Source organism: Glycine soja, chromosome 6 (assembly GCF_004193775.1).
Source record: "Glycine soja cultivar W05 chromosome 6, ASM419377v2, whole genome shotgun sequence".
Taxonomy (NCBI): domain Eukaryota; kingdom Viridiplantae; phylum Streptophyta; class Magnoliopsida; order Fabales; family Fabaceae; genus Glycine; species Glycine soja.
Window position 1 is genome coordinate 15,970,699 of NC_041007.1, and position 72,089 is coordinate 16,042,787.

The 72,089-nt window shown below is 32.2% G+C and overlaps 6 protein-coding genes across 7 annotated transcripts; 4 read left to right on the forward strand and 2 right to left on the reverse strand.

Moving 5' to 3' along the window:
- The first annotated feature begins 8,432 nt into the window (after positions 1-8,432).
- Positions 8,433-15,456, forward strand: LOC114416466 (probable alpha,alpha-trehalose-phosphate synthase [UDP-forming] 9). 2 transcript variants are annotated; one of them, XM_028381333.1, is made up of 5 exons: positions 8,433-8,948; positions 9,828-9,899; positions 11,477-13,571; positions 13,956-14,229; positions 14,678-15,456. In XM_028381333.1, exons 3-5 carry the CDS (start codon positions 11,587-11,589, stop codon positions 15,014-15,016), a joined length of 2,598 nt encoding a protein of 865 aa, XP_028237134.1. In that variant the 5' UTR covers positions 8,433-8,948; positions 9,828-9,899; positions 11,477-11,586; the 3' UTR covers positions 15,017-15,456. The 2 variants fall into 2 exon arrangements, with proteins under 2 accessions (XP_028237134.1, XP_028237136.1); XM_028381335.1 differs by having other exon boundaries at positions 8,434-8,948; positions 11,598-13,571.
- Positions 15,457-17,337: 1,881 nt separating this feature from the next.
- Positions 17,338-18,334, forward strand: LOC114416467. Its single transcript, XM_028381336.1, has one exon. It carries the CDS (start codon positions 17,459-17,461, stop codon positions 17,996-17,998), a length of 540 nt encoding a protein of 179 aa, XP_028237137.1. The 5' UTR covers positions 17,338-17,458; the 3' UTR covers positions 17,999-18,334.
- A 17,636-nt stretch (positions 18,335-35,970) lies between these two features.
- On the reverse strand, positions 35,971-38,654 carry LOC114416468 (probable inactive receptor kinase At2g26730). Its single transcript, XM_028381337.1, has 2 exons — positions 37,263-38,654; positions 35,971-36,750 (listed from the first exon to the last, which is right to left on the reverse strand). The coding sequence occupies exons 1-2, from the start codon at positions 38,563-38,565 to the stop codon at positions 36,182-36,184; spliced, it is 1,872 nt and encodes a 623-aa protein (XP_028237138.1). The 5' UTR covers positions 38,566-38,654; the 3' UTR covers positions 35,971-36,181.
- Positions 38,655-46,115: 7,461 nt separating this feature from the next.
- Positions 46,116-50,452, forward strand: LOC114416470 (rac-like GTP-binding protein ARAC8). The gene is made up of 8 exons (XM_028381339.1): positions 46,116-46,437; positions 46,704-46,791; positions 47,279-47,388; positions 47,479-47,542; positions 48,504-48,568; positions 48,649-48,714; positions 49,277-49,374; positions 50,066-50,452. Exons 1-8 carry the CDS (start codon positions 46,330-46,332, stop codon positions 50,103-50,105), a joined length of 639 nt encoding a protein of 212 aa, XP_028237140.1. The 5' UTR covers positions 46,116-46,329; the 3' UTR covers positions 50,106-50,452.
- On the reverse strand, positions 50,312-59,287 carry LOC114416469. The gene is made up of 4 exons (XM_028381338.1): positions 58,864-59,287; positions 56,624-56,995; positions 52,165-56,534; positions 50,312-50,599 (listed from the first exon to the last, which is right to left on the reverse strand). Exons 1-3 carry the CDS (start codon positions 58,999-59,001, stop codon positions 52,203-52,205), a joined length of 4,842 nt encoding a protein of 1,613 aa, XP_028237139.1. The 5' UTR covers positions 59,002-59,287; the 3' UTR covers positions 50,312-50,599; positions 52,165-52,202.
- A 3,185-nt stretch (positions 59,288-62,472) lies between these two features.
- On the forward strand, positions 62,473-63,234 carry LOC114415863. Its single transcript, XM_028380724.1, has 2 exons — positions 62,473-62,967; positions 63,058-63,234. The coding sequence occupies exons 1-2, from the start codon at positions 62,473-62,475 to the stop codon at positions 63,232-63,234; spliced, it is 672 nt and encodes a 223-aa protein (XP_028236525.1).
- The last annotated feature ends 8,855 nt before the right edge of the window (positions 63,235-72,089 follow it).

The window sequence follows — 72,089 nt, forward strand, 5'->3', positions numbered from 1 at the left end:
CGTGAAGTATCATCCGACCCAAAATGAGACGCAAGCTATCATTTGGACCATTATCATTCAAATACGTGAAAATTTAAGAAGAAAAAAAAAGACAGTTCGCAGTTCGGCCTGTTTAGTTTTATTTTTATTTATTGATTATTGATTCAGAAAACAAACATTCAAATCCCTTCTCCAAAGTCAAAACCAAAATGATAACGTAAAGAATAATGAGTTTATTATAAAAAAAAAACTCGATCATTTCGGAAATTCTTAAGAGAATCTATATTTATTTATGTCTATTATTACTCGTGTGTGTTTACTTAACTCATATCTTAACTAAAATTTATCAATTTCCTAGAATCCATCCTTCTTAGTAAACACAATTATTTCAAATTAATTATTACTCACACTTTATTTAATATTTCCTAGTTAGTTTAATTATTAGTTAATTAAGAAAAATCTTTTAGTTTGTTTCTCATCACTCCAATTTTTTTATATTTGAATTCCAAATATTTAATTAATTTATAATTCAATTATTTAGTAAAATTGTTCAAACATAAAATATTAAATTAATTTTTCAATTTTTTTGACGCTATACGTTCCTAAATAATATATCAGTAAAGAATAATAAGAATTAAGATCTAACTTTCTTGGCCTCATAACATCTTCAATGAAATGAAAATAGCTTAATGAGTTCTTTATAAAAAAAATATTATTTTAATGTGTCATATGTGATTTTAAATTGCTTAAAAATAGAGAATTACTTATATAAATAATTATTGCTCATGAAAGTAGCTTAAAAATAAAAGTTATTTAAATTAGATTGTTTATATAAAGATCCTTCAAGATGCTCTTAGTCCTTTAAGGTAGCAAAAAAAGAACTAAAATGACAAACCTTGTTATGAAATTTGCGTATATCTTTTATTATGAGGGCCGTCTATTGTTGTTTAAGAATGTATTTAATAAACCAATGACATTACTCACATTAGAAGTGATTATCATTAAACTCAATTTTTTATATCCCTTTTACATTAGCAATACATGCATTTCCTTGACATCATTTTTTAAAACAGTACTTATAATGAAGTAGTCCCAATCATATCCAATGAGACCTGCTGCGTTCTAAGAAGCAGTAACCAAAATTATTGAACTGGGGAGGAGATAGTGACGGAGAGAAGAAGCATCAAGGAATTCAAAATTAAATCATAAAAAGGAAAAAAGAACAAAATGATGAACGCTCTTAAGCGTGTCTTATGAGTTATGGTTCTAGGTTGAGGTCAAACCAAACAGGATAAGAGTGGAAGTTTCGAATCTTAAGTTGTATTCTAATTTCTATGGCTACATTTTAATGGATAAGGACTAGACGGAGACTGTGCTTTGCAAGACTCTCTCACGTTCCACGTCATTTCCAACAAAATATACATACCAAAGGAAATCCATAAATAAACACCATAATAAAATATTCACATATATATTAACAAAGGAAGCTATAGTTGACACATACTTATCATTTATAAGACTCAAATAAAATAAAAAGTGATGTCTATTCTTTTTTATAAGAAATAATTTATATTATTTTTTTATTAATCACTTTTAGATCAAAATGTCTCTAATTAATTATAGAGATAAATATTTAATTAGAAGAGAAAGAAGTTCATATAAAAAAATATTTATCGAAAAATATTATTTTTTGAATAGATCAAATTTGTCTAACTTTCAGCTAAATGATACTCATGTTCACCAAAAAATAATAAAATACTTTGATTTTTTCTTCTTTTTTCCCCTAAACAAGTCTCATTTACATTGTTTTGTTGTTCCATTGCCATGCCACTAGGAGTGTACACCGGTTGGGTTGGGTCGGATTTGACTAAATTCATCACCTCCGATCAAAAAATTTCGGATTGGATTTGACAAATTTTCCAAATCAAACCAATTCGGTTATTAATGAATTAGGTCAATTGGATCACAACATTTTAAAAAAAATTGCAAATTTTAAAAATTTGAATAAACTTCTTAAACCCTTCATTTTCAACAAATTTAAAAGAAAGTTCATCTATAATTATTATCATTACAAGTGTTATAAGAGTCTATTCTTAATTGAATTTAACAAGTTTCATACTTACAACGTTAGGTTCACCCTCACATCCCTTTCCAAGAACAATAGTCATTTGTTTTTTATCAACCTGTCTACTAGAATTTTTCTGACTCGCATGCTTCTATCAAATTAGTGATTCCATACTTAAAATTATTAAACTTATATGATTTGCAACAATACTTACCAAAAAAACATCATCATTTATCCTATCAAAATGAACCCAAACACTAGAAGGAGTTTTATTGCTTGTGAAGATGGAGCTTTTGGCCCTTGTTGTTTAGGAACATCTAACACTAGTGATGGTGCTTCAACAGATACAATAGGACACTAAGAAGTAAGTGGTGATAGAGGACTTGAGGCATTGACTCTTCCAATACAACTTTCATTTGTCATTTATCTAAGTGCAATATAAAGAAAAAAAATATCAACAACAAAATATACTCAATTAAAATATAACTGAGATATAATCTAAAATTTTAATTAATATCTATTATTTAGAAAACTTTCAAATAATCCTAAATCTTATAGGATTATTATTATTATACAAACAAAGCAAATGAGAATACAACCAACTAAAATATAATCTTATTTAATCAAATTTTTTATTGATATAATAATAAATTAAAGACTCAAGACCTATGATATAACGAAAATCATTTAGTACTATATATCCTTTAACAATTGACTCAAAAATTACTTTTTATTATTATTTATTAATATTATTATCGTTAAAATAATATATATAGTTAGATTTAGTTGAATCAGGATATAAAATATAAAATCTGTTATCCAACATCAAATTTAATTGAATTAAATTAACATTTAAAAAATATCCAATTCATTTGGTCGAGTTGGGTTCGTCACTGACACCATAAACACCCGTAATTGGCAGAATCCAGAATCTAAGGGTTTCAGTCTTCCAATCAAATCCCGTGCCCTCTCTTCGCCAAGTTTCTTGTTCTTCAAACTTACGTCCAAATTCTATAAATGCGTGCACACTTGAGTTTTAAGTAATTCCTTCTTCCTTTTTATTTTTTAAAATCATCAATTCCTTCTTGACAGGATTAAAATAACGTTAAAAATTCAAAATATATTAATCAAGCATATATTTCAAATAGGAAATGTTCAAATCAAGCAAATGTAAATATAAAAATACATAGTTTGTAGCTCTATATTTTTTTAGTTATTTATTGTATATCCCCTGTTTTTGCAAATGTTTGTTTTTTCAAATTTTGCTAATAAATATCCGTGAGCACAAAATAAACAAAAAGTTAAAGCTATAGGTATTTAATATTCTAAATATTCAAAATTATCTATTAATCTTTAAAAATTAAGAAAAAAATATAAAAAAGAATATTACTAAAATATTAATCACACACTATCAGCTGACGAGCGTTGATGGGTAGTTTTTACAAAAATTGTTGAAAAAAAAGTCTAATGCGTGGTTTGACGTGACGCGGTTTACAATTATTTTGGTTATTTGGGTCTCTAATTCTCTTTGCATAATCCGGGTGACGTTGGTGTGGGTCAGTTATTCTTGCACAAATAAATATTCAGGTACGAACACAATTGTTTTAGGGTGAAGATGAAGATATCTCTCACTCAAGTCATAAACTAAGAACTGACATGTACTAATAAATCATAAATGTTGTTTCATATATCCGAATTTAGAGATCAAATTTTAGAAAATATTATCAATAATGTCACACTTTATTTTCACAAAACATATTTTATGGGATTTAATTAAAATGAAACCTTTCTCTAAAAAAATAAATTAAAATGGAACCTGCGTAAATGTGTATCTAATTTTGTTAGATAATGGACCATAGTTCTTTCTCGAAAACATATAAAATATGAATATTGAGTTTTTTTTTTTTGAATCACAAAAATTATTAAAGTATCAAGTATGCAGTAAAAAAATATCAATGTAAAATTATTATTTTATCCTTGGATTTAATAAAAAGAATTATTAGTTCCCTTGTATTTCTACTATTTAGTCTCAATTAATTGATCTTTTTCAACTTAAGTCTTAGTTAAAGTATTCAATTAAATTTTAATATTGCATATCATATTTTAAATTAAAATTTTAATAAGCAAAAAGTTTTTTTTTATTAATGGACAAAGTAGCAGTGCTGCTGTAATCCATTTAAAAGTCTTATAAGATCATTTCAAATAAATAAATTCAGAAATGTTACAAGATCAACACACCAATCAAGAAAGGAGAAAAACATTCCTACTCTATGTTTTTCTCAAATTACATCTTAAATTTTTTTTTTACATTACTTTTATGCCATTCTTTAATTTCGTTAACTAACATCAATTATATTAAAATATGTGAGTAAATGAGATTGTCCAAATACTTTTATTGAATATTCAATAAAAAAATCAATGACGGATCTTTTTTAAGGTAATAACAGTTTTTTCTTTAATATTTGACTCTTACTTCATTATTGTTAACACTTGAAGAAAATACAACTCTTGAATGAGACATTTTATCAAACAACTAATCATAAAAAATAAATATTTCAAAGAAATGAATCAAAAATACAAATGCAAAAACAAAACATTAAAATTTTTAAAAAAATAATTATATTCAATCAATAAACATTACTGAAAACACATTCAACAAAAATATAACAATCAATAGACCCAACACATGTGAAAAGAATTCAAAACGTTCAACAGATCGGCCAACTATCACTCTTCCCATACAAAGAGATCCCTCCTTTACCTTCATTACCCACACCACTTATTATTGAACCATTCACCATTTCAATCACACAAGCATCCTCGTCAAGAGAGATTTGGAACAAATGAGAACAGAAATTTCCAGGCTATCATATCCATTCCAAGCATCGTGTAAAAAATGGACTTGGTCTCCATTTCTAACCTTTCTTGAGACACATTGATCAGAAAACCATAACGATGACACATGATTGGCATATTCTATAAAACACAAATCCCTACACCATAATAATGTAAAGGAAACTGACCAAGTAACCTCTGCATACAAGCAACCATATTGAGACAGATTGACTAATGACTAACAAATCCTTCCGCCATATTGAGACACAATGATCCTTGCTAACAACTAAAGAGAAAAATAAGGTGTACTTAAATTTTAAACCTTATTAAATTCACTAGAATTAACTTAGTGACAAAGGCTTTATTTTAAACTTTAGTAAATGTCTAAAGTCTTAGGTTTTATTTAATCTTGTTATTCTAAAAAAAATACTCCTCCCGTTCTATTGTAATTGTCACGTAAAAAAAAATATTTTAAAATAATTATCATTTTAATTTTTCAATGTAACATTAGTTTTTTTTTTTACTTATATTCCTAATAATATTAATAATGATTAATAAAATTTATAAATAAATTAATGATAATAAAAAATTAATTTTATAAAATAACTGTTATCTTTCATTTGTTTATTATTATTTTTTAATTTGTGTAAAACAACCTAAGTTGTCTACTTAAATTCTAATTAATAAAATCACTATATGTTATTAAAGATCGAGGTGTCCTTTATTAGTAATTCCCAAGGATCCTTAGTTTTGTTTTTATAATGATATCACCTCTTTGCTAACGGTTCCAAAGAAAATTACTGATAAGCTAAGGGTCTCATTTCTTAAAAAAAAAATATTACTCTTTTAATAGCAATTCAAAAGGAAAGGATCCCAATTTTAAAAATCTATTTTGATCTTTCATTTATTATAATACTACAATGTTATGCATGTGAGGATGCTTGAGATAGGATGTTAACTAACTATCCTAAATTTTAAAAAATAAATGAAAAGGAATAACAAATACTCAACAATGTCTCAAACTCTTTAGTTATAAAATATTATAAAACTAATTAACAAAAGGGAAATATAAGAATTTTTTTTAAGAAGATGTGAAAATAAACTTAATTAAGATCAAACTATTTATATATTTGTTAAGGTATTAAAGCAAGAATTTAAATTTAGTTATTGTAATTTTTGTATATAAGTTTTTGTTCTTTTATTCAATTATTTGGTTGAATAATATTACAAGTGGTTAGATGGTATATATTCCGTAAAAACACGTTAATACATAAACGATTAAATTTAAAGGTTTGTAGTGTAGGACACCCCTAAAATTCAAAAACTTAAAAGAGGATATGTATACTGTTTTTTTAGGTTATCTTTCTCTCTTCCAATTTTACACGTGTATGTGAGATTAAAATAGGTGAAGCAGATAAACTAAAGGAACATTCCAACAACCTACATGGCTTGTTGAACCCGAGTCCCCTATTTTGCATTTTATTATTGCCATGACTTTGTGGGACAAGTCTATGTTTATCCGCATGGCAGGAAACACATCACTTCAAAATTTTAAATTTAGACGTGTTTTCAACAATTTAACGTTGAGGTGTTCTGACATGGTCAATTGTTTTCATCATTATTTTATATAAAAACGAATGTATATCAACTCAAATTCAAAGTCAATTGTAAAGAAACGCGAAGAATCGCTTTTCCAAAATTTATTGTTTATCCTGATAATGAAGACTTTACTTTTACATTATTAGTTTTAGGAAATTGTCCAAGAGAGGTTATCTACTCCAACAACGTCATTAACTCATTTCTAAGCATTTTTATTTATCCTTCAATATTCGTACCTAAGGTTGAAATGTCTGTTTTACCCGGTTTTCTAAACAAACAAAAAAGATAATGCTTTTTTTTATATAAAAAAACATTCTTTTAGTAGTCCCGTTTCTTTAAGATTACATGCATATTATAAAATTCTATTTTTTATTAGAGCAGATTATATAAATTAAGAGTAAACAAAATTATTTAAAAAATATAAAAATTATATTATTTATACAATATAATGCTTTTTTTTTTCTTTATCTCCATCTCCATTGCATCAATTACAAGTTATTATAACATACTTTAGTTTTATCTCTTTTCTTCCTATCCTTTTCATGGCGGTATAAAAATATAAATTATTGTATGAAAATAATTTCACAAAGATATACTTAATTTCACATTTTTTACTGAGCTACTCGATAATTTTCTTAAATAATATTACTAATACATTCTTATCATGATTTTTAATAATTTTTTAATTGAAATATTGTTAATAGTATTTTTGTAAAAATAAGGCATTTCTCATATAGGAGGCAAAAAGTTGTCCTATTAATTGAGTTGTTGTACATTTTGTCAATATATAATTAATTGGAATCCTTACAAAATATCCTCACTACAGTATTACACAAGTTAAATATAAGATTTATGTTCCATGTGCTTAAATTCAAGATTACTAGTTCACTTGGAAACAACTCCCACAAATGAGAGATAGAGGGGGAGGTATCTGATCTAGGCAAAAAATTTGCAAGTCTTAGAGTGGTTGTGTGGACGTGACAAGGGGTTAAAGTGTAAATGTTTAATTTTTAATATAATTAATTGATAATTATGATGTAATCTTTAATATATAAATATTTATATAATTATTTTCAATGGAAAATTTTAATTATTTATAAAGTACTTTTTAAAAATAATTATTATATAAAATTATTATGTTAAATAAAAATGTTTAATTGTTGTTTTTAGTATTAATTCTTTTGAACAAAAAGTAGTTTTTTTTCCTAACAAATATAATTCTTTAAGGTATTTTTAAAGTTTTTTTAACCAACTGAGTTATATTTCTTGATCACAAAATAATTTTTACTCATATAGGAATCTTTTAAAAATATATCACGTTTTTTTAAAATGACTTTTTTAAGTTAAAAAAGCGAGTCCTATTATTATCCTTTAAAATAATATTTCTTTTAAAGATTAAAGTGAGAAATTATAATTATAAATTAAAACTAATACTCTAAAGTTAAACAACTTCGTAATTAATCACACATAATCGCAATCCCAATCCTTGAATTACCGTCGAGCAAAGACTTTAATGTCTGATTTTACTCTTTAATGTAAATCTCTAGCTTTAACAGACCCTCATAAATAAGATTAGTATTTGTGTTTCAACCAGTATATATAACAATTGATAAGCATAAGTATATTGATACACAAAATCAATTTAAAAGTGACACATCATTAAAATAAAATGTCCGTGCGTACAAAGCATTTATGTAATAATTTAATGTGCCTAATGCGTAGAGCACAAATCATATTATATATTTATTCAAGAATTTCTCCCAATAAACAGTTACAATTAATAGCTTCCACATGAAAATGTCATGAAAAAATGGATGGAGTACAAGGGCAGTTTGGGCACCAAAAGTCTCGAGGATCATAGTGACAGCGTAAGACCACCTAGATTTTGCAATATCCAACTGTGATGGTCTCTCTTTCTCTCTCTCCATAATAATAAATTACAAAAATGTGTGCAACTATTTTTTGCTTCTCTTTTCTGACTTTCTTTCTAATCCGTTGTCTCCGACAGCATCCTTTGTTGAACGAAAACACCTTTCTATTCTCCAGTTTGACAAAAAACAGTGGCACCCAAACCAAACGGAACCTCGTCGGATACAAAATTCCCAACATATTTGTTTTTCTTCATTTTCCACCTTAATAATAATAATAATAATAATAATACCTCCTGTTGTTGTTATTATTAATATTATTTTTCTTTTTTGGGTCGGTTTAGATTTTAGAATCCTTACCATGATAAAAACTCCTACAAAATCTCACCAGTTTCGAACCTAACACACTTATGACTTATCCCATATTTCGTATTTATCTCGAAACAATCTTTCTTATTTTCTTTTTGCTAACAATTTTTTTCATTCATTGCAAGTTCTTTTCAACAATTCGAGTTCACAGCTGTATATTCTCGCTTTTGTTGTTTCAGTAGTACATACATATCGAAGAAAAGCTCTTGTTGGTTGTTGAGATAGCGAAGAAGGTAAAATGACTAGTTGAGATTATTTCATTGACTTGTTCTGTTTTTGGTTTGAATTATCTTCTCCAAGATAAGAACTTTTGTTTTCCATTTTAATTGCTTCCTCTGGGATTGTAGGGACCTTAATTAGTTTTTTTGAATCTTTCTTCTTCTTCTCTCTCTCTCTATCTCTCTCTCCCTGGGTGTTAATCCTGTGTTGTTTGGATAAGGTAAATGCATGTTCTTCTCTGTGTTTCTTGATTCTGTTGTTATTTGCATTTGAAGCTGTTTGCTTGGGGAGAAAGTATTTTTTTGCTCAGAGACAAATGAAAAAAAAAATGTAAAACAAGATTGTTACATGCATGTGGATGTAAAAAATGCTGCTACATATTGCTTGAAATTTTATAATAAGGAAACAAAAAAAATTTGAAATGCAATATGTAAAAATCAAGTCTTTTATACAGTGAGTGATTATTGACGAATAAAGCCTGCTAAATAATTTAATTTTTGTGTGGACGTCCTTTAGCGTTCCGATTAACTTGCCACATTTTTATTCCCATTCATAGGAATTGGGTGAATTTATTTGGTTTCCTAATTGCGAAAAGCTAATAAAGGGTTTTGCTGAATTCGAGTGTTATATATTTGAATTGAAGTGAAGGAGTTGTTGGCTGCTTAGAAGTATTATACCTAGCCGTCCAAAAGGTTCTTGTTTTCACAAGCTTCATATGAGAGGCAAAGGTCAATCGCTTGAAAGGCTAGTGATTGAAAAGTGATGTTCATGTTTGAAAGTCTAATCTAGATATAGTTGTGGAGGTTTCTTATATGCTTTTTGATTGTGAGTATCTTCTTGTTTTTAAGTTAGTGATTCTGTGTTTCTGATTAAATCTGAATGTGCTTCTGTAGAATTGGACGATCAAAGATCGTATATGAACAGGCATTCTTGAGATTAATTGCTTGTGTCTGAGATAAGTCCAGGTAAACATGTGGTTTTTCTTATATGCAATTTAATCTTTCATACCTTTTTGTTTTGGTTTGATGAATATGAATATTTGGTTGAATCGGCTGAGAATTAGTGTTGGACCCACTAAACCCATATTTTTGTTATCTATGATTTTCTTCTTTTTTTCGGAAAGAGAGGATCCAATTTATTTTTATTTTGAAGATTGGGAGGTTTAACAGAAAAATTTGTAATTGAAAAGGTCATAATAATAAATTTTCATCCCACAATCAGAGAAAGGGGCATTCCTGATTATAGGCAGAATGGTTACGGGTGCTAATGCCTAATGCTCTTGGGGCAGTGGCATAGTGCGGCCAGTGAATAACCCTAAAATGAGGTGACTCCTGTGGTTTAGGGATGGAGATGGATTTTGTTATAATACCTGATTTGGAGAGATATGATCTGCTTTTTACCCTCCTCTAGAAGATATAGAGGTCTTTTGGCGGGGCTGAGATAACCAGTTGTTTCATTTGGACCTCCTAACCAGTATGTCCTATCTTAGTATAGGACATAAAAAGCGTGTATATGGTTTTGCATTGAAACCAGAGAACGCGCATGAGAAACATGTTATAGTTAACGTTTTTTGGTGGGGCTGAGATGAAAAACGTGTATTTGGATCTCCTCTTGAAGATATAGTGGTCTTTTGGTAAGGCTGAGATAACCAGTTGTTTCATTTAGACTTCCTAACCAGTATGTCTCGAAGCTGAAATCTTAGTATAGGACGCAAAGCGCATATTTGGTTTTGCACTGAAAGCAGAGAATGTGCATGAAAAATGTGTTATAGTTAATCTTTTTTGGTGGGGCAGAGATGAAAAATGTGTATTTGGATCTCCTCTAGAAGATATAGTGGTCTTTTGGTGGGGTTGAGATAACCAGTTGTTTCATTTGGACCTCTTAACCGTCCTGAAGCCGAAATCTTAGTATAGGACACAAAGCGTTTTGCATTGAAACCAGAGAACGCACATGAAAAATGTGTAAAAGTTAACGTTCCAGGAAGTTGCCTCATTATCAACGCATAAAAGTGAATTGATTTTTGTGAAAGTAACGCTGAACCAAACATACTGAAAATCTGGCGGTGATAGTTATCTGAGCCTTGTTTTCTTATTCTTTTTAACTCTTGATGGTGACATACAACTACATCTTCTTCAAATTAGTAACTGAGAAGTAAGTTGATGTTTTCTATTTCTTGTGTAATGCACACATGATTACTGATTTCTTACGCACAAAAATGCTTGAAGAATTTGCAACTGTATTGCTATGTGTCTGATATGCTGCTTATTCAATGGTTCTGTCACTTGTTGGACTTTTAATTTCAACAATAGTAAATACTAAATATTAATTTTCAGGTGCTTATCTCTTATCTAAATAACATTTATTTGTTCTGCACTTTCAAAATCAATCCATGGTGTAAACACATCTACTGAAAGCAGTGACTATCCGCCAATATTAAAATCACCTAACATATGAACTTGTGGAGTATGGCTGAGTTATGTATTTGTGAACTATACTGCTGCATTGTATAGGGATAATAACTATTTCTCTTCTATCTTTGCAGGTACTGCATTTCTTTGGGTTAATTATACAAGATATTTTTAGTTCTGGGTACCTGTTCCTACAAAAGACTATACTTATAAATATCTTCAAAAACTGGGAATTGAAGTAAAGATGGTGGCCAGGTCATGCTTGAATTTGTTGGATTTGGTATCAGGGGATATGCTAAATTTCCCTCAGACCCCCAGATCTCTTCCGCGAGTTATGACTGATCCAGTAATCATGTCTAGTGGAGATGGTAAACAAAGTAATGATGATGATTCAGGTGTTTTCTCATCAGAATACCGTCGCAAGATAATTATAGTATCAAATTCTCTTCCTCTCAATGCAAAAAGGGATAAAGTATCTGGCAAATGGTGCTTCAGTTACGACGAGGATTCAATTTTTTGGCAGTTAAAGGATGGTCTCTCACCTGAGGCTGATGTTGTTTATGTGGGATCTCTCAAGGCTGATGTTGATGCAAATGAGCAAGAGAAAGTTTCCCTTCAGTTGCTGGAGGAATTCAATTGCGTGCCTACTTTTATTCCTTCAGACCTCTACAAACAATTCCATGATGGTTTCTGCAAGCAACAATTGTGGCCCCTATTCCATTACATGTTGCCCATGTATCCAGGCAATCGCCGCTTTGATAGGTCACAGTGGCAGGCTTATGTTTCTGCTAACAAGATATTTGCAGATAAAGTCATGGAGGTCCTTAATCCAGAAGATGATTATGTATGGGTTCATGATTATCATCTTATGGTCCTTCCAACATTTCTGCGAAAGCGGTGTAGTCGAGTCAGGCTTGGTTTTTTCCTCCACAGTCCATTTCCTTCATCGGAAGTTTATAAAACTCTGCCTGTCAGAGGTGAAATTTTGAAAGCATTGCTTAATGCAGATTTAGTTGGTTTCCACACCTTTGATTACGCTCGCCATTTTCTCTCCTGCTGCAGGCGAATGCTTGGCTTGGAACATGAATCTAAGAGGGGTTACATAGGGCTTGAATACTTTGGCCGTACAATATTCATTAAAATATTGCCTCCGGGGATTCACATGGGTCGACTTCAATCTACCTTAGATCACCCTTCCTCTTCCAACAAAGTCAGAGAAATCCACCAACAATTTAAGGGGAAAAAGCTTATAGTTGGTGTTGATGATATGGACTTATTCAAAGGTATCGGTTTAAAATTCTTGGCCATGGAGCAACTCCTGCAGCAATATCCAGAACAGCAAGGTGAATTAATATTGATCCAAATTTTAAATCCCCCAAGTAGTTCTGACAAAGATGTTGAGGATGCAAAGGAGGAGGCCTACATTTCAGCCAAAAGGATAAATGAAAGGTTTGGTTTGGAAGGTTATGAACCTATCATCATCATTGATCGCCATGTTCCTTTCTACGAGAAGGCAGCCTATTATGCTTTGGCAGAATGTTGCATTGTGAATGCAGTGCGTGATGGTTTGAATTTGGTTCCTTACAAGTACACTGTGTGTAGGCAGGGAAGTTCTAAACTGGACGAAGCTTTAGAAATCGCTTCTGACTCCCCACGTGTAAGCGCACTTGTCGTTTCTGAGTTTATAGGTTGCTCACCATCTCTTAGTGGGGCAATAAGGGTAAACCCGTGGGATATTGATGCAGTAGCTGAAGCACTAAATTTGGCAATCACAATGCCTGATGGAGAGAAGCAGCTTCGACATGAAAAGCACTATCGGTATGTTAGTTCTCATGATGTGGCATACTGGGCTCGAAGCTTCGAGCAAGATCTAGTGTTCTCGTGCAAGGATCATTATAATAACCGATGCTGGGGCTTTGGCTTTGGCCTGAACTTCAGAATTTTGTCCCTATCTCCTAGTTTCAGGAGGCTATCCATAGACCACATTGTCCCTGCATATGAAAGGAGCAGTTGCAGGGCAATCTTTTTGGATTATGATGGTACGGTTGTGCCTCAGGCTTCCATTGTTAAACCCCCCAGTCCTGAAGTCATATCTGTGCTAAATAATATATGCAGTGATGTTAGAAACACTGTGTTTATTGTTAGTGGCAGGGGAAAAACCTCACTGAGTGAATGGTTTGATCAGTGTGAGAATCTTGGTATAGCAGCTGAGCATGGTTATTTCATAAGGTTAGTGTTTTATAGTTGGTTATGTGCTATTCAATTGTTAATTATAGTGGCATCCCTTAAATAATACCAATCATACCTGAATATACCCCTTAAAAGAAAATCAAAGCAAAGATGAAAATGAATAGATACTGGTTTTTATCCAGGGCTTACAGCATTGGCTTATTATGTTCTGTATTGTGAAATTTTGAATTTTCCTTTTAATACATGTTTATGTTGGAGTTTTCACTTCTGTTTGATCTTTGATTATTTTCTGTACTGTGAAAATTTGATTTTATCTTATAGTACATGTTTATATGAGTGTTTCTGCTTCTTATGATATAGCGGTTGTCATGTCACTGTCAAGTTCTTTAAGCTGATGGTTTTTTTGTTTGATCTTTACCATAGGTGGGGTAAACATACTAGTTGGCAAATGAGTCATGCAGATACAGATTTTGCATGGAAAAAGATTGCTGAACCTGTGATGAGATCTTATATGGAGGCTACAGACGGCTCCTCTGTAGAGACCAAAGAGAGTGCCTTGGTATGGCATTACCGTGACGCCGATCCTGATTTCGGATCTTGGCAAGCCATGGAGCTGCTGGATCACCTTGAAAATGTACTTGCAAATGAGCCTGTAGTTGTCAAAAAGGGACAACACATTATTGAAGTCAAGCCTCAGGTATATACTTTATCTCTTCAAATCACAACTAGGGTGCTCATGATTTGAGTATTTACATAACTATAATCATACCTAATAAATAACTAGACTATTAGTGGGTATTATAACTATAACTAGTTTTTAAAATATGGGTGTTTGATATAACTAGTTATTTGTTTTAAAATATGGGTATATAACAAGTTATATCTAAAACCAATTACATAATTAGTTATGAATGAATAAAAATAAATTATTTGAAATAACCATTTCTATAATACTAGTTATAGTTTTATGCCTATTTTTTTACATAAAAAAAGTTATTTGAAATACCCATAACTATATAATGGGTTATAGTTTTATACCTACTTTTATATAACTAGTTATTTTTTTAAAACTAGTTTTTTGGAGCATCCCTAAGCGCAACCTATTATTGTTCTCAGAAGCTAACATCGACTAATCAACCATACAGGGCATTACTAAAGGGTCAGTTGCACAGGAAGTTCTTTCTTCCCTAACCAAGAAGGGTAAATCGCCAGATTTTGTACTGTGCATTGGTGATGATAGATCTGATGAGGACATGTTTGAGAGCATATTAGCCAAACCTTATAGTACTACCTCATCCTCAGCACCACAAATCTTTGCATGCACTGTTGGACAAAAACCGAGCAAAGCTAGGTACTACCTAGATGACACTGTCGATGTGATGGCATTACTTGAGGGTCTTGGTGCTACTTCAGGGCCTAAATCAAGATATTCTACAGAAACCCCTTTTGAGAAAAGAGAAGTATGTTTTGAGAATGATGTTTAAAAAGTACACTTTAGGCACCAGGATAGGATAAAGGCACAATTTTGATGGTTGTTTTTGAAAAGATGTACAAAAGCAGGATTTAAGGAAAATAGCTTTAAATCTGACTTTTGATTGTAAAGAATGTTGGTAGCAGCAGCTTTAGGTCTCAGAAACTGAGCACAGGGGATTAGAGTGATTGGTTTTTATTGGTTGGTGGGGGCAATTGGATGCATCTGTTGGCTTTAGCTGTAGCTTTTAAAGGATACTCAATATATTAACAGATACAAAATCTAGGCATTCTTCCCGGGTGAGAATTTATTGGTTGGTTGTATATTTGAACTCGTTGGGTTTATATTATACATGGATGTCATTCAGAATCTCATATCATCATTTGTAAACTATTTTTCGGTTTGTGAGATGGGGGTCTCTGAATACCATTCAGCGTCAGCTCTTTTTTTTTTTTTTCTTTTTTCTATGAAAGTCCGGATACTCCAAAAATAGAAAAAGTATCATTGTTGTATCTGTTTTGGATATTGATATTCCTCGAATACCTTTTTTAATCAGTGAAAATTGAAGAGTGTAAAGAAATTTACAATTCACGTATTTTCCTTAATCAACCGACCTATATTTGTGTCTGAAAAGTGTACAATCATTTTTTTTTTCTAAGATACTTCTCATATATTTCTCAGAATTTTCTGGATATGTATTGGTAAGTATCTAATCTTTTTTATTTGATTTTTTCTTTTATAAGAATGGTTTGGATGCTTTCGGATATGTATCTGAAAGTTTGCCTTAAAGGTTCTTGTATAGTCACGTTCTTCCTCATGTTTTGATTAATTGGAATACATACTCCTTTATTCTTTGAAGAGAAACAAAATAAATCCAAAAAGGAATGAATATTTGGTTTATGTGCATTCCAACCTTCGAGTTTTGTCTAGAAAAGATGAAAGGCATAATTGTATAAAAAAGAGCATGATCCACTTGATGATGGTGTTTGAATTCTTGAATTGGCAAAGTTGTCTTTTGATGAATCAAATTTAGAAGCTATGCTCTTTCTGGATGATGGTAAAAGAGGCCAGGAGAATGAGAATTAGCATTAGACAACAGTTTAGTAATGATGCTTCTAAATTGTAGGATATTGTATAAAGTCAATAATTGTTTTGAATTTTATCAAAGATGCTTTCGTTGATATAGTTAGCCAAGACTGATTATGATATATAGGCAGAAATTATATATGTTTTTGTTATGATTACAAATATCTTTTTTTTTTAAATTGTGATTATCATAGTTATAAATTAATGGGAAATGATTAATGTCTTTTTCTTTACCAACAATATTCTACATCTATATAAAATATTTTATAAATTTTTGTCAACATTTTAAAATGTATACTATCTTAAACGTCAAAAGTTATCATATTTGTATCTTGTGCGTGTCTCTCTTTTTCCTCTTCCTCTTCCCCTTCCTTTTTTTCCCCCTCCTTTTGTATTTAGCGTGAAAATGTTGAGAGTGAGAAAGGTATGGGTGGGTTTATGAGCTAGGCCCTTAGTGGATCTTATGGGCTCTTTCTCATCTGTTCTAGTCTTGGCCCAATAAATATACAACATCTATATAAATATTAAAAAAAATAAAATATTTTTATAAAATAATATTATACGACGGCTTGTACACATAAGAAAAAATGAAAAAATATTTTAAAAAACCATTATAAAAACATACTATCTTTCCTTTATACCATTAGATATTTATAACTAATGTACATAAAATTAAAAATATTTAACAAAAATAAAAATACTATATTTAAAATAATATGTCTTTATTTAATTGAGATCATTAATACGTGTATCACTAATAATAATAGTGAGATTTTAATTTAAAATATAGTAAGTTAAAAATAATGTAGAACCAGACCGATGAATTGGTTACAACACTGATTCAAGGATTAATGGTTGAATAAAGTTTAAAATTAGGATCAATTTGGTTTTACTAAAATTAGGATTTCAAAATAGTAAAAAATACTTTATCAATTAAACTTTAAAATTCTGATATAAAAAGGAAATAACCATAAAAATACGTTACAGTATGAATAGAAATAATGTATTAATAATTCTGACAAAAAGGCATCTCAAAGATCCAGCAATGAAGTGGATATGCATGACTATGAGACTGAGAGTGACAGTCTGACACCGAATCAACGATCCAACTCAGCAAATGTTGTCAACATGCATAAAAAGTCGTGAACTTCAACGCCTCATAGACTCTTTGCTTACCCAATCACCAACGTCACGAAAAACAGTAAAACCGCAGTTGTATAGTATTGTATTGTGGGCGCTGACTGAGTCTTAGTCACGGATAAGCATGAATGATTGATTGGGGTTGGCAACTAGGGTTCCAAATCCATTACCATATATATTACCCACTGTGACTGAAACTCTGAAACAGAAAAAAAAGGTAGAGTTCTGAATGTCGAATTCTCAACAAAATGAGATTGATTTAACCTGCGACGGGGAAGAGAGGTCAAACTCTCTCTTAGCGAACACGCGCTGCAGCTTCTGCTTTCCCTGCTGCTTTGGTTCCCGGTGCCACTCGGTCAGCGTCGGGTTCGCGTGGTGGGAGCGCGTGCGAGCCACGTCGTCATGGTCGGAGACAAGCCCTCACTCTGAGGCGCAACCAGCAACCGGGAGTTCCAGTGGGAGTTGGTGGTCTGGCGGCGTGAGGGCCTTTATGAAGGTGCGGGAGTGGTCGGAGCTCGCGGCGGGGCCTCGGTGGAAGACCTTCATCCGGCGGTTCAGCCGGAGCCGGAGTGGCTGGGCCCGGCACGCGGCGGGGAAGTACCAGTACGACCCCTTGAGTTACTCCTTGAACTTCGACGAGGGGCATAACGGGTATTTCGATGGTGACGGTTACGACGGGTTACGGAATTTCTCCGCGCGTTACGCCGCGCCTCCTCCGTTTAAGCCCGTTTCCTCGGATTCCATTCAAGACGCCGCCGTTTTGGGATAAGAAATAGGGATTGCCATGTGGTGTCGATTTTGGGAATTTTGCTTCGACTAGCTTACAAGTGCGGTTATTGTGTATTAATTTTATTCTATCATATCAATATCAATCAATAGTTACAGGATTTTAATTTTTCTTATTGTATATTCCTTACCTTGGCAGTATTTCTTTATTTATTTAATTAATATATTGTTTAGATGTTGGTAATAATCAGAAGTGCGTTGTGCGCATGGATTACCAATGGATGAATCCTGATAATTTCTTATACTATTTACTAATTAGGTTTGTCAAATAATGTACAACCATAAGTGGATGCAAAGTTTTCATTTTAAATGATGTTCATTAGAGGTGCTTTGAGTAAATAATAATTTTAGTTTAAGTATATATGTAATATTGTTACATTGGTATTTTGAAATCAATAAAATTTTAAGTAAGTTTCTGAAAGTTCAATACGTTAATCGCATTTATTTAACATTTAAAAGAATGTGTGACTTAACTGATACTAGTAATATTAATATAAGGACAAAAACAATAATAAATAATTAGTTTAGAGAGTTAAATAAGACAACTAAAAATTCCAAACACTTGTTTAAAATTTTATTAGTTTTGGGGACTAATGTTAGTGTTATAGACTGTAAAGATTAAAATGATAGTTTATTCGGAAAAAAATTGAATGGGTTAGAACTTAAAAAGGTTAATATTATAATAATTTTGAAGGGATTTATTAATGCATATCTACTTATTTTTTAGGAGTATATTAGTAAATTATATCTATAATAATTATATTAAAATACACTTAATTAGCACATGTAGGAAAAATTTGGAGGGAACTTTATCTCTCTACAAGAACTTTACTTTATAAAGAAAAAGTGAAGAAGAAAAAAATCAATATTAGCAAATAGCTAAAACACAACATGTGTTGGGATAATAAAGGCACTACAAAGGACAGTGAAGAAGAAAAGTGACGAAAACATAAAACACCCTCCGTTTATAGAAATGAGTCTTGTGAATATGTATCCTTAAAGTATTAATTAATAAATTAAAAGCAGAAAATATTTACTGTATGAGTCATAGAAAGACATAAAAAAAAAGGTTATCAATAATATAATTTTTTTATCTCAATAAAATATTGGCAAAATTGCAAAATTGGTCCCCCACTTTATCTCCAATTATGGATTTGGTCCCCCTATAATTTAATTCATAAATTTGGTCCTCCAGTTTTATAAATCCCTGTGAAATTGGTCCTGGAAGCCCGATTTGGATGTTAACCGTTAATCTCAAACGTTGACTGTCACGTGTCAACGCCTGAGTGGTTTCCTGTAAATGCTTCATTTTTTATAGGTAAAATTACACTTTTGGTCTCCCGGTTTCACTCCAATTTCGATTTTGATCCCCTTATAGTTTAATTCACACATTTAGACCCTCAGTTTTATAAATTCCTTTATAAATTGCTTTTGCAAAATTGATCTTTTGAATGATTTAGCCACTCGTGCTAGAGACATGATAGGTCTTGATAAAACTCGCACTTCTTTTTTCATCGCAATTTTTCACTCACTTGGAATCCAGAGAAAAATCACTCTTTGTCTCTCTCCCACTTCCGGGGTTGTTCAACTTGGAAAAGTGGCACATGAATCTTAACCTTGGTCTGAAATTTTCAGATCTCTTACTTTAATAGGTTCGGTAATAACCCCCTTATTTTTTTTCTTTTTTTGCTCTCCCATGCGGTATTATGTGTATACGATTGCTTAAGTGGCCTATGTATGACAATGGTATTTTTGTTTGAAATTTGAAATACAACTTCTCCAATAATAAAATTTGGCTGAATTTATAAAGGGATTTATAAAACTGGGGGACCAAATGTGCGAATTAAATTATAAGGGGACTAAAATCGAAATTAGAGTAAAACTGGGAGATTAAAAGTATAAGTTTACCTACAAAAAATGAAGTCTTTACAGGAAATCACGCAAACGTTGACATGTGGCATTGATACATGACATTGACATGTGGCAGTCACACGTGGCATTGACACGTAACAGTCAACGTCTGAGGTTAACGGTCAACATCCAAATCGGACTTCCAGAACCAATTTTGCAGGGATTTATAAAATTGAGGGATCAAATTTATGAATTAAATTATAGGGGGACCAAATCCAAAATTGGAGATAAATTGGGGGACCAAAAGTACAATTTTGCTTAAAATCTTTTTCCTTATATTTTTTTAAACTAATGTCTTAATTTGTTATGCATATATATTACTCCTATAATTTGTGTTTATTACTTTGATACTTTATTTTCATTCATTATTTTTTATAAGCTTTTCCCAATTTCAACCCATTAAAAAAACACTACAATAAAATTAGGTCCAAGAAACAATCCAGCTATTAATTATCGACAACAATTAATCAGCATACCAACAGGGATTGGATCTAGCGGAAGAGACTAAGTTTTAACATGCTAAACCAAGGTTCGAATTCCAGTTGAGAGAGGTGTTTATATCTAGTGTCTAACAGTACTTCCAACATGAGATACCTTTATATGCACTCCTTTTTTGCTAAGTACACTTTCCTTCTCCTTTTTTAAAATCAAATTACTTAAATAGTTTTTTTCTTTACAAACCTTCTTCTCTCCCTCTCATACTCCCTCTTTCATAGCAACAAAACATCACCCTTTCGTTCATCACACTCCTTCCTCTCTTCCACTCCCTTCAATCTCTTGTAATGGTCTCTCTTTATCCTTTGTTGTTCTAGCATTAGAAGTTTTTCATCCTCCAAACTCCGATGTATTAAGTTTTATTTACACTCATAACCACTTTTCTTTTTTCATTTTATTTTTGTCCACTCACACAATACCATTAATATCTTGCATTTTATATATGTAACAACGTATGACTAGATCTTAAATTTGTTTAAGTTGATGTAACTTGCAGTCGAGTGCCTCTTAGAGTCATTCAAAGTTGAAGGAATAATATCAATTATATGTTTTCTTCACTTCAATTGCTTCATTATTGTGCAATTTTTCCTTCATATGGATGTTTTTAATGGTTCTAGTGTTCTAATCAAATTTTTTCAGATTTGTTTTTACATTTTGAAAAGTATTTGTCAGAACATAAAATAGTATTTTAGAAAATACTTTCTAGAATAAAGTTTTCTTTTTGAACATTTCATAAAATACTTTTCAAAACAAAAAAAAATAGTATTCTAGAAAATACTTCCCAGAATACAAAATTGTGTTCAAGAAAGAATTTTTCAAAATATTAAAAAAAACATTATTTTGGAAAGTACATTTTGTAATAATGGTTATGTATCAACATTTTGAGTATAAAGAGTATACATGATAATAAAAATCAGAAGAAAAAGAAACAAATGGGAGTGCACTTAGCTAGAAAGGGAAGTGGACATAGGCATATAGCAAAAGTTCTTTTTTATTTTAATCTATTTCAATGTAGCGCTGTTATTTCTTGCATTCACATTATTGCTTCTTGTACTTTTGTACTTTCCATTGCTTTCCGGTTTGCATTAGGGAATGAACTTTCCAAAAATCAATAATATTGCAAGTGCAAGGAGTGCCGGAAGTTTTAACCTTCGATGTATCGAGGAAGAAAAAGGCCCAAAGCCCCAAACAAGAAAGCAAATTGAAAGGATGAGATCACAATTAATTTGGTAGTGTCGACAAGCAAATATGCATGCTTTGACAACTAGGAAATATAAGTAGCAGATACTAAAAGGCAATCAGACTAGAAAAGTCACTAAAAACACAAGGAAGGCTAATTAGGAACTATCTCCAGAAATTCAAATGAAGGAAATAATAGAAAGCTAAAGGCAAAAGGAAAAATCATGAAAAATAAACGTGCACACAATCATTATAAGCAGTTTCAGATTAATCTAGTTGAACATGCCAATCTACTGAACGTAAGCTATTTTGGATTTCAGGTTAGGTGCTTGTGTAGTTGTGTCTGAAGAGTACCATGCATGGAGAAATAAAATCCAAAAACACCAGCTTCTTCGCACATACCCTTGTTGCTCAAGGTGAGTGGCCGAATAAAATTTTAATTTTCAATTTCACCTAAATAAAACACTTACTTTACATCAATGAGTCATGACCAATCACATAAGAAAATTTGATACTAAGCTTTAACCCAAAACTTTAAGGTTGAGGTTCATGAATCTTCTCCTCAGGTACTCAACTTTTTTCACTTTTACTCATGTGAAACTTCACCTTATACTTGTATTTTAACAACAATTCTAATATTAATCTCCATATTATTCCTTATTTAGAGCTTATGGGTTGTAGTTGAAAAAGAAACCCAAGAAGTTTCGTTGCCACTGTAACACTGTTGCCTCTTTTCATTGATTAAATATAATATATACAATATTTTTTTAAAACCGGTTTATTGTATTTCTATGATTGAATTTTCCTTTTTGATTTATATGCCGTTTTGGCTAATTGTTTAAATCAGATCTTCTTACAGCGGCACAGATTGTAAAATATATGACATAATCTTAACAAAAAAATAATTTAATAACAAAAAAACTCACAATGTATTCTACAAAATCAATTTTTACACAATTTGGTCGTGGTATTCTTCTTTGCGCCGCTATGTTACGATATATTTTGGAGGTTAATGGTGTTTTTTTTCTTCTTATTTATTAATTTATTTTTAAATCAGGACAAGCCTGAGCCACCACCCGAGGGTCGCTTGTCCGATGCAACTGATGGTTAGCACTATGGACTTATATGTTACTGCTCATATTTGCTATGCCTTATATGCCTTATACAGTTATATGTAATTTCTACCGCTAAACTTACTTGTTGATATTATTTTCAGTAAATAAAAATTGCGAAAACAAAGAAAGAAAGAATAACTGAGGGGAGGAGAGACTCTTAAATGGTCTCTTTGGATACAAGTTAGAAATGTTTCCGAGAGTTTCTCTGCTGAAAATTATAGAACTTTTTTCATTAGGGAAACTCTTAAAAGCTTTCAAAAGCACCTAAAGCTTTGTATCCAAAGAAGCTCAAAGTGTTGCAGGAATGAAAGGAAGGTTGATGCCCTGAGGAGAGCTAATTAAGAGTTTGAGGGTTGAGGCCAAAGAGGTTAGGAAATGGTCCTACATGGATTTTGTAATTCCTTGTTTTTCTCTATGGCTTAATTTCTTGCGTAGTTAGGAATTGGGATATTGGAGGGTGGTGAAGGTTTGATACAAATGTGTACTTCATTATTATTTTCTTTAGCATTCTCTTTTTCTAATAGGAATCCACATCAGAGTTACGTGATTTTCTGAGTGTGGTGCAAGTGCAACCATTGTCTTGGGTTCTTAGTTCTGGGAATTAAGAGATATTTTATGTAATTTTTGTTGTTCACTTGCTAGTATTTTCCTGTTATTTTCATGTTGTAATCGCTGATAATAATGTAGTTCTTCCTTAGTACTGTTGAACGGTGATGCAAATTCTAGAAAAAGAAAAGTGCTTGAAGCTTATGTTATGATTTGCGTAAAAGTTAAATGTATTATTAAAAAAAAATTTAAAAAGATTTATAGACAATAATATTCTAAACTATTGTATAAATCTAAAAAATCTATCTCTAAAATATCATGCCACCTACCTTAGTTGCCTACATAGGCTTACACATAGGCTTTACAGTACCTTAATTAATGTAATGAGTTGGAGAATCAGTATAACTTCTTCCATTGTTCAAGAGATACGGCCACGTACCTCGGCTACTTCTCTTCTAAAACTTTTCTACTAATCATTTCTCCTAAATCCACGTGTCAACCATCATCCTTCAACAACTATATAACACATTATCCTATTCTCCTAAAATACCAACACTTACTCTGTTAATTTCTATAATTTTCATATTGTTTTATGTCTCTGCAAAGGTTTTTGCTTGCTCTATTGTTGTGTTTCTGAATTTGTTGATGAAGCATTGAGAGAGGGAGTGTGTAAGAGTTTACGAAGCCAGGGGTTCAACCTGTCCATAGACCTAGGAGGAAATAGTCATATATATATATATATATATATATATATAGAGGTTAAATTACTTATTTAATTTTTATAATTTCATCATTCTTATATTTTTGGTCCTGAAAGTTATATTTTTAGTCCTTATAATTTATATTTTAATTTTCTTTTAGTCCTAATTTTGAAAGTGATTTTTTTAATCCTTATAATTTTTATTTTAATTCTCTTTTAGTCCATATAGTTTGAAAGTAATCTTTTTAGTCTCTATCTTTTATATTTTAATTCCATTTTAGTTCTTACCATCAAAATATGAGTAATATTATCAATTACAATTAACTACAAAAATATTAACAAGTAATTTATAACTAATTTATCGTAAGATAATTTGTAATAAAAAAAATAATTGATAATTTATAACTAATTTTTAGCTAATTATTTTTATATATTTTTTTATAGTAAGGACTAAAAGGTAATTAAAATACAAATTATAGGGACTAAAAATATCACTTTCAAACTATAGGGACTAAAAAGAATTAAAATATGAACTATAAAGACTAAAAAGAATAATTTTAAATTACAAGGATTAAAAGAGAATTAAAATATAAACTATAAAAACTAAAAAATCATTTTCAAACTATTGAAATTAAAAAGGTAAGAATCATGAAATTATAAGAAACAAATGAGTAATTTAACCATATATATATATATATATATATGGGGACAGATTAAAGACTGCATTAAGGGGGATTCAATTTTTTTACATAATTATTTAAATATATAACTTTTAATAAATAATAAGGTTAATAAAAATATTTATTATTAATTTCATAGGTAAAATTAGATATATAATCTACTACTAGAAGAAAATTAAGCATATATCAACTCAAAACTATTTTTCTTTATTAGTATTTTTAATTTTAATTTTTCCTTTTTTCTTATATATACATAATGAATAATGAATTCCAAAGAAAAGCCTCTCTTGGATCTGTCATCACATATATATAGAAGAAGAAGATCAGATGGATATATATGTATGTGTGTGTGTGTACGTCTCACTTTCTTGACAACCACCAAGTTTTAAATAACTTATCAAAGTTACAAATATTGTTCAGTGTCACTTTTAATTCTTACACTTGCAAGCTTTATCTTAAACTTGACTTAAATCCTAGTATTCTTTGTCCTACTAAACCATTGTTGGCTTTAAACAAATCAACAATATTTGTTGGATGCACCGACTAAAGTATAATCGTCTAATAGACAAATATATTACTCAACACTTTTAGTTTTTTCTCTCAAGGTATATAAGGTGTTTTGAGAGCTTAGTATGCTTATGAGAATTTATAGCATTACAAGAAACAATAAAAGAATGATTAACGTTGATGATTCGTGTGTTATTTCTTCAAAGCTTCTTTTATATATAGCATTCATCTCCAAGTATTCATTGTCTCATTTTTCACTCTAATCTTCGTCTAAAGTGTTTGAGTTCGTTGGAGCATTTAATGCACGTCACTTTTTCATGTAAAGTTCATACTGATAGGTTAGTGTGCCTTGTACTTTAGAAGGAAAAACATTTCTTTCATCATAGCAGGTTTGCAACAACAGAGTCTGCCTTTTGATGAGGATCAATGTCTTCGTGACTATGAACTTCATTTATTCGTCATAAGACTTTGACAAATTCTAACGAGTTGCTTGCTTAGGGCTGAAGTTACATCTTTAGCCTTGACAAGTTAGATGTTAGTTTGGGCGAATTTAGGGTCAAAAACCTTCATGAAAAGACCATTTTGCCTTCCTTTTGGCTTTGTTTTTGGATCTAACAAGGAACCATCAAAACCTACAAAATCATGAATAAATCTTTCATATTTAAACAACAATATTAGTAAATGTACAATATATATATATATATATATATATATATATATATATATAAACAACTAGATTTAAGGGTAGTTTATAAGAAAACTATTACAATCAAAGAATAAGTGCTAACAATTTAATCCCAAAAATAACTGAAATTTGGTACTTAGCACACTCCAATGGGAAAGGACGCTGGCCCGTCAAATCAGCTAAATTCATTCTGGATTTGCTGAAGTATGTCCTGTATAAGCATTTGATTTGATTTTTCATATGATTATTTTAAGTCAAATTTCAAAGTCATTATACTTTTGGTTTTGCTTTGCCATAGGTGAAAGGTTTGGATGTCAATGCTCTATACATTTCTCATATCCATGTTAATCAAGCATAGAAGCAAAGACGCTGCACCTACAGAGCTCATGGAAGAATCAACGTATGCTGCTGATTTTGTTAATATCACTAACTTAATGGATTACTATCACGTACTTATGTTGTGAGTCTTTTTTTTTTTTGCAGCTTACATGTCATCTATGCCACATTGAGCTGATATTATCAGAGAAGAGCCAGTGAAGAAAAAGGTAATGATTGACCATTTCTCTGTTAAACATTATATTGACTTTTTTTTTTCTTTTGCATCAAGTTCTTATCTATTGTTGCTCTTGTAGGCTGAGACCCAATTGGCAACAAGCAAGAAGAAGAGTGCTCTTCGAAGTGGTGCTTCATCATAAATTGCCTTTGAAGAAAGTGACTGGATGACCTACACTCCTAGATTATGTTAGTTTTGCCGATCATTTTCCTTTATATTATTTGTTATGAGCTGCTTTTGAAGCTTGGACAACACCTTTTGTTTGGTTTCAAGTTAATTGAGTTACTTGGGAATTTTTATTATGGTAATTGGATGGTTGATTTTAGTTTCAATTTTTGTGTGGATCCTTACTGCCGGGCATTTACGGAAGTAGACTCTTGTAATTAAGATATTTGTTTGTGTCACAAAATAAAATTCTCTTAATTAACACAGTGAGAGCTAACTTTGAGTTCATTGGCAAACTCGGTGTCAATTTTTGGTGCTTCCACGACAGGGATATAACCCTTGATGGAAAAACTCTTGAGGTGAGTCAATATTTAAGTTTCTTCACTTAATTGCAATTCTTAGACAGGATCAAAGTGTGAGATGCAGTGGCATATGCTTACTTTTTTTTATATATGGAATATTCAGTTATGATCATAGTTGGTGGAATGTACTTTGTTGATTAATACTCTACTGCTACATTTTTAAATCTGCTTTTTGAGTTATAGGATTGCACTTGTTGTCTTTATCACAGGAATCTAAGGCAAACTTGGATCTCATATTAAAAGAATGACACACCGAGTGATGAACTTGTGGCAATCCATTGCCTACACCAAGAAATTCAAATGCTTGTCTTCTTATTTGCAGTCATGTTGTATCTTTCCTAATTATTGTTGTTTATTTACCTGGTTACGGGCTAGGTTTTCTGAAGCTGTTATTGCATACAAAAAGAAGATTGGATTCAATGTTAACTTTCTGTAGAATTCTCACTATCTCTACTATTTTATAGAACTAACTTATGAAACATAGATGTTTTGTGTTTTCTTTTAATCTTTGTATGTTACTGCACCAAAATATGAATGAAAAATATTTTTCTATTCTTTTTCCCTTATTAAGGCATTTTTTTCCTTGTCTAATTCCCTTTCCTTGTATGATTTTAGGGACATTTCTAATCAAACCAAAGCCACAAGAACCTACAAAACACCAGTATGACTCTTACAAGTTCAATCAATAATTTTGCAGCACCTATTTTATTAAATTTATATTCCTCCATGTATGATTGGGATGCTGCAACCTCAACTAATTTCTTATGAAAATATGGACTTACAGGTAAATTATTTACTTGTGATATCTTTCCACATTTAAAATTTTATGTTGTTAGGCAGTGCATAATTAAGATTTTAAACTGTATATAACTTTCTTGATGTGCTATATATATATATATATATATATATATATATATATGTATATATATATATATATATATTATGATCTTTACCTTTGCTTTAAATGCTTAATTTAACCGGAGCCAAACTAACAAAGCAGGATGAGCCTCTGTATGACTCGAATATATATCACACTTAAAATACTGCTTTAATTTTCTCCATTAAGAACAATGTTAATCCAATTTACAAATTTCTCCCTACCTCATTTCTTTTCATTCTCTAAGGGAATTCAAACTCAACATAGAGTGCAACCATGCTACCCTCTCTGGCCATAGGTGAATCGATCATTGTATAATGTGTTTACATGGGCTATCCTTGATCTTTCCCTTTTAAAATATGCATGCTAGTTATTTTCAAGACATGTAGCTTTTTAAGAATGTTCCCTTACTGATGTTCCATAAGCCAGTTCTTGTTTGTGGCCATTGATTAGAATCTTCTATATATGCTTGATGTTTGATCTCAATCTTCCGGCAACATATATTGTTTCAATTAATCATATAATAATTATTAATCTATTATATAAAAAAACATGCTTGTTATGCTTCTGCTTCATATTGAAAAGTTAGGGGTTTTGCATATATGACTCAGAATAATAATAAGCTAGTTAATTTGTCACCTGCTAAAGCATCAAAAAGTGTGGACTTGCCACAGCCAGAAGGACCCAATAATTGCCAAGAGCTTCCTTGACTTGTGATAAGTGCTAAATATGAGTTATTTTATAATAAAAATATATTGAAAATATCTTTAAAAATATTTATTTAACAGTTATTTTTTGCTTAAATGATAAGAATTGATACTTTTATTATTTATGACTTGCATATATGAAAAGATAAGATTACAACATCCAAAAGATATTGATAACTACTAAATATGAGCTAATTTGAAAATATCTTTAAAGATATTTGTTTAGCAGTTATTTTTTACTTAAAAGATATGAATTGATATTTTTCTTATATATAACTTGCAGATATGGAAAGATAAGATTTACAAGATCCAAACGATATCAAAAAGATAGATAAGGAAGATTTTTTGAAAGCCCAAGTCCACTTCATCAGCTATAAATGGAGAGTCAGACCAAGGAGAAAACACACCAAGTCTCAGAGCACTCTCACTACTACTTAAAGCCTTAAAGCCTGAGAATTCTTACTTTCTTCTCTCTTTTTATCATCATCTTTCTTTCAACCCTTTCATTGTAAAGCCCTCAATGGCCATGAGTGGCTAAACCCCTAGTTAGGGCCTGGCAGGCCTAAAAAGCCAAGCGATGTATGATGTACTTCATATCTATCAATGCAACAGGATTATTTTCCAGGTTTTTCTATTCTATTATCTTTTCTGCTTTTATCTTGATTTTGTATTCTTTTAGGGATTAGACATTCGGGAGAGGGTAACTTCTAAATAAGATTTAAAGAAGGTATGCATGCATTAGTTTTAGGGATTAGACACTCGGAAGAGGGTAACTTCTAATAGATAAAAAAGAAATGATTTAATAAGAAAGTCATTGCTAGGAATAGAATGATAATTTTATACCCATGCATTCTTACAAACATCTAAAAATACTTCATGCATTTTATTTGTTGAGTATTTGCAAAGGAATTTGGGAGATAGATGAATAAAATAAGCTTGTCATCGTGAGGAATCAGAGGCAAGTAAATGAACAGATGTGGGTAGAATAAAATCACCTAAATTGATAAAGAAAAATCATAAACTCATACATCCTAGGCAAACAAGGCATGCTAGGTCCTAACATTCACATTCCATTGAATTCTCTCTTTAATTATTTTGTTTTTAATTCTTTTACTTTTTATTTATAGTTTACTATTATTGCCTTCTATTTTGTTTCCTACTCTTTCTTTTATTCCCTTATAAATTGAAAAGTATCCAAGATAAGTACAACACAAAATCCCTGTGGATTTGACACTCGGACTTCCGAGTACTTTACTACTTATGATAATTTGGTACACTTGTCAAGAGTCAACAGCTTGGCATAACTAGTTAGACCCTTAAGAATTGGTTTCCTTTTATTTCTTCCATTGTGAACAGTTACGTACCCTCAAATCCTCCAATGTCAAGGAAGATACTCTTCTTTGTCTTAGTACTAATTGTGTTTCTTTCTTTGGACTTGATGATGGGTTCTTCCTCTATTGTGGTAACAAACTCCAAGTTGGACTGCATAATCATAGGACTACCATTAGGGGATTCATAGTAAGTGGCATTAAATCGAATTGGTTTATGAAGAAGGAAATTCATGATCCCTAATATCAATATGTTGTTTGATTGTATATATGAAAAGGTAGGGTGGTGGATGGAGGATTCGAGGGTTTTGGACTTTGACTATTTTATGAAAACCGTGATGTGTTTATTAAGCTTTATATGACTCCATATTTTATTTGATAATTAAGTTGCAGTAGACACAGATGGACATTGTAGGGTGGTTGAATTATAGTTAATTTGTGTATCATTATGGTTTGTTATAATATTTCATCAAACAAAACAATGAGATGCATGTCTAATTAAGTACTAATTATGAACATGAACATATATAATGACTCTCAATCATGTTGTTAGACTTGGCTTTCTTATATATCGATCTTTGCTTGTTTTGTGTGAGTGCTTGCTTGCTTAATATGAGTAATAGTTTTAAGATGTGTTTGTCTGTTGTAGTTGTAGCGACATATTATTATGCTTTACATTTAAAATTGTCTTGTAAAGTTTTTCCTTATCATTATGAGAGATTCCATGCAATAATCATTTTTCATATAATAACAAAACTACATGTATTTATTACATACGTTAGCTTTTGTTTTGATCATCAAGAACCGAATAGATAGTATTGGAAATGTTCCCTAAACATGATGAATAGGAAACAAGAACATGTGTGTGGTCATGGAGCATTTATTCATGGAGAAAATTAGAGCCCAAGTAAACACATTTGTAAATTGAATTCCTGGCCGTAATGGAATTGTTTTTTATTACAAGCAACTAAAGATTGTGTTGCCAAAACATTGAAAAGATTAGAGGAGAAGATTCATGGCTGTGTAAGATGTCATATTCAAATTACTTCTGCATTTTGTTGTTAATAACATGGAAAATGACGCTTGTGCTAGTGGCTACTTTATTGTTTTTCAGTGTTTAAGTCCATGTTCAAATTTATAATATGATGTTCTTCTTAAAATTTTATTAAAGTTTTCCTTTTATTATTATATTAAAATTTTCCTTTTATTAAAATTTATAATCCATGTGCTACATGCATGTATTATTTTATTAGAATTTTCCTTTTTCTATTATTTTATTAGAATTTTTAATATATTTTTTTTAAAAAAGACATTTTAAGTCGATTCTTTAAAAAATTGTCTTAGAAAATATACATACTAAGATGATTATTTGAAAAATCGTCTTAAAATCCTTAATTTTTTTTAAAACAACGAAGATTCTAAGATGGTTATTTAACCGTCTTAGAAAGTCTAATTTTCAAGATAATTTTAAAAAATTATCTTGGAATCTTTTTTTTAAAAAAAAATACATTCTAAGACAATTTTCAACATAAAACCGTCTTCAAAAAGTTATTTGTTAGAAAATCGTCTTAGAATGGTATTTTCTAAGATATTTTTTTAGGAACCATCGTGAAAAGTCTTTATTTTTCACAATATTGATTTCAAAGATGGTTCAAAATCATTTTTAAATGGGTTAAAAAAATCATTGTAGAAAGTGCTTTTTCCTGCCAATGGTATTTGAGGTTTAATGATACCATTATTTCCTTTAGATTTAAGAAAAATATTGTTTATCAGTGTATGTATCTGAAGGTCAGTGGGAGTAAGGTTATTTTCTAATTCTGTATATTGATGATATCTTGCTTGCAGCAAACGATCTTGGTCTTCTTCATGAGACTAAGAAATTTCTCTCTAGAAACTTTGAAGTGAAAGATATGGGTGAGGTAAGTTATGTGATAGGGATAGAAATATTCCATAATAGATCACAAGGATTGTTAGGCTTATCTCAGAAAGTATATATATCGATAAAGTGCTAGAGAGATTCAAGATGGAAAGGTGTTTAACATTGCCTATTCTAATTTAGAAATGAGACAGAGTTAGTCTCACACAATGTCCTAGAAATGATATGGAACGAAAACAAATGAAAGTAATTTTGTATGCATCAGTTGTTGTTGCAACTGAGAGCTGAATTTGTAGTATGTTTTGAGGCTACAATTCAGGCTAATTGACTGCGGAACTTTATTTCAGGGCTTGGAATTGTCGACAGTATTGCTAGGCCACTGAAAATGTATTGTGATAACTTCGCAGCAATATTTTTTGTAAGAGCGACAAGTACTCTAAGGGTGCTAAGCATATAAAATTGAGGTACTTTTTCGTGAAGGAAGAAGTTCAGAAACAAAGAGTGTCAATAGAACATATTAGCACAAACCTTATGATAGTTGACCCTTTGAATAAGGGATTATCGCCCAAGACATTATAGAACATGTTGAAAGTATGTGCATTATTGTTATTGATGATCATTAAGTGTAATTTATCTTATGCATTTTAGTGACACTCTGAGCTCAATTATGATATGTTTCTGATTACTTGTTCTCTATGTTTGCATGCATGTTTGTGTTAAAGTAATGTTAACAGGTTTTGTCTTGAAAGAAGACATTATGTTGGATAAATTATGTACTCCTAACTTATGGTCATATTAAGGAGAAGGCTAATTTGTAGTACATGGGAGGGACTATGTCGATTAGATGATGTACAACCGCCATGACTCGAATTGGTTCCTATTCTTAATCATGAAATTATGATGTACCCAGTGTATAGAACAATTTAGTCAATTTTTAATGCGCATTATGTTAGTTAATCTATTTATTTATTTAGTCCATAATGTTTATTAATGTCACATGAGCCAAGTGGGAGAATGTAAGAATTAATGTCTCATGTGAGAGACATGTGACTTATGTAGGGACTAATAAGTAAATAATTAACGATTAAGAGCTAAATTGTAATTGAGCTTAATAGGAGAAGTTTCTAGGGTTAACTGCTACTTGATGGGAGTAGTGGTTATAAAAGGGGCTTAATACCCACTAACGTGAAATAAGGTCCCCTTCCTGACCAGAAAGTGTTTTCTCTCACCCATAGCCATCACGAACGGAGAGAGACAGAAAAGAAAGGTCTAAGGAAGTGAAATCTTATTTCTCTCCTCTTTCAAAGAAATCAAAGTGCACCGGAGAGAAGTTCCTATGGAGAAAGGTACAAGTCTTCCTATGGAGAAAGGTACACATCATTATGTATTGTTGTTTATTGATTATTTGTGAGAACCATAGGTTTCAAGATCCTGTTGTTTCCTATCATTGATAGTCTAGGAAACCCCTTAAGAATTTTTACAGTTTAGACATACCTTGTCAATATATTAGGGTCCTGATCCATGCTTATTGTGCCTTTAGAACCTGAATATTCCATAATCCATTCTCATATTCTAGTTGATTTTATAACCTATCATGTCAAAACTTGTCCTTATTCTTAATAGTTACAAGGTGTGCAAAAACCCTAATGCGCATGTCATCAAATGTATTTCATAAGCTTGTGCAAACATAAAATTTATGTCTATTGCCTGATTTTATATTGCAAAGGCTAATCTTATCCATGTTCTTTTGGCTTTAGCCTGCAAAAAATACTTATTCACATGCAATGCAAGGCTAATTTTTTATTGAATGGAATCATACGTCATATTAAGTTATATGTCCTTCCTCCTGTAGCTTATATTATTTTGTTTAGTCTATGTTTGTGAACAAAGAATAACAGAGTTACATTCTTACAAAGCAAGAGAAAAAGTTGATTCTTTCAAAATTGTTTGATTATGATGTTTGTTTTGGATCCTCTAATTTGCAAAATAGTTTGTGAATGATTGAGTATTATTAGTAAAGTGACATCAATGTGAATGATATATGATTTTAGGTCTTGATATGCATTGAAGTATTTTCTTCTCTTACGAACAATGAAATTAATATTAATATTTGAATTTTGTATGAGATGATTATCCTTAAATTACGTAATTATTTATTTTCAATACGCTTTTAAAAATTATTGTGAAACTACATAATTGATTTTTTTTACATGGAATTAGATTGAACAAGGAATTACATATCATTTATCTTTAATTTTGTAGTATTGTTTAATCCAAGTTTTTTTTGTGTGTTAATATAAGAATATTGTGTAAGATTTAAAATTGTTTAACATTGAAATTATTTTGATTATTTAATTATTAAATATTTTCTAACGTTAAAATTATTTTGATTATTTAAGTATTTAAAAAATTACTAATATTTATTTTCATTCAATATTAAAATTTTATTTTTTAAATAAATATTTAAAAGTAAAAATTTAAATTTCATTGAAACTGAATTACTTTATCCAAACAAGGAAATTAAAATACAAAAAATTGAATTACTTCATTCAAATAAAATATTTACAAAATAAAAAAATTAAATCAAAACAATTAAAATATTATATATTTGAATTTTCTAGAAATTTTCAAATTCTCCGTCCAAACACAAGATGAAGCTGGAGAAGGGCTCCAAGATCTGGTGGCCTGAGATATTGTTGTTCTATCGCTACCTGCATTAATTCAACCACCAAATCAGAGCCTAACCACATATGTGTTGCACGTGGAAATTAGTATTATGAACCAGCTGCAACATCTCCCCTTCTCTTTTGTTTTCTTTAGTTGTGCATATGACTCATTCTATAGAAGGGCTGATGTAGCAACCATAGATTGCCTGAATTCCAAGCAAGACGTTTATCACGGGAAAAAAAAAAAAGTCACAAATATTGTTTAACTGTAATTCTAGATTGGAAATCAAGTTAATTCATTTCATTTACAATGTTCAAGTCAATTAAGATTTAAGAATCAAGTATACATACATTTATACCTCTTTGTGACTTGAGTATAATTTCAGACGCTCGATCCTTCATAACCTACCTCATATATTTTAATATGGGTTTAAATTTTTTTATCATTTTAATTTGGGTCATTGTTGTATTGTCTCCTAAATTTAATTTTTTTATAGTCCCTCAATTTTAAAGAATATTCTTTTTAATCCGTTGTAATTAATTATTGGTGGTTTGGATGCTCAATTTGTGACAATTTTTTATAGTAATAGGTCTTATAAAAAAATTTAATTAAAAAGCCAAAAAAAAATTAAATCTAGGGAACCAAAAATAATAATAACCTAAATTTAAAAGAGTAAAAATATATTTAAGCCTTTACAATATATATTTATAAAGGAATCTTATCTATCATTTCATCGTGGGTATTGTTTCGTTATGGGCTTACAAAATGTCAGGACCAACCGTGGTTTGAAAAATTGTAAAGAGTTGCTTCCAATTTAACATGAATAATTGCGTTACAGAATTCAAATCAAACATGCATTATCTCCCCCGACATGCAAATGATTCCTAAGGTGTGTTTTCTTTCTTGCATTCAACATTTGCAAGCCACTTGCTTTACATTCAATAGTTTAGAGCTTGCTCAAGTTCTAAATTTTGCTTGTTTCTTTCACCGATGTAATCGTAGTTGTTGCTTTTGCCCATAATTTAAGTAATTGCTTCACAAGTCACAACTTTGTAAAAGCATGTTGTTAGCATTATATATGTTGAAGTAACATGCAATTTGGCTCAGTTTGTGATAGAGATGGTAAAACAGGACGGGTGAGTCCGCTATCAATTTGGCTGGATAGGATGAGATTCTTGGCCTACCAACCCATTGTGGGACTCCCGCCTAACCCACCAACTTTTCGAGCTAGAGGTAGGGTAGGATGGATTGGTTAGCCAGCCTACTATATTAGTTTATTTAAAATAATAGTTATTAGTTATAATATATGAGTACTAAAAAAATAAAAATAAAATGGATAGGTACTTTAGTTTAGGGTTTAAGTAAATTAATATAACGGGCTGACGGACCAACCTATCTTACCTCTAACTCAACATATTGGAGGGTTGGGAAGGGCAGGCCACATTGGGCTAGTGGGCTGAGAACCCCACTCCACCCACCCAGCCTGCTCTGTTTTGTCATCCCTAAGGAGTTTAATTCCTCCTACTAACAAAAAACTAGCAAACTAACAATTAACATTTGTTCATAAAAAAAGGGTAGAAATGTAAAACCTGCCTATACTCTTGAAGAAAAGATACTCCTGCTAATTGAAATTACTAGTTACAACAAATCTTCAGATCATTTACCATATTAAAAAGTTCCCAAATTCATGTGTTCTGATCATGATTTGCATGAAACGAACTAAAATTAGAGTAGTTTGGATTAACACATGCTTCCTAAAAGAAGTTGTTTTTTTTTTAATCTGATGTGTAGAAGTATATAACTAAACTCTGGATCATGTGTCAAAGGATATGGATTTTTCTTCCTCCTCTATCAAAGAATTTGTCATCACTGCAACTTGGCTCATACTTGGCCTATCATTTGGAGAAGGATTTACGCATTTTAATGCTACTTGCAACAAACACATCATCTTCTCTTCAGAAGAACCTTGTGAGATTAGGGACTTGTCAAAAACTTCAACCGTCCATTCCTCTCTAACCACTGAATTCACCCATTTGACTAGATCAAATCCATCATTTTTAATTACTTTCCCTGTCAGAAGCTCGAGAAGTATCATACCAAAGGCATGTACATCAGCTTTGAAGGTAGCTGCAATCAGATCTTTGCTTTTGAGGCCTTTGTTATGGGAAGGGACAAGTTGATCTTGATTTTCTGCCATCATTAGGCCATATTCGCTTATGCATGGATCCATATTCTTGTCAAACAAAATGTTACTTGACTTTAAGTTACCATGTCCAATTCCATTCTCAAGAAACTCCTCATGCATATATGCCAAAGCCTCGGCTATATTAGCAGCAACATTTAATCTGCTTCTCCAGTCAAAAGAGTGGCCACTTTGAGATCCTAAAACCATTAAAGGTGAAGACAAACATTTGGTTAGATTTCTTCTTTCTAGGCTACATTTCAATGTAGACCCTAGTTCCACTAAAAACAGTTCTTAGGCCTTAGGTGTTATTCTTCAATTATAATTAGAGTTTCATCCCTGTAATATATGTTTACTTTTAATACAAACTTTTATTACGGTGATTATAGAGAAGAAATTCTAATTTTGATTGGAAAACAACACCAAAAGTACCTAAAGAACTACATCTAAGTTTTGTACAAAAGAAAATTAGGGTCATATTAGGAAAACTAATTATAAGCAATGTATTAGATAACGTCATTTAGATGGCAAGCAAATTTTTGTTCTCATTATCATAGATAGTAAGACACCTTTATCCTAGTTTAATAGTTCTTCCGTTTAGCAGTGACTACTTATGTAATATGCATTAGTATGTCAAACTAAGTACCATAGCTTATTAATTACTTTCTATGTCAAATGAATGTAATGGCACCTTATTTTGCTTACAACTTACCATAGAGAAACATGAAGAGACTACCATTCTGCAGATATTCATATGCTAGGAGCTTCTCTTGCTGAGAGCAATAGTATGCAACAGGTGGCAATACGCGTGGATGCTTCGCTTGGGCTATCAAATTCATCCTTCTCTCAAAATCTTGCTTTGAAATCCCCCAATCCTTGATCCTCTTCACTGCCAACAACACCCCATTATCGAGCATAACCTTGTAGAGGCTTCCATGCTTTCCCCTCCTAATCAATTCAGCAGGGGCACCAAGCAAGTCCTCAAATTGCAATCCTCGAAGCGTTCGACTTGAAAGAAGAACAAGGCCTGATGTTGTCATCCCACTTTCCAAAGATGTCAAGGAACACTCTGATCTAATCACAGTGCCATTCTTTGACACGATGGAATTGGATATTTCACTAGCCTTGCCAGCAACACTAACAGTTTCTTCTGCCATTTCCTTCTTTTCAACATCCAATGCTTTTTCTTTGATCTTGAGCTTACTTAAAAGCTTGAAGGTCAAGAAAAGCAGGACAATTAAACCAAGGACTAAGTAACCTGAATAAATGGACAAATCATTAGGGAATGAGTTTTGGTCCTTCTTTTCAGGTGGTGGACATTCTTGTGAAAGCGGTTTTCCACATAAGTTAGGATTCCCAGAAAAGCTGTCTTCATGGAATTTTCCTTTGACATCAGGAACTTGACCTTGTAAATTGTTGTTAGAGACATTAAAGGCATCAAGGTTGGAGAAGTCAAAACTAGGAATCTCCCCAGTGAAGTTGTTGTTTTGAGCAAAAAAGGATATCAAACCCGAAACATGAACCATGTTAGGAAGCTCTCCAGTGAAGTGATTGTCGGAAACATGCAGCCGTTTCATGTTACTTAGCTTGCCAATTGAAATAGGAAGGTCCCCAGAGAGTTGGTTCCCACTTAAGAACAATTGAGTCAAGGACTGGCAATTTCCTATATCCTCGGATATCGAATCATGTAAAATGTTGTCCGTCAGCCTAAGGATTCGAAGAGACTTAGCAATGCAAACAGAACTAGCATCTACAACTCCACCAAAGTTGAATTTCTCAAGAATTACACTCTTAACATATTTGTTGTCTGAGTAGCACTTCACACCATGCCACTTATCAATGCAAGGATCTGAGTTAAGGTTCCAACCCCACATAGGGTCTCTTGGTACATTTCCTGGTGCCAATTTATCCATGAACGTGACTAGGGCCTTGATCACTTCTTCTTCTTCTGAATTGGCCACTAGAAGAAACAAAAAGATGGCAATGAAGAATACCCATATGGGTTTGAGACTCATTTTTGCAGTGTTAATTTGGTGGCTCTATGATTTTGCTTCAATATTCTATTCTGTGGGGGTTTGGATAATCAAAATCAAAATAGTGAAAATCTGTTATAAACTCTATTGTAGTCAACAAAGGCCAATGTTCAATTCACTTGAAAGTTAAAGGAATCACATTACATTGCCAAATGGCTGATACCATAACAATCATCTTGTGTAATATTCTGGATGAAATTGACATTGAGAACCCTTGGAAATGAGCCAAAGGGCAGAAGGTAACAATAACGGCTTTTGCTGCCGGCATTTTGAAACGGTCAGTGTCACTAGCAAGTCTTTCTCAATCGCTTTCTCTCCTTTGGTTAACACTTTGTGATGGTTTTACTCTAAATTTTTCAAAAAACAAAATTGTTGGACATTCAACAACCTATTAGACATCAAAAGAAGAAAAAAAATTAAGGCAATCTAATTTAGTTGATTTAACAGATTTTTAACAGGTTGTGTAAAATCGGTGCATTATATACTAGGTGCTTCAAGCCTACAAATGCAAGATTTGGACTACAGTAGGTATTGTTAACTGATATTGTTAAAAGGTAATATTAATGAGAATTACAATAACTACAATTATCTCGTCTTCTTATTTCTTAATGGTGTATGGTATTGTCTATATTGATCAATCAGCATTCTTGAACTTTATCAAAACCTAAAATAGTTAAAATATTATATATATGTAGACGGCAATGATGCTTGCTATTGATAACTTATCTCCAGTTCACAACAACCCAACAATAGTGGTAATAAGATTTTAGTGGTTAGCTTTGACATATGGTTCGTGGGGATAATTTTCTATTTTTTAAAAAATATATTACTTTTTTACTTTATTAAAATTAATTCAATAAAATTTGGGATCAAAATTGTAAATCCGATAAAATAGGAGTACACAATTGGTATGCGAATGTTCCTCGATGTAATGACTCATTTACTAAATAGTAAAATTAAAAATAAAAATAAAAACTTCTAAATCAACTACCTTCCTCTATTATATGACACAATTGTCACTTTTAGAATATTTGTATAATAATGAAAAAAAATAATAACATTTTTAAAATTTTGAAAGAAAAAAAGAAGCAGCAGTTATATGACTAAATTTCCCGTTTCTTGAAATAATGTATTATTAATAATTCATCTCTAAAAAAGTAACTTAATTTGGCAATTGACATGGAAAGAAAATGGTAAAGTTAAAAAATGACATGAACTTTTTAGTATTATAAAATAACAAAAAGTTTTTAAAAAAATGTTGAAGTAACAATCATTTCAGAATAAATAAAATATCTTAGGAGGGGAACAAAAAGTCCAAGATCACCATTAGGCAGTTTTGTCTTTCTGCAAATTTTGCACCGATGCAAAAGACTTGAATAAATCAAAATAACACTTTTAAAATTTAGTCAAGTGTCAAAATTCATTTTAAAATTTAAGTAATGGCTCTAATAATTTAAATGTGTAAAATTAGCTCAATAATCTTTTTATTATTAAGATTAGTTCAGTGACCCATTAATAAATAATAATTAAGGAGATGCAAAATTAGTGAGAATGGGACGGCAGGTGGTGTGATGAAAACAACACTGATCTTTCTTCAAATTCCTTAAAAGCCAACATTGGAAAGGGAAAAAAATAATTAATAACTAAGCAATTGCGAATGATATCTAGAAAGCTAAATCATGAAAACTTTCTTCTTCGATCTTTTTCGGTGATCATGCGTCACAAGTCTGGAAAAGACAATGGGAGTTTGCAAGAGGAATGTGTTTTCTTGGCAGCTTTGGAATAGGTATCTTTTGCCATTTTCCGTTCCTCTAGATTCGAAAGACACACTAGTCATATTTTATTTATAATTAATTGCAATGTGTTTTTGAGGTAAAATGAAATAACCAATATGTTTTCTAAAAATAACCAATATGTTCTCAGTATGAATTATATTCAAGTTTTGTAGATGCAAAGATATAATTGGGAAGAGAATTTCATTAAAAATATTTAATTAAGTTCTTTGAAAAATATTAATTATTCATAAAATCAATAAATACTTTGTATTACCCTGGTGGAGAAAAAAAAAACTACAATACAATACTCTTATGCACTGTAAGAATTAAATTCCGGGCTCATTTTGGTATTAGTAGACTCTGTTATCTCTTAATACTGGCAAATATGTTATGTATTGGACTGATAAATTTTAATGTAAAGTAAAATATATAAGTAGTTTAGAGTTGAAAGAAAAAATATTAATATAAAAAGAGTTGAAAGAAAAAATATGTATTATACAAAATATCATTTGAGTGGCACCAAACAATTTTATTTAACGAAAACGATACAGTTTTATCAAACTTATTTTAAAGAAATAGTTTGGTTTAGTTTTTTCTCAATTGGTGTAGTTTTTTATAGTTTGGTTTGGTTTTAAATTGGTATGGTTGGAATTTATTCGTTTTAAAAACCATTAAATAAAGAGTGAGTAATACTCCTTTTTCTTCACGTCTTCTGAACAAATTTTGAAATTGTGTTATTATGCTTATAAATTAGTATGCAAATTATAGATACAATTAGTTCCTTCGTTTTGGATGTGAGGCCAATGAAAAGGAAAACCTATCCAATCAAAACTAGCTTTTATGTTCTGATGCGAAGCTGGATGAGCCTAGTCGGGGAGTAAAAAGGTTTCATACCCCTAATTGGAGTTATTTGCACATTATTTAAACTGATGTTAATTACTTGTTTCAACGATTGATAATTTGATTTTAAGCTTATTTTCTATAAAATTCTTTTGAAAACTAATTACGATTTAAAGATTAAAAGGGTGTATTGAACCAGGATTTCAAAAGACTATTTTGGTGTAAGAAAATTCTATGAATTTTAAAATATTTTATAAGAATGTAATGACTTTAAAGATTTTTTAAAGAAAATTATTATTAAAATTTTGTAGTTTGAATTTTAATGAATTTATAAAATTTGAATTCATAAGATTTGAAATGACCATTATCAATTTTTAAAATTTTAAAGAATTATGTGAACTTTTAAAAAACGTTCACAAATATTTATAAAGATTTATGAATTTTCTCATCTAACACTTTAAAAAAAATCATCATCTTATACAAAGAATTTTAAACATATTACACAATAAATCAATTTCTTCTATCATATTTACAAGTACAATAGACTAATTCCCTTCAATCATCAATCATGTTAATATCATAAAAATTATATTCTGCAATGTACGTCAGGACATGAATACTCGTAGTCATTCTCACAATAACAATCTCATCAAACAAAAAACAAACATGTTCACCAATTATTTCAAACCTCATTTATATATTTATCCACTCATTAAAATTATATATTTTTCATGTTCATGTATATTCACATTCATTTATATGTATAAGCATGTAATCAAGATACTTCAATTGTAAATTCAAAGAATTGAAAAGATCCTTATATAAGATGTTCCATGGCATGTTGTCAATTGGTCGATAGAGTAAAAACCAATTATGTATCTACATTGCTTTTAACAAAGAGACAATGAATTATATATGATGGAAAAGAAAAATATGTCAATTGGCAAGGAAAGAAAAAGAAAGAAAAAAAGTCTCATGAAATTTGAAAGGTTTGGATGAGATTGTTTGATGTGTATTTTCTCTAAAAAGTCTTATGAAATCTATTAAAATCTATCATAAGAAAAAATAAATCCAAATTGTATACTTTTGAATAGTATAAGAATTTTTTTTAATTTATAAAGAATCTTAATTGAATACCAACGAACTTTATTGAATTCCTTAAAAAATCCTAATAGGTTTGATTAAATATCACAAGACTTATTTCTATTATTTAAAAATCTTGATTGAATATCTCAAAACTTTTTTATGTTAGTGTATTTTTAAACGTTTAATATAGTTTTAAAATGCTAAGGAATAAATAAGAGCATTAACGACATCATTAGAAGTTCAAAAAGATTGAGAATCGACTCATATGTAATATGTGATGGTCAATTTATCAAGTGGAGATTATTTGTTTTTCAAGATTATCAATTGGAGATCATCTTTGAATTTTTATTCATTTTAGAATAAGTTATAACAAATATTACGATTTCTAAATTAAAAATTATTTTAGAATAAGTTATAACAAATATTACGATTTCTAAATTAAAAATTGTAATATCTATTATGACTTCTATTTTTTTTAATTGAAATTATAATTTTTTAACCCCATGTTATAAATTGGCCAATGTGATATTGCCAACTACAAAAACACAAAAACTAAGGCCCGAGAGAATCAAGAAAGTACACAATTTAAAAGAATAATAATAAGTTATGGGCCTGTTATTGACACCACTTATTGCTATTTAAACCCACCAATATTGGTTGTGATATCCGCACATCTACCTTTAAGCCTAAAGAGACACTTTGTTTACTCTTGATGCCTTTATGAGTCAACGTAAACTTATATGGTTTATACTTCCCCGCTACTTTCACATCACAATATCACATTTGCTTTCCTTACTGTTATCTCCAATCTTACTATCACAATCACAAATCTAAGTTTTGTTTGATGTTTCAGACCCAATCCAACATATTATGTTAGGTAGCATAAATCTAATATTTCATAACTTTCAATATCAACAATCAACATTCAATTAATTTACCTATGTGATTGTAAATAAATCATTGTGATCAGTCACAAGAGGTGGTGGGATAAATCCAACTAAAGTTCATTTTTTTTCCTGAATCAGAGTTTATGGCCACTCATGATGTGTGACTGCCCTTGTTCAAAGAAATTTTATACACTAAAGTTCATTTGACAACCCTACAATTTATACACAAACACAAAATACACAAATTATCCACAATAAGAAAAACAAATTATCTAATTATGCAGAAACTGATTTAGCGAGACATCAGGAACACAATGGAAACAAGATAGTGTTGTGCAAAATGGAAAAACTATTCATGAAATCTTCAAATTTGGGAGAAAATGTGAGCTGGAGATCTCAGGCACTACACAACTTGCCTTGACCGAAGAGGAAAGGGTGCCACTACGAGGAGGAACACAAGTAGAGATCAAGGATGATGGTTGGTTTTAGGATAACAGGTTCACGAAGATGAAGAAGAATACGAAGGAGGAATATGTTTGATAATTGGTTTAGTACAAAAGGGAAAAGGATATGTCACAGCAGCGTGTGCAGCCTTCCATTCTGTTCAAAGAGTTCAAGAGTTTGCCCATTTGAATCATTTTCAACAATTATTAAGAAAAAGTTTTAAAGGTTACATTTAGGAAATATTTTGTACACAACTACACATCTTCTACTAGACACTTAGATATAAAAAGAAAGATCTACAGAAAATAATTATAGGAAACCACAATGTTATTTAAAAAAGAAAAATATAAGTACAATAAATGATATCATGTTGTAGAAAATAAAATTATTAGTAAAGTGTTTGATATATATATATATATATATATATATATAATGAAAATGTGAATTATTTAGCCTACAATAAATAATATTTTAGAACATTTCACACTAAATTTAGTAATTTATTAGAAAAAAAATTATTTAATTCAAACAGAACATATTATATTAAATCATTTTTCAAAAAATACATTTAAATATACAACCAGTCTTATCTTAACTAATAATCACGTAAAAAAAGTCCTATCTTAATAAATTTTTCAATATCAATTATAAAAAAAAATATTTTTACATCATACTTTTATTTAAAATATTTTAAATTAACCCTACTAATTTTTTATACATGTAAAGAATAAAGATATTTAATTGATAGTAGAAAAAAATTCTTAAAAAGATGTGATTGCCAATGTAAAACCTATCGTGTTAATTTTTTTCATATATACCCATAAAACATGTATACACGTAATATTTTCTTTTAATGAATATGCCCGTTAACATGTTATGCAAGATTCAAACACAAAACGCAACCAAGCATGTCAAATTAATTAAAATGCATTAATTGATAAGTAAATGACATATGATAAGACTATTAACTTTTGTAATAATAGTTAATTTAAAAATTAATATTTATATTGATTTCTAATTAATTTATAAGCAAATAAAGAATAAAAATAAATAAAATAAATAATAAATTAATAGTTATAATAATAGTAATAATAAATGCAAGGACGTATGATACCTCCAAACCAACGCTGTTGAGGACTTAAACACTCTTATCATGGGCCCATGCCGCGTATGAATAATAAATGCACCAACTTCACACCGAATACTAAACCTAAAAGCAGATAAAAGAAAAAATAGTATAATATTTTTTTACTATTTTTTATTTTAAAACAAGAATTATTTTGTCTCTAGTTATTTGATAAAAAAATTACCTTTTTTTTCTGCTACAAACTTACAATGATAACATCAAATCCTTCGCAAAATAATTTAATTAAATAAGTTGAATAAAATTTCAAGAACATTGAAGGTAATTGATAAATTTGATCTAAGACAACTTATATCTTTTATAAGAAATAATTTATTAAAACAGAAAAATACCCACACTGATTAAGTCAATAAATAATTGACATCCACAATACTCAGTGAGTTTAAAACTACACAACCTAATCCATTATTCATTTTTAATAACAGTGTAAAACATATCCTTTAAAATTTTTCCTTAATTTAAAATAATTAACAACAACGTAAGAAAGTTCTTCAGAAACTTAAAGACATTTCATAACAAATATTGTTTTGCTTTTTCTTTTTTCACTTATTTTTTCCCACATCTATCATTTTGTCTTTGAACAAATCAAATTCAATCATATGACTTGAAAATGTTTATTAATGCTTACGACAGTCCCTTAAATTTAATCTTTATTTAAAAGTAATCTAAATACATCAATTATAAAGTTAAACTAATAAAAACAAAACTTATATGTCAATTTGTTTAAATTTATAAATAATAAAAAAGCTAAAATGTGTAATGAAAGGCACTTATGTGTTAATAAATACATACAAGTCATGTGATGTACGATTTTGCTATAACTGATCATTAAAGAGCCCGTTTATAAACTTCAGGAAAAAAAAAATTCTTTCCATTTGGAAATAAATACTACTTCAAAAGGAAGTAAAATTGAGATTTAGTGTTCGTTTTTTCTTCAAATTTCGTATAACTAAAATTTTAAATCGTTAAATATAATTAGAATAATTTCTATTCAAATTAATCTTCATTATACTGTATAAAAACTATTTTCACGTGTATTATCCAATTAAGCACTCAGTTCCAGACCCTCAAAGAAAAAATAGTCAGTTCCATTTTCTAATGCAGTGTGGGAAACTATGAAAACTAAAAAGGACTAAATTGAACCAGAATTTTATTAAAAAAAACTACAAAGAACAAAAAAAACAAGATGAAAAATTGCGTTTGCAAAGACTAAGATTAAAAGGAAAATAAATAAAAAATGCATTTGCAAAAGACTAAGATTAAAAAAAGAAGATAATAAAAAATTGCATTGGCAAAGACTAAGATCAGAAAGGAAAAAAAAGATAAATCAATTGGCAGGTACAAAAAAGAGGGAATGAATGAGAATCATGTGAAGTGCCGCCACTCTCTCACTCTTTCTTTCTCTCTCTTTCTTTCTCTTCCTATCTGTCTCACGGTCAATAAAAGAAAAAAAAACTTCAATCTTTAACAATCCATCACACAACAAAACACCCACACTTCTGGTTTGTTTTGTTTTGTTTAAATTATTTTGAGAGAGTTTCTTCTTCTTCTTCTTATTGTTGTTGTTCCAATGGCTTCCGCAACTGCCCCAAGATTCATCAAGTGCGTGACCGTTGGTGATGGAGCTGTAGGGAAGACCTGCATGCTCATTTGCTATACCAGCAACAAATTCCCCACGGTGTGGATGATTTCTTTCACATCTTTTGTTTTCAAGATTTCATTTTTTTATATATAATTGTCATCATTTCATGTTATTGTTGTTTTGTATTTGTCCACTGTGTGTGTGCATTCTGAATTCTTATCAGTTCTGTTGAAATCATCTTAATTTTTCTAAAGAAAACTCTTTTATGTGAGTTAGGTGCAGAAAGTAACCCAGTTGTTATCTTTTGAAGCTTCACCATTGGGTTTATCTGATTTTTGTTTTCCTCCTATGTTGATTATCAGGACTATATCCCCACTGTGTTTGATAATTTCAGTGCAAATGTGGTTGTTGAAGGCATAACTGTCAACTTAGGCCTTTGGGATACAGCTGGTATGAAACTTGTTACAGTTTTTTTTTTCTTGGGGGGGGTGATTAGTTATACACAGACAATTATAGTGACATCCCATGTGGTATTGAGAGAGCACACAATACTCCTGCCTTTTTAACCCCTACTGTAATTTCCCTTAATTGTTTGAAATACATTTTTTTTATGAGCAAATATTAATTGTCAGTATTTTGTTAGGGGGTTGAACTCACAACCTTTCCCTCTCTCCCTTCTCCTTTTACCACCAAGTCAACCTTATAACTCCTGTTTGAAATACATTACACCGTGTATCCCGATAAGAAGAGTAATTGTACAGTGTAAGTCTTAAAAAGGTAGTGCAATTTCAATAAACCAAGGAGGTATTATTGTAATTTGCTCAAATGAAAAATAGGGGATGGTGATGGGGATTGTTTTCTGGTGTGGCTGATAGAATGATATTTGTTAAAAAGGCAATGGTTGTTATGTTGTATTTGTTTCCAATATCTTCCTTAGGGCAAGAGGATTACAACAGGCTGAGGCCCTTGAGCTACAGGGGGGCAGATGTCTTTGTCTTGGCTTTTTCTTTAGTTAGTCGCGCGAGCTATGAGAATGTGCTGAAGAAGGTATGCTTCAGTGCTTGCGTCTCTGAATTGGTACTTTGATGATGTCTTGCAGATTTCTCTTTTGTTCTCTAATTTGTATGCCCTGCCCAGTGGATCCCTGAACTCCAGCATTTTGCCCCTGGCATCCCGTTGGTGTTAGTTGGCACCAAATTGGGTAAGTCTTCATTCACTTGTATTAATGCTTGTTTCACGTCATGCTAATTTGTGTATGTCGAATTCTTCATGAACCATCACCCAAATTTGAGGAAATGAGGGACTAGAAGACCAGAACTGACCTGTCCCCCTTTTGATGCCAGAGCCATAATAACTGGCCTGTGTTCTTAGATTAGAATCTTAAAATTTCATTTTGTTATGTTGAAACATATGACCATTTTGCGTAGATTTATTTTCCTATTTAACAACATAATTCAATAAGACTATGCAAAAAGTTTTGTGCCAAACAATACATTTTTAAACTTCACAAACACATTATGGATGTGCATATAAGCATACCTCCGAACTTGTCCATGGATGTCTATTATGGTGAAGACACATTTTAGTTTACATTTAGTTCATCACATGTTGGGGATCCACTAAGCAAGTTGCTTGACCAAAAATAATCAACTGCAACATGTCATGTCTTATACCATTGAAGCCATCTACTTTTATTAGAGTAAAGAAGAACTTAGGTTCTATAAGCTTTAAAGTCATTCTCATGGTGTAGCCTAAATGTTCTTTCCCCTTTTATTAATTGATTGATAAGCAAACTATGGCAATAATGAGCAACATAATCACAATTGAACAGTCAACCATTACTCTGGTTCTCCTTTACTTGTTCTTGATCCATTTGTCAGTGTGGAGAATTAAGTATTTTGATCAAACAATTTCTGTCTCCTCTTCCATACAGAAGACCTAGTCCCGTACTAGTTGACAATTCTTCTATTGTTTACTTCAGTACATCCTAAAACAAATCTTATGTTGCGGCATAGCTTCTATTAGATAATATTTCTCTTGCATTTGTTGTGCACTGGCAAATTAGTATTAGAGCAACCAATTAGATTTGAAAAACAAGAAAAAAGAAAACACTTTGGGTACTGACTTCTGCATTTACGATTGTGTTTATGATGAGCATGCAGATCTACGAGAAGACAAGCACTACATGGCTGATCATCCCAGCTTGGTGCCAGTGACTACTGATCAAGTACAAATCTTCCCTCGTTAAATGTGTATATAGTTCAACACATTGATTTTTAAAACTGTTGGCCTTTTGTTCATAACTAGGGTGAGGAACTCCGTAAACACATTGGAGCTACCTACTATATTGAGTGCAGCTCAAAAACTCAGCAGGTATGATTATACCACCCTTTTATTCTTGTAGTTCTTCAATGTTTCAAGATGAATATGAAAAATACCACATTGTCATCCAAAGAAACTAACTTTACTCCCCACTTGTGATGCATCATACTGAGGAATGCAATTTAAAATAAAATATGGTAGGTGTGTCATGTGGATGATGCGCAATAATTTAAATCATTCATGCAAAAGTTATGACCAAAAGCGGTAATTTCCTTATTTGCTTTAGTACTATTCAAATGATGGTAGTTCACCAAACGGATGCTTAGAGTTAGAGCATCTTCATCAGTGATACTAAAACCAAATCTTCTTATTGAGCATTATGTCATAATAAAGTTGCAAAATTATCCAATGGATGCTTATTTAGAAGTGAAAATTTCTAAAATAAAGTTATGCCATTTTGTTCCTTTGCTCATGTGATGTATTTGTTGTCAGAATCTATTGGTGTCTCTCAATTTTGGTGTGCAAGATATTTTTCATCATTTTTGCAGATAAATAATTTGATGTCTTAACAAATATTCTTCCTGAAATAAATTTACTCCCAATACCATTGCAGAATGTGAAGGCAGTTTTTGATGCTGCTATTAGAATGGTCATCAAGCCTCCACAAAAGCAAAACGAGAAAAGAAAGAAAAAACCACGTGGCTGTTTCCTGTCAGTACACTTTTTCCTTTTTATATCTAACAGCTTTATATAGTATTATTATTATTATTTTTTTGTGGAGTGGCTAAGGGTAACCCTTTTTCTTTGACACCCACTATTTCCATTTCAACTATTTTATATTTTGACATCCAATCTCATTCACGGTCTCCTCTGGCTGCTGTACATAATAAAAAATCTATACACTTTAGTAGTCAAATATTTTATTAGTTGGTTGTACTTGCCCAAAAATTTATTGAGAATCAACAACTAATAAAATATTTAAGAACTAGTTAGGTTAGGTTACCAATACTTAAGGAAAACAATAATGAATAACATGGCAATGCCCATTAAACCACCTTAGTTTATAAAAGGATGTACTACTCATTTAGTGGCAGTTATAGTATCCGCTATCTGGCTGTGTATTAAAAGAAAAGGTTTTGCTAACTAATGTCCTAAAAGAAAACAGGATATTATTGAAAACCATGAGTGCATTTTTCCGTATCCAATAAAAAAAATCCCTTTTACTTCCTTAACTTACGACAATAGTTAGCATTTGCCTTAAAGAAAATCCTATTCAAGTTGGCGCCATGTTTTCAGTGTTATATTACTATCACGAGCCACGATTAGGTTTTAATTGCAGATTGTGATTAGTTAGTTTATAACTTTGTGTTCTTGGGTTTAATTTATATCTGTTAAAATGCAGAAACGTCCTCTGTCGAAGGAACATTGTTCGCCTTAAATGAAACACTTGATCAGTATCTCATCCAAAGCTTTCACGTGCTACGGGGTTGAAGACTGATACCGCCGTGTAGAAATTTTAAACTTAACCTAAAAGCACTTGGCTGGAGTTTGCAGTATAGCTACTTACATTTGGTTGTATTTAATTTAATTTAATTTCTGATAGGTTTTAATGTATTGAGTAAACTATAAAACAGTTGCACCCAATAGCTTGTAAATAAAGCAGAGTGAGTTGTTTGCTAGCTACCATTTATTTTGTTCGGAAGTGATCCAGTTTGAATGTACATACATGAGGAGCCATTATCAGAGATTCGAGGCCATCGTCCTCATTAGCAAATGGTTTTATTCAGATAAATTACTACTGGCTTTTCAATCGTGTCTCTTTTCTCTAGAGCATGCTATATTGGTGATAATCTTTCTCAAGCCGATAAATTAGCACTTGACCCAAGTCTGCTTCTGCCTTCCCCTTCTAAGAAAATTTTGGCCTCCAACAACACAACTGTACAATGTTAAAGCGTCTAAATTAGTGAACAAAGATTACATAACTTCACATTAAGAAATTGCTTCTTTAATAAGCAGGGAAATTTAAATCTGAAATCATTTGTTTGTCACTACAAAAATATAGGGTGTTTATAAGTAAGGTAAGCCCCATTTACGTTGCATCTCGAATTAGAAGTCATTTCGATAATGTTGAAGTGTTTTTGTTTTTCTTTATCGAGCAAAATGAGTGAGAATCACTCAGTCTCGTTCCATTTCCCCTTTTCCAAACCATCAATGAAAATGGCAACGTAAGCTCTTATAGTACATTACACAACATTACAGAGAAACTAATGATATACAGACAGGCTGGAGTGTGGCAAGACAAATTTTGTTAAGACACAATAGGACAGTTTCAGACAAATGACAATGTATCACATTTTGGATTACCTTTTTAAATTTAGTTTCCTATTTTCTCACTATCTATTAAGATTAGTTCCTATATTTTCTGTTATCTATAAATAAATTAGTGTTCTAGGTTTTAGTAATATATCAAACACAATTCATGTTTAATTTTCTCTTCTCTCTCCCTCCCTCATAACTAAACCCCATAATTTCAACGTTTCACAAATCAGTCAGAATTCCTACGAAGTTGCTGGAACTGATATCAAGGATCAGAATTCAGAACTTTTTATGGTTTCTGCAGCTTATAAACATTCAGAAGAAAATTAAATTCATTACCGACCATCTAGAGAGACTCCTATTCCAGCCAGTAATCCATCACCAAAATCATCGTGCCAAATACATAAGTGACTAAAAAAAAACTAAATTCCAGCAATAATAATGAATACACGACACTAGCTAAGGGCTAGCAATATCCAGAAGAGATCGTACGAAAGAGTTTAATGATTAAATGTGAAGGAAACTGCGATACAGCATATATTAACCACAACAGAGGAAGAACTCAGTTGCCAAAATTCGTTGGTCCCCGACTAGCATCTATATGTATGTTTATATGTGCAATAAAAAGAAAATATTTGAATTTAGCATCACAACACAACTGAAGGGCTGAGAAGGGAGAGTTTTGGTCCACTAGATATAGATGCAACAAGTATGGTCCCCTATCTGCAAAGGAAAAATTGTTCTGGAGCCACCTAGAAGTAGGGGCAAACAATTATTCAGGCACTCACTCACCACCAAATTCTCCCAAAATAAAAAATGAGATGATCGCTGGAAGTTGACCATTGCCAATCCTCAAATCACTGAAGACAAGACATTTAGTACACAAACATTTATTTGAGAATCACCAAAGAAAGAAAAAAAATAAAACTAGCAAGAAAAATGAAATATAGGAGAGCCACAGTAGGCTGCAAAAGAGCAGGATTTCTCAATGAAAATGGGACAGAAGACTGCCCACAGAGAAATTGCAATAGCATTTATTCCTTTATCATTTAAATATATTTCTTAACGAAAAAAGTAACCCCCTCCACTGAATCACATCAGCATAACACAGGATATATTTTCAGATCCTCTCCCACAAGTGACAAAGTGTTTCAAACATTTGAATATACAAATCAAAACACTTACAAGCATTTGTGGTCATTAGATTGTATGATTATAAATTGCTATTGCCATGAGGATTGGTTGTAGCCATCCCACCCACCATCAGGCTCCTTCCTCTTACAAACACTACCAGCCAACTGGATCCTTGCTTGCTCCTCAGCTAGGGCCTGTGAACTAGCAACAGAAAGTTGCCTAGATGGAAGAGGAGAATTGTCGTCTCTCCCCTCCATGTCTGAACCTCCGGGTCCCGCATTAAGATCTAAACCCTGCCTTGCCCATTTTCTACTGGTCTCAGCACTACCACTATTGCTACCTTCTGTAAGGCCAACAACATAAGGCCGGGGGTAATGAGATGAAACCGCACCAGCAGGCCCCATTAACTGTGAATTTACCACAGGAAAGCAAAGCCGATTGCCTGATGTTGGATATACATAAGTAGTTGATCCGGCAGAAAAAGAAGCTGATGGAAGAGGAAAGCTGGAATTAAAAGGGAAGACAGGATATTCAAATGGAGATGACAATACTGGTCCCTTATAAACATCAGGTCCAAATGGGTTGCCACCAGCAGCAGGAGTCAACAACCTTTGTGGCCCATTTGGGGCAACAATTGAAAAGGGCTGATCCCCTCTATCAGGCATAATTGAAGATATTGTGACAGCAGAATAGGTGTTGCCACTGGAAGGAAGCCAAGAGAAGTTGACTGGCTCAGCAGTACTCACCCTAAGTCCAGAAACAGGTGGTTGAGATGGCACACTGCTCCTGGCATGCTGAGAGAACAATGAGGATTCAGTGGTGACTTCATCAACTGAAGGTCCATTGTTCAAATCAAAGTCCCTGTGGACATTCACTTCTCGATTTGGTGGGCCACCCAATGATGACTTCACCTGCTTAATTGGCACATCAATTTTATGATTACTGCTCAAGCAATTGCCCACATCAGAAGCTTCATCCACCTGGTTCAAGTCAAGACCAAGCCCTCCATAGCAGCGAACAGGTGAAGCCATTTTACTGCTTACAGGATCATGACCATCAGTTGTAAGAGATACAGAATCCGTGTGACGAGCACAGGGTTGAGAAGAAATATCATCAAGTATTCTTTCATCAGCCACATTCAAGTCAATATCCAATGGTGCTCGACTCTGCTTTCCAGCTGGAGCATCAGGTATAGAGGAAGTTAGCGCCCCAAAAGGCATTTCCATAACTTTCCTGAGCTCGGCTGGCCTAAATGCACTAGTGGCAGCGGATCCCTTCCAACCAATTTCCCCTTTACTTCTCAATAAATCTTCAGGAGGCACAAAGTGCCCCTTTGCAGCAGCAGCCACAGTGACAGGAGCAGGAATACCACAAGACATAGATGAAGCAGGAAATGGCACAGGACTGACCAAACGACCAGCAGGTGCACTGCTGTTGAACTCACCGCATTTCTCATCATCTGCATTGAGCCCTTCATTTAAATCAAATTCAACCTTTGCATCTGCATCTGACACAGCTGCAGCAGACACGGAAGAAGCATCTGCAGTGGTAGAGGTACACTCCTCAGCCTCCTCCGCTTCCATGGCAGTCAATTTTGATCCTTTAGAATCAAGATGCTTATCCATTTCTTGTGAACGGACACTAGGTGAATCTTTGGGAAGTTCCTCTCTGGCAGGTTGGTCATGAACCTCTTTAGTTTCTAAATTTTCCTCCACATGTTCAGCAGCAATACCAGTCACGATAGAGCATAAACCTCTATTCTCAGGCATTGTCAAGGTATCACTTTCACACTCATTTCTTTCCTTTTTAGACTGACTAGGAAGATTCTCAGCATCAACATCATCAGCTTTTTCAGACTCCCGTTCAGTCAAGTCTTCAGGAACCTTATCAACACTATAAGCAGAAGAATGGAGTACATTCTCATCTTTTCCTCTTGCCAAATCAGACGGAACAAGAACAGCAGCTGTCCGTCCACCACCACTCGATCCTTCAGCAGTACAATTATCACTCTGTACATCCACTTCCACAGCTATATGTGACAATTTTTCAGTTGCTTCTGCCTCAACTTCTGCAACAGAACTGACCTTAACATCAACAATTTCACCACCATTCACTCCCCGACCAACCTCCTGGAGCTGCTTGCTTCTGTCACCATCTCTAGCTTCTTGTACAGAACTTTCAGAAAGGCCACGCAATGCAGTAGATACAGATTTTTCGTTTAATTTTCCTTTGCTTTCTAAAATAATTTCAGAAACCTGTTGCAAATCCATACTACATGCATTAACACTCTTATTTAGCTCTCTTGCAGCTTTCTCACCAGAAGCTCGAAAATCAGAATCACTTTCATCATTTGCCCCTAAATCATCTGTTACAGAACCCTGATTCTTATGTTCACCATCAAGACCATTATTTGAGTGGCATTCATCCCGGACAAGATTTTCTTCAGATGACTTAACCATACCATTGCCTGTGCATGACTGTTCAACAGCAGCAGTGTTTCTTTCTGGAGATCCAGTCGGAGTTAACAATTCGGATTTCAAAATCTCTCCAGCAGCCACACTCGCAAGAAGATTCATTCCAACATCATCAGCCTCAGAGTACTTAACACCTTCAATTAAAGCATTTATTGAGCTGTAAGAAGCATCCTGCAAATTTCCAGCTTTATTTTCATTTCCAGATGATGAGGAAGCGGCTTTTGGTACCTCAAATGTTTTCTTACAATCATTGACAATCCGACAGCGCTCTTCATCAGTAACTGCAGCAGGTGATCCATCAGCCTCATCAGAGCCAGTCAATACATCTTTAAAATCATTACTCTGCCAAGATTCAGTATTAATATCTGAGCCAATATTGGCTCGATAAAGGTCACTCTTTTCCTTTGAGCAGTGATCAAACTGATCGTGCTTCTCTGGAAGAACAGGAGATGAGGCTCGACTATTCATGATTGTAGGATCATCAAAAGAACCTGCACTAGCACTTTGAGCAGGGCTTCTACCTTGGCTTGGAATTTTAACAATCAACTTGCAAGTAACTCCTTCAAGAGAAGTTCCATCAAGTGCCTTATCCATTAATCCAGGTTGAGATATTTTCTCTGAAGTTAAATTTTTGTGCAAGGAGGAATTCCTACTTGATCCAGTTTCCCTTTGCCCTCCGGATGGAGTTGAACCTGAAAATCCATTAATAGATTTTCGGTGCCGTGAAGAGCCTCCAGATATCTTATTCACGCTCATTGCAGTAGAGCTTCTGGCATCCTCCTTTCCTGAATGACCTCCAGTTTTAGCATGGTCACTAGAACAAGATTGACTGTTGTTGTGAGATTGACTAGAACTACTACTTTTCTCATCCCTTGCATTCACCATGGGAAGATCAGAACCTCCACTGACAGCGGCAATACAGGGCTGTCCATCTTTTAGGTTTGCAGTCACAGATGCAGGTGACAGCACTGATTTAGCAGGCCCTGGAAATGTAGATGTCGATGCAGATCTAATAGTATTCTCTCCCTGGACAATCTTCACAGAGGCTGTTTTGGATGCAGAAAGCTGTGTAACAGAACTCTTCATGGCAATATCAGATGATGCACCTGAATGTCTATTCCCGCCATGACCAACATCAGAAGAACGTGATTTGGCAGGCCAGTGAACAGTGGGACCTGAACCAGACTTTGCATCTTTTATATTCATTTCAGCTTCAACACGTTTCTTCCATGTGTCCACTAAACCTCTTGCTTTCCTCTGAATTTCAGTGTTTTTATGCGTTCGCAAATGATTCACAGATTTTCCAATGTTGCATGTTTGTAAAGCCTGAAGATTTACTGGAAGCTTATCAAGTGCCCGAAGCAATACCAAGAGAAATTCCTCGACAGATTTATCACCATCCCTAGACCCAACACCATCACCAATCTTCCCTTTATGGACCTCTTGGAGCCATTCATCAAATACAGGCAAACCCCTCAGCTGCACAAACTGACTAAGACAATCTAATTTTTCTGTTGCTGCAATGACAGCTGCAAGCAATGACCGGCTAGCTAAATCTATCTTTTTCTCATTTCTATCAGGAACCATCAGCTGCACTAATTTTTCCACTCCTTCATTGTCAACAAGCCGTCCCTTTTCTGTAATTTTAGCAATCTCTGTCTTCAAAATGTTATCATGCCTGAAATGACCAGAATCTCCATCCTCAGTTTTAATTGATCGTTCTCGCTTGACAGGCTCAGAGCCTTGATCTGCCCTTTCCCTTTTCCTCCCCTTAATGTGAGATGGAAAGGAAGAAGTATTGTTCTGGACACTATCTGAAACAGATTTTAACTGTGATGTTGATGTTGGACTACTCATTGGCTTAGGAGATCGACCACCTGGCTGCACTGTTGCATGCATTCGTACACAAGTCCTGTATAATAGTTGATCTACTTCTTCTTGACAATCCTGAGATCATGGGGACAAATTAAGTTGGGAAAAGACAAGAACTATAAAAAGGTCATAACAGACTGGAACATAAGATAGCAGAGACTTACATTAATATAATCTTGATCATTTAACCACCATAAACACTTGTTTGCAATGTCATAAACCCTCCTGCACACAAATGAAGAAAACCCTGATGGAAGTTCAGCACCCTTACGAAGAAATGCAACTTTACATGGATGGAGCAGCGATTCAGCATCAGTCTCATCCTTATGGAAGGTGTAGAAGATTTCATTTGGAGCAGCCTCCAATGGCACGCCCTTGTTGAGTTTTACTTCAATGGATCGATAAAGCCAACTAACACCTAACTTCAATTTTTTCTCTTTGCCAAATGTCAGACAATGAATTATACCAATAAATGGTGGGCGATCTTCAGATGGTTTGAAGAGAGCACATTCACCAACGCTAATTTTGCGACCGTCCTATGATTTGAAAATAATGAAAATCCTTAGTGAACCATTAATGTTCAATCAACAGAATATCACTGCTTTGCATTTAGAGAAATTGATTTTAAGCATTGCCATTGATTTTTTTAACAACTATTCAACATCTGATCCCTTTAAAAGAATCTCCATATGAACAAATTCTTCTTTGGCATTAGAATTTAAAAAGTTTCATTATAGAATAAAGAAAATCAGTTCGTTGGCATTATATTTATTTAGACTTCACATAAATTTTAAGGGGGAAGGGGGTTTCATATAAGTTCAGAGCAGAGCATTATGATAGAAACAAAGACTAGAATTTTGGTTTAAAGAATTTTTTATTGAATAAAAGGAGCTCACGGAGCTTTCAGGGCGACAGAAGAAAGATCAGAGCCTAAACTCCCCAGAGAAATACATTATCTGCCCAGTTATAGGACTAGCAAACCACGTGTTCATTCACACTCCTTCTACCTGTATATCCATCTATATCTATATATGCCACTCCCACGCATACCCAGCCTCCTAAAACCCGCCTTACTCATGTGAACAATTTTCCCCAACTGCTAATGGTAAATGGAGAGCCTTGCAAATGGAATCGCAGTCAATAATTTCACATATATTTAATTACCCTTTACAATGTAAGCATCCCATATGCAAAAACAGCTTATTTTAACACAGAAAGAGTAATGTCTTACGGAAACCCAGAAAACAGTTAATCCCTGCATTTCAAAATAATCGTAAATGTTTTATGGAAGTTATTATATACCCTCAATTTTAGAAAATACAAGTACATTTGACTATATTACCTTTCACTCCATTAATGCTCTCTCATTCTAGTTAATTAAACCAAAAGAGAATGATAAAAAAAAGTAACGCTTTCGTGATTTACAGAAGTACAAATTTGAAACAAATTAAAACATGTGGAATAATGACAGACTGAAATAGAGGGGGTAACATAAAAGGGATACAAACATAAATATCCGCAGTCAGAGAATAATCGTGTTAACCAAACATCAGGATGATATAAGCTTGCTGAGATTAGTATTATACAACCATTGAATGAGGGGAGTTGATACCCCTAGAGAGAAAAACACGGTATAAAACTGTGCAACTTATGCCTACATTTGGAAACAAACAATAACAATCATCTCATCCTACCAAGTGATGACGGCATCATGCAACACCAATAAATGACATAAAAACAAACAATTCCGTTGCCTTTAATGATTTTTTCAATAAACTGGCATAGTATCCACCTGCTTGCCCCTCCTGGCCCTCCGCCTCCACTCACATCAATCAGAACAATTAAAATCAACTCTATCAAGAAATATGATTCATTTTGTTCAACGATACGATACTGGTTCAGAAGTATATCCTCCGGTAAATAACAACACTAATCCTAATTATGGCCTGTTTGAATAAACTTCTGTAATTAAGACTTCTAGGATAAGAAAATAAGAAATGAGCTTCTCCATAAGCTAAATTTTAGAAGTTATCCCACGTTAGTTCTTCTAAAAAATTGATTTTTAACTTATGCATAGGCTAAATTTAACTTATGCATAAGCTAATTTTAGCCTATGGAGAAGCTCACTTCGTTTTTTCCTTTTTATTTTCTTCTCCTATAGCGAAAAGTTTATCCAAACAAGCTCTTACTAGAAATTTCACTTATTAAACGCATTGCGGTTACCAATTCAGTAGTTTCCATCTTAATCCCAGCCCTAGACACACACTTATACGCAACACAAGTAAAAAAAAAAACCCAATTCATTTCCACATAAGCTCGAATAAGCTGTCAAACATAAATAACCCTTTTTTTCTTACAACGAAAAAGCCAAAAGCTTGAAATACAACCGTAGCCCTAAAAATACCTTGCAGAACGACTTCACTGTCGAAGATGACGACGAAGAAGACGAAGAAACATCGGCGTTCAGAGACGAGTCGCCACGAACGGGGGCTTTCCACATGTGCCGAGTCCCCTTACCCTTCTCACCTCCACACCCATGCATAGCCTCGCATTTTCCCCAACGCGTACCATCAAATCCCCCTCCTAATTCCACACCCGCAGCCCTCAGAACCCGCGAAACCCTAGATCCGCGCAAAACCCTAACTCCGCAACCATGCTCCCAAGAAACCCAAGATTTTCGAAATTCGAATTGACGCAATCGGATCCGCGCGAAGACGAACGCAAAAGAGGAACGAACGAACGAAGAAACGAATTCGGAGCGAGAATCTAGAGAGAGAAACAGAGAAAGAAGAGAGAGAAAGCGTGTGGGTAAAAGGGGGAAGGGAGTACTTGGTTACTTACTGGGGGTCGGGCAGTGCGGGCAGTGCGGGCAGGGAGAATGATAACGTCACAGGAAGGTGAGGCGACGTGTGGAGAATGTGACTGGAGATTGGTTGCCTTGGGAAGTGAGTCACCACCATTGACTGGTCCATCTGCTGCTTTTTATTTGACTATCACTTTCTCTCTCGCTGACAAATGCCAGTTTCTGTGTGTTTGTTTGTTTCCTTTCTTTTTATCAATTTTTTTAGCTTTTTTTATTTAAGCCCTGGAAAGTAATGAGTAGGTTTGACAACCTGATAACCTGAATGTTGTGCTTAATTGCTTTTTTTTCTTTTCGTATTGGTGTGGTCGGAAAGGGTAGAAGAGTAATTTCGTGTGCCACGGTCCACATGAAAACATATTATGGCAAGTTAAGGTTGTCTTCAGATATTCCAACAGCTGTTACCGCAAGTAATATTTTTTATTGTGTTTGTCCCAGAAAATTTCATAATGCCCCTTCCTTCCACATGCTCCTGCCACCAGTGATACAAAGATTGTAGTCTCTACAGATGAAAGAAAAGAAACTTTGTAAAAGTGAACTAGTATGAACAATAAGACTCCATCCTCAGTATGAAGGAATCTCACTAATTCTTAAATGAATTTTTAATTTATTTTTGTGAACCTTGTATTAAATTTAACAACTCTAAAAAGAAATCAAGGGGAAAAAAACTATTTTTATACAATAAATAAAGTTTGAAAATTGATCAAATTTATCCAATTCTTCTTTGTAGTACAATAACTTTATATATTTCACTTTCATTTAGTTTAGTTTTAATTTTGATTTATAAGATTTTTTATTTAAAAAAAAGTTTGTATTGTCAAATTATAGAGGACTTCATTTTAAAAAAAATATGTTGTCAGTCGTTAACAACCACAAGACTAATTAGTAAAATAATAGTATTATGGATACAAGGCTAACTAGTAAAAAGGCAAATATTTAAAGAAAAACTTAGAAATCAATCGCTCTCTAGTGAAAAAAATTCAGTATCGTATTCATTTAGAAGAAAAACAAAAATTATGCTTTCTTCATGGCCATATACAATACAACTTTGTGGATATCTATGTTTTTAGTACAAAGTTTGAGCGCTTATACGATAATTGTACACAAAAATTGAGTATTGTGGTGGACTTGGGTAGATGGGAGAGGAAGGTGTGGGTGTGGGATATGGTGTGAAGAAACGGGTTGTTTGAGTGGGAAAGGGAGGTTTTGGATTCTTTTTGGGTGGTTGTTAGTTGATAAATCGGTTGTGTGGTTTTAGCATGAATTTCTGTCCTTGTTTTGATTCTTTTTTATCTAACTTTGTGGGCAAAACTCGTGGTTCTTTGTAATTGTGCAACACTTGAGGCAAAAGGCAGAAAAAATGTATAAATATGCAAAATGTCATTGAAAAAGATTAGAATAGAGTTCTGTTGAAGAGCACGATTGTGCTTTATCTAGAATGGTCGTGCTAAGACCCAGAATTAGATTATTGACGCGTTTAATTATTAATTTCTCTATCTGAGTTTATGTTTTCCTCTAATTTGACCCCTAACTAATCAAGTAGGAATTGAATTAAGGAGAAAACTATTGAATGCCTTTGATCAAGATCTTTTAATGCCTTAAGATGAAAGAGAAGATAGATAATTTGTTATTTCAAAACTATCACCCTACAAAAAAAATTATTCTTGTTCCGAGAAAAAAATATAATGAAATCACCTTTTCTATTCTTTACTTGAAACTCATTACTAAGAGAGATGTTCATTTCTTAAAATATCCTATATAGCGTGTATAATGCTACAACAATAAAAAAATCATACGAAAAGAAAAAGGAGGATACGAAATAATTATACTGGACGCATTGGATGGACTTGAAGTGATTGATATTATACATGGAGGATAAGAACTTTTGAGGGAAATCAATAATTGGAAGTTCAATTGGATAAAAAAATTGGGGGAATTCAATTGCATGTTTAAAATCATTATCCTAGGCTTTCTCATTTGTTAATTGCTTACATTGTTACTATTTGCTCTTGGATTCTATTTTCCTACGAGTAATTGAACACATTTTTCAACTATTAATAAAACTCAAATTGTTAGTTTAATGCAAATTAAATTATTTTGGAAACACAATTAGTCTTTTGAGTACGATATCCAGACTTAGGTCATTTATAACTACCATGTAGAGGTATATAACTTCCAAGTGGATCCCATGACACATCAGTTCTCAGAGATTTTAAAAATCATATTGCTCTAAAAGTCTAAAATGGAGAGGTATGTAATTCTTAAAAAACATAATTGAAAGAGAATTTACAACTTAATAATTTTTTTACATGATTGATGTTATTGTTTGTAGGAACGTCCTGAGCTGAAGCTATCTTCCCATGGAAGGAAGATGGCTAAGTTCGGGAGGCCTGCTCCAGAGATTTAAGGCCTTGTAGCTACTAGCAGACTAAGTCCTCTGATCGCATGTTCACTAGATACGAGCGATTGAGGACTAATGTCTGCTTTTATGGAACGCTAACATAAGGAAACCAGTAGTTTCCATTTGCCCGTCGGAGAGGTGACTATCACCTTAGATGACATGACGTCGTTGCTACATTTGCTTATCGTAGGGGTGTTTCAAAGCTTCGAGCACCTTCATGTTGATGACATTGTAGATATGTTGGTGGAATTACTCGAGGTTAGCGCTATAGAGGCGAGAGCGGAGATGATTCAATGTCATGGCTCTTATGTTCGACTATCGTGGTTGCGAGACGTGTATCAGACGAAAATCGACGCATGTCACTGGATTGTATCAAGGCAAGTGTATTTGTTGCATTTGCTTGGATGCACACTCTTTGCTAACAAGAGTGCCACACATGTGCACGTGGTATTCTTGGATGCCCTGCATGACTTGACGCATAGTGGGACTTACGCTTGGGGCACTGCTGCACTTGTGCAAATGTATGATAATTTAAATGAGGCGTCAAAGAGCACGGCGAGGCAACTTGCATGATATATCACTCTGTTACAGGTTAATTCAAATGTTAATAAAACATTATTTCATTGGTGTTTGTTATTACATGTTGTCCATTATTTTAATGAAAATGTTTGAAAATTTGTCTAGTGTTGGATCTACGAGCATTTCTCATTCATTGGTTTCTCCCTACCTCTGGCAAGGAACTGCCCGTGTCGATGTATCGCAGGTGTCTGGACAGGCTAACCCCTGACGTAGTGTGCTGGATTTCGTATGGTGACCGCCGTTCATTTAGAGAATTTGAGGTCATCCCGTTGTTTTCCGGTCATCTTAGATGGGGTCCCTTGATAGTCATTCACCGACCAGAGAGGGTTGTACGACAGTTTGGATACGTCCAGACTACTCCACCACATCCTATTGCGCCTTCGATTTCTGTTGAAGAAATGGATGATAGATGGATGCAGTTCGGTGACTACATTGCACTTGTAGGGCAAATCTGTGTAGTGCCTGACCAGTGTTCGTCAGATTACATGGATTGGTTCTACATGATTTTGCATTCATTTATGACTCCGACACAGCCAGGAGATCCTCCTAGAGTTCCACCGGTTCAGGAATATGACATATTTTTTGAACCAGATATGCATCAGCAATCGGTGGCGACAGCGGCACCTGATGAAGTAGACGTTGATGTGCATCGTGCTGGACATGTAGTGGTAATATATTTTATTTGGTATTTTGTGTTTGTTTGTTATTTTATTTTGTATTTTATTACTAACAATTGTTATATTTTTTTCACTTATTAGGATGGTTATGTAACAATTGTTGATAAGTTGGATAGACTTTTGAACCCGAGGATCCTGACCGAAGGAACAAAAGCCTATATTGTTGCTGAAGAATGTCTAACCATTGCAAGAAGCTATATTGGCCAACCAACTATAGGTCACAGATCAAGGCGTAGGCGCCGTACGAACGAGCATTGAAGTTGTTTTGTTTTCCCTTATATATGTCAATTTTATTTTTTGGAAAATTTATTTATTTGGTACATTTATGTATTAACACTGACATTTGGTTAATTTATAATTTTGGTGCGTTTTATTTATTTTATTCAAATTTTTGTTATCCGTTTATCGTTAATTATCCGTTAATGTTGATTTAAGGAATAAATTAATTCTTTCATAACAAATTACGAATGTATGTTTTTTGCAACATTTAAGCATCATAAATCATTTTCAAATTTGACAACACAATGTGAATTGCATGCGTTTGTTTAAAAAAAGGAATATTAACATAGAAATGACTGCTCAGTTATTTTAGTTCTGATAGTAACAATACATGTCTGATGCAAAATTAAAGCATGACACAATATTGTTGTACTTGACAACACATAGCAAGTGACACGCGTCTATTTTAAAAAAAAAAAAACATAACGCAAGCGGTCTCATTGAACAATATCTATATATACCACACCAGCACTCTCAACAATCACACATTCTCGTCCAATCTTTTAGAAACCAAAATTCTACAAGAAACTATGACATTTTTGGAAGAAACAAGCCGTCAAACCATTGTCAACTCCAAGTTAGATTTTATTTTTCCAAATGAATAGATTATTCACAACGAATCTAGTGTTTATTTTCAAAGTTCCACTCCGATACCCATTTGAGTACCTAATGATTGTGGTTTTGAAACACTAAAAAGCAGAATGCACAATACCCTTCAACTAACCAATGATCAATATTTGGATGCGGCAATTTGCTAATACAGGTAACCAATTTGTCTTTCAATGTATGTAATTGAAAAATGATGATGTTAACACAATGTTAATGTATAATGATCAATACTCTTGTGTTGGTCCGATTGAGTTATTATGCATCATTGGTAGAACATCGGATGGTATATTAAACTTACTTCAAGCCACTATGACTCATATTCATGATGACCTGCTATATTACAACAGGAGGTGGAACATGTCACGTCAACACAACATCGTGGGTTACTCGTTCACAAGAAAAAATCCAAAAAGATTTGACATTCCTTTGGGATGTAGCATCGATCGACTGAAGGATGTGATCAAGCAAGTTGCACCTCAAGGGATTCTGTCTTATGGTATTCATGAATCGCAAACGGTAAGACCATTGTTTTTTCGACATTTAGGTCATTTTGAGTACTTAGACAAAGTTATGAAATTAGAAACTATTGAGCTGAAAACTGATGATGACATGTTGAAGGTCTTAGTACAGTCTAACCACTATAAACAATTTGACCCAATAGAAATTTTAGCTGTTTTTAGTAAATCAGTAATCAAAATGGAAGATGACATGTCTCGGTTGCAACATGATTCAATACAAAATTAGTATTAGTTAATTGTAGTTTTTTCTATTTGTTTCAACTATGTTGTAAGTTAATGTGATGTTTAAATTCGTGTTAATTAGCTAATGAAACCGTATTTTTATTATTTTCAAAGTACTTAATTATGTCCTAACTTTTACAAATAATTAGTAGGAATAATATTATTTACAGAAATGTCAACAAAATTACGAATGTCAACAAAATTATTATTTACAGAAACGTTATTCTTCACCTAAATCAACAAATTCAGTTTTCAGCCTAGACAAATTTGTGTAATATTACATTCTACCAATGTATGGGGTGGGCCACTGTTTTGCCTGATAATGACAATGTGTATTTCACAACAACGCCAATGGTGCCAAAGGACAATGGTCTCGTAAAAAAATTTGTTACATAACGACAAACAGATTCAATGTAAGATAACCAACTACATTGTCAGCACTTACACTAACATCATAATTATGCAATTACCTATACAAAATGATTCTCATACACATGACCAATGTATATTACGTGATGCACAGAAGAATCTAGTGGTGACTGACTTCTAAAAGGAAAAAATATCATGCTTTGTTGTCGTGAAAGAGAAACAACGATCACGTTGTATCGTGAAGCAATGACATATCCCATATCTGTAATATTCATCTACTTATCCATGGTAACCTACATGTACAGACAACAAATAATGGTTACTTAAATTTTATTTTAACAAAAAGTGATATAACAATAAACTTACGCACCATAGATAATCTGTCAACTAGTAAGAAATGTTTTAATTCCTCAAATCTCTCTATGCCACCAAGCAGGCTGATATACTCTTCCGATCAGCTTGTCAATTCTTTATGCATATAGTTATGCACCAATGACCATGATTCTTCACCCATACCCAATAAGGTAGCTATTGTCTGATAACCACAGTTATCATCCGCTTTGACATTTGTCTTCAAATGTACGTTGCCACAAACATCGAGCTGTTCAAATCATTTCGATATGTTTTCCATCTCCTCAGTTATGGTCACTTCTGCTTCACATAACCCTTGATCTGAAAAACTAAGTCTCCACCAAAAAATATGGATTGTCTCAAGAGGTATGGAGCCAACAACATATTTAGACAACTCGTATGCACATGAAAGATCGAGGGTAGTCTTTATGACACATCCACAACGTGAAGGGTTTTTGCTTGCATAAGGTACATACTCATACTCAGCAACAATTTGATTTAAAGCGTACCTTGATACCATGCCAGGTAGTTTTTTGTACAAGTTAACTTTAAACACATGCCTAACCACGTGTGTGCTTGTCTCAAAAGATGCTTTAATTTAGGTGTGTTGAAGTGTTATCATGTTATTCATTGCTTCCCAAATATTGCATATGTCACCAATGGAGTTTTGTAGGAGTCTCTTTAATGACCATTGAGCACTCTTAACCATACAAATGAAATATACAACAATGTATAAACAATCATAACATTTTCATTGAAGTCAACACTTAAACAAATCAACACAAACAAAAAATAATATTCATACCTGTTAGTGGTTATGTTTCCTAGATGCATCACTTTGTTGGTCCATGCTTTCACAAATTTTTCTTTGTGCGGAATTACCCATGTTTAACACACATAGTCCATAAACATAGGCCACAGAGAGCAAGCCATTTCAAAGTTTTTAAGGTATTCATCAAAAGAACTCTCACATGGACAATCAATCAAACTCCCCCAAGCCTCCATAACATAATCTCATGCATTCTTTTGAGCAACCAAGGTTTTCACTTTGCTTTCATATTCTTGTCAATGTGAAACCGACACAGCAAGTTCGTAGCACCCGAGAATATAATTTTCACTGCATTCATCAAAGACAAATCTCTGTTGATAACAATAACCCAGGGAGTGCATCAACTCTCATGAAAAGACCCTGAAATTGTTGTAGAGCCCAAACAACATTATTAAGACGTTCTCCTTCCAAGAAAGCAAAAGCAGCGGATAATGTCATTCCAATTGGTGTAACACCAACTATATCAAGCAACAACAATTTGTACCTATTTGTTTTATAGGTACTGTTAATAAAAAAACAAATTACAAGAATTGGTTAATTTGATTGCATCAGGATGACTCCAAAACAAGTCACGTACAACATTTTCATCCCTCATCCTATGCCAGTGAATATATTGATCTATGTCAAGCAACATCATGAGTTATTGCATTTCAGTGTTACTCCGTCTTATGAAAGAACGATAAGCATGTCTAGCATTGTAAATTTGTTTGATTGTTGTATAACTGTTGGTATTGTGCTCCTTCAATGTCAAGAGAATATTTTTTGGCTTCAACATGGACTTCGTCATATCAACAACAACAATCTTCTCATCTTTAGTCAGTCGATCCGCATATGGATTTCCAACTAATGACTTTTCCATTTCATGATTGTAAACCCCACAAATTAACTTCATCATCCATCATTCTCCTCCCAAAACTGGTTTCGCACGCAATTTAAACGGGCATCCACATTTTCTAGTGCTAGTGCATGTTCTTACCAAATCAATCTTCTTATGCCTATACTCACCACTCCTTTTGCAAACTATTAATAGAAATAAGACCTTTCCTCTAACACTAGTATTGGTGTTTGACCTCATTATCACGACAACAAATCCAATGTTATGAGCCACTGATCGAACCCAATGTAAAACTTCATCACGACTAGCAAGCAACTATAACACAATTCAAAAAAGGTTTGAGATCAACAAACATTTATGTAACATAATTACTGTACCAACAACAAATTACACAAATACCTCAAAAGTATTAAAAGCATCAGAGCAATCAACGTGTTCTACTTTCACACCAGCATCTTCCTCATTTTCAACATTCATACCAACTTCTTCAGACATGATATTATCATACATCCACTGTTCTTCATTCATTTTAATAAAACATTTAACAAATTCAATGATAAAAAATATATAAATTAAAAAAATTATACAATCACCTTAATTGTTATCGACATAAATATAGTTCTATACAAAATAAAATAAAAGTATTGTACATCATTTAGCACAGACTAAATTTTCACTACATATCTTCATTAAAATATCATATAAATTCTAATAACTACATCATTTAATAAATATCATATCAATTCTAATAAATACATCATTCAGTTAAACATATAAATACATAATTCAGTTAAATGTATACTCAAAATTGTTTTAGCAATCTAATATTACTTTTACCAATCTAATTACTAAATTATTTTTAATTAATTACTAAATTATTTTTTAACCAATCTAATGTTAGTTTTAGCAATTTTTAAAAGTTTATATATATTATCATTTTTTTACCAACCTAATTACTAATACATTTTTTATACCACTATAAAATAATATCACCAAATCAACATTTCTAAAATTGCTAAAACTATTAAAAAAAATTACACTACACAACAAATTAAATATATAATTCAGAATTATTTTTTTTATAATTTTTAAAAAAATTAAAACCTATGGATAGACAATTTGTATGACCATATGGATTGTCAATCTGTATGAACCATACCGATCAATATTTCTAAATTTTTTTTGTGTACTTCGTCTTCTTCGGTAACAAATAATCACCCAACTTCACCATATCTTTGTCAACAGTGCACGTACACCACTGGAGACAAAAAACGCTCAAAAAAGGAAACTATCGAAAGCTAACGAAAAACGAAACATCCTATTTATAATGACATTTTTAAAAGATGTTTGGTGTCCCAGCATTTGTTGGGTGCCCCAAGTAGCCGCCTAAATTCAATTAGTTCAGGCTCAATTAACTAAAAAAGGACATTGAAAGTGGTTCAAGCACTAAACTGGTTTGGTTGTCAGTGTCACCCTTTTGTACATGTTAGTGTCTAGTCTTATAAATTCAATAAAGCATTTGGCATTGGAAAGTTTCATTGTTATCACCTAGGTATTAGGTATTCATACCGTCCAAATTATGTAGATATGGAAAGTTCCAACCCGAAATGTGTTATCAATATTTTTCTAAATTTTTTATTGTATTTCAATTCATTTCTTCTAATGGTTCAATTTGTACACCATGACAATCTTTATTCTACACATCATGAGAACTTTGCTCTTTATTTCATGCAACACACTTGGAAGACAACTGTCATGGAATTAAAAGGGTGGAAATTATGCAAATAATTTTTTTTTTTGCTGGTACGGACAAATACAAGATGGTTGAATATATATATATATATATATATATATATATATTCAATTTTAAAATTCTCTATTTTTACTCTCTTGGTTTCTCAATTTTAAAATTCCTTGACATGTGTAAGCTTATGGATGTGAATCAACCAATCTCCTAAAATTTATTGATGGGCATTACTTTATGCACCCAACACAATTGCTAGTACACTCAGCAAAATTTCATTTTTGCCCTTACAGATTGGCCAATTCATATTGGGTTTATGGATGACCAAACGATTTTTTTTTAAAAAAAATTCAAAAATATATTTTACGAATTTATTAGCACGATACTCTAACCAATTGACCTAATAGACCAATTATGTTATAAAATAATTAATGTCGCTATATATAACAATAAAATTTCTAATGTATATTTGATGCACATGTAAATATAGATAACAAAATTTGTGAAAATTAATTTTGATCTAATAATTAATTTGTTTACATATATAAATTTTTATGACACCTATGTTTTTTGTTTACAATTTATATATGTAAACAAATTAATTATTAGATTAAAATTAATTGTCACAATTTATCATCTAAATTTACATGTACATTAAATATACATTAGAAATTTTATTGTTATATATAACAACATTAATTATTTTATAACATAATTGACCTATTAGCTTAGTTGGTTAAAACCTCGTGCTAATAATGTGAAAGTCACAAGTTCGATCCCAATCTTGTGAGGCTTACGGATTGGCCAATCCGTATTAGGCTTACAGATTTATCAATCCGTATCAACTTTACAGAAGGAAAAAAATGAAATTTCCTTATTTTGTTGGGTGTACCAGCAATAGTGCTAGGTGCATAAAGTAATGCACTTCATTCATTGTTGCCAATTCTTTTCCTACATAAAAAAAGATTGTCAATCCGTGTCAAATTAGCACATTAGGGCCAATTTACAATGGGCTAATGTTTTCAAGATGATTGGGCCAATTTACTACGGGCTAATTTTTTCAGGCAATTGATATATAAAACTCCATATTTTGTTAATATACCTCCCTTTTCGACAAGTGTATTTATTATCTTTATGTCTTTCTATCCTAACATTGTTTTTACACAAGTCTCTCTAAATTTAATACCAAGTATTATTTGAAACAGTCTCTTCAGGTTTCAACATATTTCAGAAAGTGAATTTTTTCATGAGTTTAACTCAATCCTACAAAATTAACTTATAAGGTAAGGATTGCTTCTCATTTATATTGCTTATCTCAACACGTGGGATTTCAACATGTCCTATTTTTTTCTCATGGCTACCAGTCATGTGAAACTTTTAACACACCCCTCTATCTAGGCGTGACCATAAATTATGAGTTATTCACCCGTCAAAAATTCCAAATAAATAATAGAATTATTATTTAAAATCTAGCTTCGAAACTTACTGCATTACAGAGAATTTAATGAGCAAAAACGACAGGAAAGAAAAATCATAATGGAAACAGTCGAGAGCTAGAATATAAAGCAGTGCACACTAATGGACTAACATAAAATTCATGGCGTGGGATCTTATATTTCCCTACCATTGTTGTGACAAAATTCCAACAAAATAAAAATAAAAATTGCAGAACTGATGGACAAGACCTTTTTCTTATGGTCCGAACTACAAAACCTGGTTTCGATTTTTTGGTGGGCTATAAGACCATCTTCAAATGATACAATTACTTATTTTTATATTGGGCCAGGGAATACAATGTAGGGCCAGAAGATGGAAACAATGTTCGCCCAACCCCACACACACGACAACATGTTCTGCATGGGAAGAAGAAAAATCAAAATGGAATGGGCATGTATAACAAGTAGTATTAGGGTGTGTTTTTATTTTCAAAACCAATTCTTCTCACTATGTATATGCTCTAATGGAAAATCAGTAACTGAGAAATTTTGAATACACAATTTAATTATGTTCAATAGTTCAAACTTAATTTTACTTAATTTTGAAACACATTTTTTTTATGATGTAAGTACTAGCTAGTAATTAGTAACACAAGTACCAATAAAGATGAATAGACATTTTCTTATGTGAAACATACAATTTTGTGAACTTAGTGAGAAGAGTTTAACTATTTCACACTAAGCAAAAAAAAAAAAAACTATTTCAGTGGTCTTGTATGTCCGGTTTTAATCCAAATAAGACGAGTCAAACATTAAAAAAAAAAATACAATATTGTGACTCAGATCAAACATTAAAAAAAATATACAAGACTCAGACTACGATCCTTTTAGCAAGGAGACAAAGGGAAAACACCAAGAATTCTTAAATTATTTCTCAATAGGTACTGGTTTCATATGTAAACCGATAGGTGACTCGTCAATAAAACTTGCCAGAAAAAAAAATCAGTTAATGGTTTTTAAATAAGAAATGGGCGACGAAAGGTGGAATGTTCTCCTATACATATATATGTTATGTTATGTGGCCCTGTTCATAAACTGTTGATATTTAGCTAAATTATTGGTGGTGACACTGTGACAAGATTTATAAATGCACCACAATTTATAATAGTAATTAGTAGTTTGCTAGATTGATGGTGATGATGATACTGTAATGTTCGAATCATTCCGTCCCAAAAGTCATAATTGATTATGTTTAGGAGTTGTACGATTTTAATATTTCCATTATCGTTTGTTTGGTGGAAAAGAGAAAAGTTTTACGTGAAAACATATCTTATGAGAAAAAATATTTTTTATAAAATAATTTTCTCTCATATAATATTTTTTTATTTTATATTATTATTGATATAACTTTCAAAAAAAATAAAAAGAAAGTCAATAAACTTATTATATGTAATAAATTAAATCTGATAATGGTGTAAAACTATTCTATATTAATAGTACATCTATTTTTTTTCAAATATCTTAGAAGAGAAAAAAAAGATAGAAAAATGGATGATCCGGTTGGATGGGAATAATGGTCGGGTTCACATTATTATAGTTTACACTTTAGACATGCACTTGCAATGCAAATAGGCACATCGATTATGTTCATGTTCTCCCTTGCACATGGAGAGCATTAGAGAGGAGAGAGAGTGTGTGTGCTTGTGATCAAAGAAAAAGAGGCACCAACAACCATATATATCGATCTCCTGTTTTCAAGACTTGTGAGGTCATAGTGATTCTTTTGCAAGGGAATGGCTGAGTTTATATGGGGAACCCCATAGTGAAACTGATAGCAACCCCTATGTTGTGCCATGCCACTAAGCACTTGTCTTCTTTCTCTTGTTCATCACCAACCTTTATTTTTGATTACCCACTACAG

Excerpts from the sequence above, each read along its gene's own strand:
- LOC114416467 (XM_028381336.1), top strand. The coding sequence starts at position 17,459 with ATGTCGAATTCTCAACAAAATGAGATTGATTTAACCTGCGACGGGGAA.
- LOC114416466 (XM_028381333.1), top strand. The coding sequence starts at position 11,587 with ATGGTGGCCAGGTCATGCTTGAATTTGTTGGATTTGGTATCAGGGGAT. Across the intron at positions 13,572-13,955 it reads GAGCATGGTTATTTCATAAG|GTGGGGTAAACATACTAGTT; the intron begins GTTAGTGTTTTA and ends TCTTTACCATAG. Across the intron at positions 14,230-14,677 it reads TTATTGAAGTCAAGCCTCAG|GGCATTACTAAAGGGTCAGT; the intron begins GTATATACTTTA and ends TCAACCATACAG.
- LOC114416468 (XM_028381337.1), bottom strand. The coding sequence starts at position 38,565 with ATGAGTCTCAAACCCATATGGGTATTCTTCATTGCCATCTTTTTGTTT. Across the intron at positions 36,751-37,262 it reads TCTCTTCATGTTTCTCTATG|GATCTCAAAGTGGCCACTCT; the intron begins GTAAGTTGTAAG and ends TAATGGTTTTAG.
- LOC114416469 (XM_028381338.1), bottom strand. The coding sequence starts at position 59,001 with ATGCATGGGTGTGGAGGTGAGAAGGGTAAGGGGACTCGGCACATGTGG. Across the intron at positions 56,996-58,863 it reads CAGTGAAGTCGTTCTGCAAG|GACGGTCGCAAAATTAGCGT; the intron begins GTATTTTTAGGG and ends TTCAAATCATAG. Across the intron at positions 56,535-56,623 it reads ATGATCAAGATTATATTAAT|GATTGTCAAGAAGAAGTAGA; the intron begins GTAAGTCTCTGC and ends CCATGATCTCAG.
- LOC114415863 (XM_028380724.1), top strand. The coding sequence starts at position 62,473 with ATGTATCGCAGGTGTCTGGACAGGCTAACCCCTGACGTAGTGTGCTGG. Across the intron at positions 62,968-63,057 it reads ATCGTGCTGGACATGTAGTG|GATGGTTATGTAACAATTGT; the intron begins GTAATATATTTT and ends TTCACTTATTAG.
- LOC114416470 (XM_028381339.1), top strand. The coding sequence starts at position 46,330 with ATGGCTTCCGCAACTGCCCCAAGATTCATCAAGTGCGTGACCGTTGGT. Across the intron at positions 46,438-46,703 it reads CCAGCAACAAATTCCCCACG|GACTATATCCCCACTGTGTT; the intron begins GTGTGGATGATT and ends GTTGATTATCAG. Across the intron at positions 48,715-49,276 it reads GCAGCTCAAAAACTCAGCAG|AATGTGAAGGCAGTTTTTGA; the intron begins GTATGATTATAC and ends ATACCATTGCAG.